We start from the raw sequence: 72,089 nt of genomic DNA on the forward strand, positions 1-72,089 counted from the left end.
CGGCTGCCGGGTTGCTGGGCCTTTGGTGGATGGCAGCTGGCGTGCCAGGTGTGTTAACCAACCAACATGTGTCTACTGGTACCCTATAAGTAGTGAGTATGAGTAACCCCATCTTTGCGACCGATGATAATGCCGGGTCGGGCCGTGGAATATCAGATCGTTTTATAAGTACACAATCACAGTAAATAATTACACTTAAGATTTTTATATCTTCGCATATAAACTGCAGTAAAAATTTTATAGCATTATTTCGTTGCAAACGACATGGCATTTTGTATTGTATGTATATATTATATTTTGTATATCCAGAGTCAGATTTATATAAATAAAGGTTGTACAAAATCGAATTATACTATTCTTTCATTTGACATTTCTAATAAATCAGTTCAAAATAATTTTGATGACAGGTTAACATAATTTGTTAATTATAAACATTTTTCGAAACGATTTTTTGGAAATCGAAAAGTCAAAAACAAAATGTAAAATGTAATTCTCATTACAATATTGATTGTGGTTTAATACCATACAGATGCAATATTTACCGTGTGTATATATTTTTCTTAACAAAAAAGAAAGCTTCGTTGAAATTTCCGTTGAAATAATTAGTTACAGCCCTTTTATAGGTTAAAAATTTATAGTATACAGGGTGACTCATGAGGAACTTTACATACTTCTACCATATGTAGAGTCCCTCAGGGAGCATATCATGTGGCCACTAAAAAATGTCAACTCCTCTTCTTTATTAATTAACAGGGTGATTTGTGTAATTGACCATTTATTTCATTTTACTGTAGTGTTTATACGGCTCATTTGATTTTTTTAATTTTTGCATGATACAATACTTTACTATCAAGCATTCGACTGGTATTAGCAAAACTAAAAAATTCCAGGACTGGCTTTGGAAAAATTAATTTAGGGATTCGTATTAAATATTACATCCTGTATAAATTTTTTTTAAAATGCAATAAGTGATTTTCAAACTACATAAATAGCCAATGAAAACGACATATGCGACAATGTTGTCGCACTTTTATTAAATTTTTAGTGAACGATCAAATCTTACCAAAAATAGAACAACCATAATGAAGTATCAAATTATAAGGTAATTAATTTAAACAAATGTTATAACTTTCAAACATTTTAATTGAAATGATAAACTGAGTCACTGCACAACAAAAAACAGTAACTACTAAAAATAACGAAGAACAATTTAAAAAAAAAACTAAAAATATGTACATAGTTATGATAAACCCATAAATTAGAACTGGAAAAGATACAATAATGGTAACAAAATAAAAATAATTCAAAATAGATTTTCGAAATGGAACCCTGCAACCTGTACACATTTTTGTTGCCGAATTGTTAATTGACGTATTGAATTACGGATACTCTGGGGATCGTTTCTAATAGTATTACAACAATGTATAATTCTATCAATTAATTGTTGTCGGTTATTAATATTCACTGCGTAAACTAGTTGCTTCAATCGTCCCCAAATATAGTAATCAACGGGATTGTAATCAGGGGATCTTGAAGGCCACGAAATAGGACCTGCACGTCCTATCCACCTGTTGCCATAAACATTATTGAGATGTTGTCTCACTGCCAGTAAAAAGTGTGGGGTTGCCCCATCATGCTGAAAATACATCCCTCGGATAGCAAAGTTCGCGTTGGCAAGCAAATTCGGCAAAATATTTTGTAGAAAGTTCAAATAGACCTGCCCTGTTAAAGGACCATCAAAAAAGTGAGGACCTACTAATTGGTTATTTATGACACCAATCCACACGTTAACCGAAAACCTTAACTGAGAACGACGTTCTCGAATAGCATGGGGATTTTCTTCTGCCCACACATGTGAATTTCGTGAATTATTTATCCCGTCTCTGGTAAATTGGGCTTCATCTGTAAATAGTGTCCTGTATAGCGTTGGTCGATTATTGTTAATCCATCTACAAAATTCCAACCTATCGATCTCATCTCCAGCATGTAGTCGTTGAACCATTTGAATGTGATATGGGTATAGATTATTTTTTTGTAAGACTCTACTTACTTTTGATTGAGTAACATTGAGTTCTCGACTTACTTGTATAGTGCTTATTGTAGGGTTCATAGTAACGGCGTCCATAATATCATCTTCCTGCGCTTCATCTACATGTCGCTCTGTTGTTCCACTAGGAAAAGTGCCATTTTCTCGCAAATAATTAAAAACTGACCCAAATGTTGGATGACTGGGAGTTCGACGATTAGGAAATCTCCTGCGATATTCTCTACTAGCAGCCCTACCATTCCCATTACAGAATCCATAAACAAATATTATGTCTGCATATTCTGTGGTCGAAAACTGATGTGGCATTTTGAACGAAAGTAACAAAAGCTCTACCAAAACTAACACAATGTACTTAAAGTAGATATGACAGAAGAAATATGTATTCTTGTACACATAAATAACAATTGATAATGACGATAATGACAATGGGTATAAAATATCAAGAAACGTCAAACGGTCAACGCCAACCTTCATTTTAAACTTTTTTAGATTTATTTTTATTTAGTACAGTTGATGCAATGTATTATTATTTGACATAAAATTTTAATCATTTACAATTAACAAAAACTAACACATACAAGAGGTTTGACTTTTTGATCAATTTAATTTATTATTTATCGAAAATAATGCCCCAATACGATCTATGAGTAAAAATTTAAAATTGAAAAACAATTGATTCTAGCGTAGAGATAATACAAAGTGACAGTAAAGATGTTAATTTTCTACGTATTAGATTATGTTGTAGGAACTCATTTTAATTAAAATGTTTGAAATTTATAACATTTGTTTAAATTAATTACCTTATAATTTGATACTTCATTATGGTTGTTCTATTTTTGGTAAGATTTGATCGTTCACTAAAAATTTAATAAAAGTGCGACAACATTGTCGCATATGTCGTTTTCATTGGCTATTTATGTAGTTTGAAAATCACTTATTGCATTTTAAAAAAAATTTATACAGGATGTAATATTTAATTAATAAATTAATAAAGAAGAGGAGTTGACATTTTTTAGTTACCACATGATATGCTTCCTGAGGGACTCTACATATGGTAGAAGTATGTAAAGTTCCTCATGACTCACCCTGTATAAAGTCTATAAAAACTTATAGAAGCATTTCCGATGCCTATACTAAGTATTATCCGTAAATTTTTTTTGTTTTTTTAACATTGTTTTTTGGTTTTACAAAAAAAAAAGGTACAAAAAAAAGAATTTGGATTTTAAAAAATGTCATATAGTAAAGTCATCGTAGATTTGATATCTAAAAACGAGACGAACAAGCTGAATTTTGCTGAGAATATCAATTTCCTCTATTCTCAATATTATGTAGTGGAATGGACACTGTCACATTTCCGTCAGAATTGTAGTTCGGTTCTGCCCGGGAGCAGTGTCTGAATAAAATGCGACTTCAGATACTTCTGATGGTAGGTCAGAAAGTATCTGCCATATACATGTAGCTACTTCTGATGCTCCTTTGGTACAATCAGTTTCATGTCAGTAATAATTTATGGCTGTTCCATCAACAATATGCTGTTGATGGAACTGTGAAATTATAACTCTAATTTCTTTTTTTAATATAATTGCCCAATTTCTACTTGGAGTGTTAGTAGGATTTTTTTCCATATCCATAGTGTATGTATGACCTGTATCCTCTTTCTTTGTTAACGCTTTTGATGATTTCATCCATAATCAAATTGAAGAGCTTGGTGCTCAATGTCCCCTTGTCTTATTCCGCTACCTGTTCCTATAGGTTCTGTAAGTTGTCCATCTTTTCAGACTTCTATTTTGTTGTTTTAGCAGATGTTTTCAATAGTTTTTATAATATTTAGGGGAACTTCTCTATTATACAGAAGATGGATTACATCTTTGAGTCTTACTCTGTCACACGCTTTCTTTAGGTCAATCAAACACAAAAATTCTGGTCTATTATGCTCTAGTGGTTTCTCAGTAATTTGCTTTATAACGAATATTGCATCTGTACACGATCTTTCACTACGAAAACCTTGTTGTTCATCTGCTAAACTTATCCTCTGATTTATAAGCACTTGTAAAATTTTAGTTTTAACAAGTTTATATCTTTAGTTTTCTAGCTGATGTTTATTTCCTTTTTTGAATAGTAGAATTAACTCGCTCGTTCTCCATTCTTCCGGTATTTTATTTAGTTCAGGAAATGAAGCATTTCACCTCGCAATTTTTTCGTCCTGCGTGGATTGACTTGAAATTTTAACAGACGGTAGGTAATAGCCTAAGGATCAAAATCTATATCAAACCAAAGTGTGCTAAAGCCTTAAGGGTGGTTACCACCCCATCTCGGGGGTGAAAATTTTTTTTTACGTTTTAACCACAGGTTTCGATTAAAAAAGTGATTCTAAATAAAAAATGTTCTATACATTTTTTTTGTAAAACTGATATTTTTCAAATTATTCGCGATTGAAAGTAACAACTTTTAGACGAAAAAATCGACGTTTTTAATCGATTTTTCGCGAATAACTCGAAAATGGTGCATTTTATCAAAAAAATTGTAGAGAACAAATTTGTAGCTTTTAAAAAGACAAATACAATTCATTTTTTAAAATGTTTTTGCGATATAATAGGAACCCAAATACGGTCTATCAATGTTCAGCGGTTTTCTTCAAATGCCAAATTTGAAAGATTCAAAGTCAAATATCAGGAAAATGATGCATTTTTGGAAGAAAACTCATAGAACCTTTTTTAAAGAGCATAAATAGACCTATCATAAAAAAAACTCCTGCTCAAAAATTGAGTGAGTTATGATGAAAATAAGGTCAATACCTCATTTTTTTACGAAAAAATCGATAAAAACAACCCCCTAACTACCCCCATAATTAAAATCGATCTTCACCCTTCTGCAATTCTCTTTGTACATGTATTGTTAATACGTCCAAGAAGTTTGACCCATTTAAACTGCTTAGTTTTAGAAAAAATACAGCTTAAAGCGAGAAACGATTTACAATTTCATATTGTTTACCCTTCTTTTTTTAAATATCCCCGAAAATACTAAATATATGAAAAAAATAAAAATGTACTAAATTGTAGCTTTTTTAATGACTAAAATTTTCCTTTATTTAGATTTGTTGTACAATGAATATTTGGAGAGATATAGCCGTTTAAAGCAACGATTTCTGATCAAGCACCATCTTTTTCGAGCCCTTTAAACTCACCCCATTTAAAAACCAAGGGTTCCAAAAAGATTTAATTCACAGATCCTTGTAGCTCTTAAAAACCTCTACAAAATCGTTTTTGAAGAAACACTCTATCGTTAAAAATGAAGGAAATACGTTAAAAAAACAATTAATTTTTTTTTAATATTATCATTGTTTTACCTATAAATGTAAATATTTTCAACTATTTATGTAAATGTATAAGAATATATGGTGCCTTTTTATGTTGATAAATTTTTTTGCATATAATTCTACTTTTTTCAATTTATATCTATTAAATTAGTTTATAAAAACTGCAATGTTGTAAAGGGTGATTTTCAAAAGTTGAAAAGTTGCAAAATTTTGGCAAAAAATTGTTTTTACCTATAGCACTCATAACAATTGATTTTTAAGGGTTGAAAACTTATGAAATTGTATTTTAAAGTATTAAAATATCACTATTTAACTAATCCAAACCAAATTTCACTCATATTAAGATTTGTAATGTTATTTTACAATTTTTGAAAATTAGGGGTAGTTTTCACCCCTAAGAACAATCAGGGTTCATCGGCATGACATAAACTATAAAGCAGAGGGTGAGTTGAGCTTAAATCCAAATTTTTATCCAAATCGATCCAAGGCGAAATCATTTTTTTAGAATTAGTAATTTTTTTACATTAATGTCTAACAAGGGTTTCTTTTTAATGGTTGAAATATGATGGAACTCTATTCAAAAGTATAAAATAATCATTATTTAACTAATTCAAACCAAATCTTACCCATATTCAGGTTTAATATGTTATTTTATAATTTTTGACAATTAGGGGTAGTTTTCACCCCTAAAACCCTTTAGCGCACTTCGGTTCGATATAGATTTTGATCCTTGGGCTATCACCTACCTTCTGTTAAAATTTCAACTCAATCCATGCAGGGCGAAAAAATTGCGTTTTTAACTTTTTTCGAGCTTCATTTCCTGAACTAATTGTGTTTTATAATTTTATTAATTCATGTTGTTAATTGTTTTGTCATTGCTGCTCCACAATATTTCAGTATATCGTTTGGTATACCGTCTTTACCTGCTGCTTTTCTGTTCTTCAGGTTTTTAAGTATTTTCCGAACTTCCTTTACATTTATATTAAGTTCTTCATTTGTGCTACTTTCTGGTGTTTCCGGTTTTAGCGTCGTTTGTTCTTCCTCTGCATAGAGCTTTTTTAGGTAGTCAATCCACGTATCCTTTTCTATGTGTTTTGGTTCTATTAATTTCTTTACCTTCGTTTTTTGACCTCTTATGAAGCGCCATATTTCCTTTTGCAAACGGTAAAAATCAATTCATTTTTTTCGAAAAGCGTTCCCAGTGATCATTTTTTATTTTTCTTACAAGTGCGTGTGTTTCGTTTGTAATTGTCTTGTAATTATGGTATGCCTCTTGTGTTTTGGGTGACATGTATTTCAGGTAAGCTTTTTTCTTTTCTTTACTTTTTTCCTTCACTTCTGTACAAAACCTGAAAAAGTTCTTCGCCTTGGACCCTATTTATTTTTATTTATATTTCTTTCACCAAGAACTTTCTTGGCCGAGGCTAAGATATTAGACTTAATTTTTGCCCAGCTTTCTTCGACTCCATCACTCTATTATGTATTAGATAAAATGGCGACTATAGCATTAAGATCTTAAGTTTAAGTCGAACTTAAGGCATTCAGGCTAACGATATGTAGCTCAGTGATCAACCTTGGCCATACAGCAAAAATCCCGCATATACCTTAAATAAAAAACTAAAAAGAATACCATCGGCGCATAGTAGATGCAATGTTATTCTTTATTTGTCATTCTTCTTTGTCTTTAATATTCTTTATTATCTTTTCTAATAATTTATAAAAAAAAAGAACTTAGTTTAATCAAATAATCATAGTTCTAAAAATCCTATCTAAATATCACGAAATATACACTAAACTCCACCATTGTCTTATTCAACCTTTTGTTTCAAATTTACTCATATAAATCCAATCATATTACCCACTCAACATTCTTCAATATTCTAGAATGTTACATTTTCTTGCGACTTGTTTCAACGTAAAACAATCTTCAAACATTTCACTCACTTTCTTGGTTGTTTAAGTTTTCTCTTATATCAAATATTACAGTCACATACGAAATATATGCATACATTTCTCTAATAGTATCAAAGCAAGACGTCCTTTCCTCTACTTTTATTCATATTTAAATCATATTTAAAACTGAAAAACGACGAAAAAACAACGCAGGATATTGCTCGAGCGTGGTTTCACATTCGGATCCTTTAAAAGTTTTACAAAGATTCACGATAACAATATAGGTTTCTGTACGCTGGATTTCACATTGTAGGCCGGTTAAGAGGATAAGAATTTATAAAAATACTGTTACTTTGCGGAGAAATGCAAAGAATTTGAGCACATTTTTGTAAAATATTGCCTTCTGTACTTACTCCTCGACCTAAGCTGATTTTTCCGTGTTTGCTTGTAGTCGTATATTTGATGTAAAGTTCTTATGAATGTTTCTTATTAGTGACGTGTACCTTTAATATATTCGGCTTCTTTTTAGTGTTTGCAGTACTGTTTCAACTTCTACAGTATCCAAAAGCCAAAAAAAATGCACAGTGGTAGCATAGTGGTATGTTGTACTTAATGTATTTTTCAGTTATTATCTTTATGGTATGCAGTCGGTCATTAATGCTATATCCTTCTCTAAAGCCTACTTGTTCTTTGGGCTGATAGAAATCAAGCGTAGGTGTTAACACTCAAAAAAAATCAAATTTTTAGTCTTCAGTCATAACCCATATCCAGATACACAGCTTCAATTAAATGTGGTTACAAGTTGAAAAATTTCACAATATTACATATTTGAGAACTGTCAAAAATTGTTCAAAACCGAATTTATAAGAAATGTGAGGAGCAGATAGATCAAACGCAGTTTGGCTTCAGAGGAGGCATGGGTACAAGAGAGGCATTATTTGCGTTGACGGTACTCTTGCAGAAATATCAGGAATATAACAAGAGTGCATATGTTTGCTTCATAGACTTTAGGAAGGCCTTTGACCGATTGCAGCATATGAAGTTAATAGATGAATTAAAAAACATCAATTTAGACAAAAAAGACATTGAGTTTATTAAGGCTATATACTGGAACCAGAAAGTAGTAGTAAAGATGAACGATATAGAAACGTGTACTCACAGGTAATATTCAGAAAAGCCTTATGAGAAAGAAAAGACGGAATAAAAATTGGTGAAGAAATCGTAAACACCATGAGATTTGCAGATGACACGGTAATTATGGCTGAGAGTATAGAAGAACTACAAACTTTACTAGATGCAATAAATAGTGAATGCATTCAAATGAGACTTGACATCAACACAGATAAGACCAAATTTATGATAGTATCAAAGAGACCAATAAATAATGAACAACTGACCATTGGTGGACAGCAAATAGAGAGAGTGACAAAAATATCTGGGAGCTTACATCAACACAGAATTAGATCCAGACCAAGAGATCAGGGTACGAATAGAAATGGTAAGGGCAGCGTTCTTAAAATTCAAGCAATTGTTCTGTGACAAAAATCTGAATACTGCGCTGAGACTGAGGTTTGTTGAATGTTACGTCTTTTCCCAACTATTGTACGGGGTAGAAACATGGACGTTAAAAGCGCAAATAGTTAAAAGCTTGAAGCCTTTGAACTTTGGATATACCGGAGAATGTTGAAAATTCCATGGACTGCCAGGGTCACCAATAAGGAAGTGCTGAGAAGGATGGGTCGAGACAAAAAATTGTTGAGAACAATAAAAGTACGCAAGACTGCATACCTTGGACACATACTGAGGAATGATAAATATAGTCTTCTGCAGGTCATCATGCAGGGTAGAGTCGATGGCAAAAAGGGAATAGGTAGAAAGAGGAAGTCATGGCTGCGAAATATTCGAGACTGGACAAACATGACTGTAGACGAATTATTCCACGTTGCAAAAGACAGAGAAACTTTTATAAATGTGGTCGCCAACCTCCGTTAATGGGGACGGCATAGGAAGAAGAAGAAGGTGTGACTTAGCTGTTTCCACTACTTTTCTTCATTCTTCTCTCTCTCTCTCTCTTTGATTGTCCATTCTATATTTCTAATTTCCATATTCTTTAAGTCTTCTTTCACTTCTTGTCTTCATCTCAGTTTAGGCCTGCCTCTTTATCTTTTACCTGGTGGTATTCATTCCGTCATAACTCTTAACGGATTGCTCTTATCTTTTTTCATTATGTGTCCATACCATCTACTTCTTTGTGCTTTTATTGCTCTATGTTCTCTTGACCCATCCATTCCTGTATGTTGTGATTCATCCATTATCTTGTCTTCTCTTCGTTTTGGTTCTTTGGTCCCAGTATTTTTCTGATAATCTTCCTCTCAAAAACTTTCAATCGCTCTTCTTCTCTAGCTGTTAATGTAAATGTTTCTGCAGCATATACTACTATTGGTCTTATGGTCGTTTTGCAGATTTTCATTTTTGTGTTTCAGCTTATCTTCTTATTTGTAAACATTTTTTTATTTCTATAAAACGCTGTATTTCCCTCTTGAATTCTTCTTTTTATATCTACACTTTCATTTCTTCTGTTGACTAGTACTCCCAAATATTTGAATGTTTCAACCTCTTCAAAACTGTATGCATCTATTGTCAATTCTGTCATTTGTGTCTTCTCTTTCTTGCTTACGTTCATGTATTTTGTTTTATTTTCATTTACTTACAGTCCTCTTAGTTTGGCTTCGTTTAATATTTCTTGAAAGGTTTTCTTTAATGCCTTATTATCTGATGCTACTATGGTTATGTCGTCTGCATATCCTATTATTTGTACTGCATTCTTTGTTATAGTTCCTGCTTTTGACAGGTTTTTATTATCTTGTCTAGCGATAGAAAAATTAGTACCGTTGAGAGCGCATCTCTTTGTCTTACTCCATTTTTTATTTTTGTTATTTCTGTTCTTTCTCTTCCGGTGTCTATTATTGCTTGGGAATCTCGCATTCTCATTTCTTATCATTCTTATAATTTTATTTGGTATATTAATATCTTGTAAGTCTTGGATCATTTTTCTTCTGTTTAGTTTGTCAAACGCCTCGTATGTTTTCTTTATCACTTGTTTTAGCGTATGTATAGCGTCTATCATGGATCTTCCTGTTCTAAAACCGAACTGATAATCCCCTATGCTTTGTTTTGTATATATTGTTAGCCTGTCTCTAATTATACCAGTCATTACTTTATATGTTACACTCAGTAAATTTATTGCTCGGTAGTTTTTGCATATTCTGTGCTCTCCTTGTTTTCTCCTTCCATTCTTCTGGCATTATTTCTTTTCCTATTCCCTCTTCTCCCGCTGCTTTCCCGTTTTTAAGTTTGTATATTTTCTCTTTCACTTCTGTATAGGTCAATTCTTTTTCTTCTTCGTATTGTTCTCTATTCGTTATTGTTTCTCTTTCTTCTTCTCTATACCTTTCTTGATATATGTCTTCGAAATACTTCTGCCGTTTTTTTGCTTCTTCAGTTATATTAGCTGTCCGTTTTTGGTTTTGAGCTGTGTCTTTTATTTTCTGTATCTCGTTTATAATACTTCTATTTTTTAATTTTTTTTTTTTTTCGATTTGTATAATTTCTTTGTCTTTATATTGTTCTGAAGCTATTTTCTTGAGCCATTTTAAAGTAATTACTATTTTAATGGAAATAAGGTTAAAATAAATTTATTGACGTTTCAATCTCTACTTCGGAAATCGTGCTCAAATTATGGAAGAATCGTTCACCGAAGTGAAGATTGAAAGGTCAATAAACTTATTTTAACCTTCAATGGTGGTTTATTCCCACTAAAATAGTAATTTCTTTGTCTTTTGCCTTTGATCTTTGTATTTTTTTCATTCCTCTTCTTTGCTTGTGCTTACCATTTCAATCTTGTTTTATTCTTTTTTCCACTGCTAATTTGCACTCATCGTTAAACCAATTATTTCTTCTTTTATTTTGCGTTTTGTCAACCACTTTCTCTGTTGCATTGTTTTTTCCTTGTTTGATTTTTTTCCACTGTTGCTTCATTTGTTTTTCTTTGAACTGCATCTCTGTATTTACTTCTTGTACAAATCTTCTTCTTACTTCTTTTTCTTTCAGTTTATCTACGTCCTATTTTCTCTGTGCTTTTCGCCTTTCATTCTTCGTCGTTTATATTTTACATTTTGTAATTACTAGCATATGGTGCGAATCGATCTTGGTCCCTCTGTGAGACCTAACCATTTATCTATTGTTTGTATATCTTTTTAATAAGTAAATGGTCTATTTGATTTTCCTCCATACCTGCTGGTCTCATCCATGTTATTTTGTGTACGTCTTTGTGTTAATATCTTGTGCTACTTATGCCCATGTTTAATGTAGCTGCTAAATACATAGTCTTTCTCCATTATTATTTGTTATGTGATGTATTGAGTTTATACCTGCAACCTCTCTGAAACAATTTCTTTACCTATTTGGGCTTGGAAATCTCTTATGAGGTTAGTATATCTTCTCCCGGGATTTTCTCGGCATCTTCTTCTAGTGTTTCTTAGAACTAGTGTTTTGTTAAGTTATCACTGTTTTATGTGGTCAATATTTTACATGAATGAATAATAATTGGTATAATCTACAATTTCTGGTATAATCTACAATAGATTATTAGAATACTCCGAAAATATAATTGGTGATTATCAAAATGGATTCAGACCAAATAGAGCCACTACAGATAACATATTCATACTAAGAACGATACAAGAAAAAGCTTATGAATACGACATAGACCTATATAATATGTATATAGACTTTAAACAAGCTTTTGATAGTGTGAAAAGAGACAAAATGCTGGAAGACCTTTGTAATCTAGGTATACCTAAGAAATACATCAGCCTCATAAAAATGACATTGCAGGGTTCAAAAGCCGCAGTCAGAGTAGATGGAGAACTGACTCCCTTGTTTAACATCAACATGGGAGTAAGACAGGAAGATGCCCTATCAACCATGCTATTCAACCTAGTTCTTGAGGCAGTCATCAGAAAAACCAATATAACCAGCCATATAAACACCAAATCAGTACAAATTACTGCATATGCAGACGATGTAGGCATCATTAGTAGGAATAAGCCACGACTAATGGAAGTGTTCAAACAAATTGATCCTGAAGCAAGAAAAAGAGGTCTCAAAATAAACGAAGCAAAAACGAAGTATATGACAGTCAAAAGAATAACTGACAATGAAAATAATATCACAATAGACAACTATACTATCGAACGAGTGGATGCCTTTACATATCTCGGCACAGAAATCAATCAGAATAACTCCGTAAGTAGCGAAATTAATGCACGTATTTCCAGCGGGAATCGTACATACTATGCTAATAAAAGATTGATGACATCGAAATTATTAGACAAAAGAACCAAAATGACTATCTACAGAACACTGATTAGACCCGTAGTAACCTATGGATGTGAAACTTGGGTAATGACGAAAAAAGATGAAGCCCAACTCAGGACATTCGAGAGAAAAATACTGAGGAAAGTATATGGCCCGGTACAAGAGGAAGATGGCACATGGAGAATCAGGAGAAACGACGAGGTTAATGAGTTAAATGAAGGTTATGACATTGTAAGATTTGTGTAAAGTCAAAGACTGTCATGGCTGGGACATGTGCAGAGACAAAACGATGCAAAAACAACAAAGAAAATGTTACATTGGAAGCCCATAAGAAGGCGAAAAAAAGAAAGGCCCAGAACGAGATGGTTGGATGACGTGGAAGACGACCTGAAAACAATGAACATAAGACAATGGAGAAGAAGGGCACAAGAGAGATCTGAATGGAAGGACATAGCCAGACAGGCAAAGACCCATCCAGGGTTATGATGCCAAAAGAAGAAGAAGACTAATAATTGGCTAGCCCTAATAATAAGAGATTTAAGAGCAATAGGTAAACCACCAGTAAGACCTTTAAAAGATATTAAGAATAGCTTACCGTCAATGTCAAAAAATACTACAGCCTTAAGATCGGATAAGAAAAGGCCTGAGACCTATCAGGACATCAAATAATATTTTGGCAGGTACTGTATATCTGTATATTTTAATTATTATTGTCTAAATATGGTCCAATCGGTGATCAACTAGAGCAACAATTAATTATTTTGTTTTGGCCCACTAAGTCAAACGCTTTTTTGTAGTAAGTATGTAATTAGTTGTGATTTGTTATACTTCATTGTTTTCTCTAATCAACATTTTTATAACTAGTAAATGATCATTTGTACTACAACCCGATTTGAAACTGCTGTTTAGGCTGAAAGAAATCTAGTTATAAAGCTAATCGTTTTGTTAGAATAGTATGAATAATTTGTACATGTGTTATAGAAAAGTCTGTTCTGCAACCTTCCTAGATGTGGCACAGGCGTTTGATAAAGTCTGGCATAAGGGTTTGATACATAAACTTAAATCATTCATGCCTAAACAATATTCAAATATATTACAATCATATCTAGCGAACAGATATTTTAGAGTTAAACAAGAAGATGCATACACTGATCTCAAGGATATTGAAGCAGGTGTTCCACAAGGAAGTGTAAATATACCTGAACTAGAAGACGACACCATAGCTACCTTCGCAGATGACACTGCTGTCTTAGCGGTAAGTGACACCGTCGAAGAAGCTACAGAAAAACTACAAAATTCAATAAATAAAATCCATGAATGGACCAAAAAATGGAAAATTAAGCTGAATGAGAATAAATCAGTCCATATAAATTTTACCAATAAGAAAATTAATAATATTCCTATTAGAATAAATGATGTCCAAGTGCCTATTGCAACATCAGCAAAGTACTTGGGGATCACTCTTGATGCGAAACTTCGCTGGAAAGCTCACGTGAAGAAGAAAAGAGAAGAACTAGGCATCCGCTACAAGAAAATGTATTGGTTAATGGGAAGACATTCCTCTCTATCCATAAATAATAAACTCCTAATCTATAAACAAATACTGAGACCAGTATGGACCTATGGCTGCCAACTCTGGGGCTGTGCCAAGCCTAATAACATCAAAGTAATCCAGATATTCCAGAATAAAGTACTGAGGAACATCGTAGATGCGCCTTGGTACGTTAGAAACAACGACCTTCACCGGGACCTCAAGATGGAAGACGTCAATCAGATAATCAAGAAATTTGCAGGGAGCCATGAACAACGGCTCCATCATCATGTAAACGTCGAGGCTATCTAGCTCCTCGACAATACGAACCTAAAGAGAAGGCTCAAAAGAACAAAACCTTTTGAACTGGTATAATGAGTGAGTGAAAAGCAGAGTAAAGTGTTGTGCGAGTATGCATGCTAAATTTAATGTTAGTTATTAGAAATATTAGGAAAGATACTAGTGAGTAGACACCTAATTTTAAGATTTCATTAGTAATTATCATAAGTTAGAAACAAATTGATAATTGGTCTTACTGACCAGATTTTAATGTAAGTACACTTCTGTGTCTTTAGTAAAAAAAAAATGTGTTATAGAAGACTAATCGGACGAAAAATAAAAAAAAAAACGAATATTTGACAAATTAATTTTGCTGAGCCGAAATTTTGCCGCAATTGTAGATGTTGCGATGTAATTGCTAAGAACTGGCCTAAAAATCAAATACTCTCCGGGTTTTGTTTTTATGCGGAGGAAGCATTAAAAATAAGCCAAGAAAATACTCCCACTACGACACTTTTAACCCTATTCCTGTTTATTTGTATACATTATTGAACACACGAAAGCAACAAGTGGTCCTCCCTATATTTACCTCTGTGGTGATAAAATATTTACAATAGCTACAAGTTGATTTGATGTAAAAATAGCGGTAGGAAGGCAGCTGCACATGCGATGTTTTTTATACATTAAAACCTCAGCTGCTTCAATATTGCGTATTACCTTTTTATGTTCGAACCCACTTGTATATTAATTTGAGTATGAAGCAACAGTTTATAATGTGTAACCTGAATTTACTAAAATTATTTTTTTAAACATAAAAAGTCGTTGATCGCCTCAAAACTATTTAAAAAATATTTATGTGAATTGAACATATTTTGTTCTATCAAGCTACCAATTTGGTTTTTGACAAGAGAACTGTATAATTAAGCAAGTTAACGGAGTGGTGAATATAGCCAAATATGTAGATGAAAACAAACATTACTGCACTTTCTTATAAATTTCTTAAGGCGTTTAATTGAGGAATGTGACGAAGAAATCAAAACACTGTTACCTCATCCCTTTTTCCAAAATTCTACAGTCATATAAACCATAATGATCAGGAAACCAAGTGGAGGGACATAGAAAAAACGAAAAAAAAAAAATTATACAGTATGGTATGCAGGCGAAGAAAAACAGGGATATGGAGGAACGGCTTTTATGGTAATAGGAGAAATGAGACACAAAGTTATGGAATTTATACCCATAAGTGAAAGATTAGCATACATAAGAGTATACAGAGTTGAAGGTGAACACACTGACTATGTGAAAATCATGCGTGGAGTGAGGCAAGGCTGTATTTTGTGTCCTCTAATCTTCAATTTGTAAGCTGAAAGAATATTTATCGAAGCTTTGCACGAAACTGAAAAAGGTATTCTACTAAATGGTTACCGGCTAAACAACATCAGATATGCAGATGACACCATAGTATTTGCGGACAACTTAGAAGACCTACAAGTTCTTATGAACAAAATCACGTATTACAGTCAACAATATGGACTCAATATAAACGTTAAGAAGACAAAGCTTATGATAATTCGCAAGAAAAGTATAACAGAAGGTCAACTCTACTTCAACCAATCACCTGTAGAAAGAGTGATGCACTACAACTACCTCGGCACCATAATAAATGAAGAATGGACTAACAGTCAGGAGATTAGAGTACGCATCGGAAAAGCTCCATCCACCTTCAATCGGATGGGAGCCTTCTTTAAGAGTCACAACCTCTCTCTTAATACAAAAGTAAGAATGCTGCGATGCTACGTCTTCTCTGTCCTTTTTTATGGTGTTGAATCGTGGACCTTGAACGAAGATACGTACAGAAAACTGGAAGCATTTGAGATGTAAATATATCGGAGAATGGTTAAGATCCCGTGGACTGACCGAGTCACAAATGTGGAGGTCCTCAGAAGAATGAATAAGAAACGAGAGGTACCGACCACCATCAAATCTCGAAAGTTACAGTTCTTCGGACATATTATGCGAAATGAATCCAGATATGCTCTCCTTCAAGCTATCCTGCCAAAAAAAATATTTGGAAAACGAGGACCAGGAAGAAGAAGAATATCTCGGTTAAAGAACCTTATAATCTGGTTTAATACAACATCTGTGCAGCTTTTCCTCGCTGCTGCAGATAAGATAAAGATTGCCATGATGATCGCCAACATACGTAACGGATAGGCACATCAAGAAGAAGAAGAAGAAACAGAAGAAGAAGAAGAAGAAACAGAAGAAGAAGAAGAAGAAGAAGAAGAAGAAGAAGAAGAAGAAGAAGAAGAAGAAGAAGAAGAAGAGTATACAGCAAACCAAACAAGTTGTCTAGAATAAATGTCTATGTACCCACAGAAAACAGTGATGACTTGACAAAACAGCAGTTTTATGAAACACTAGAAGAAAACGTCGAGAAAATCCCGGGAGAAAATATATTAATTCTTATAAGAGATTTCAACGCACAAATACCCAATACATGACACAACAAACAATAATGGAGAAAGTCTATGCAATTTAGCAGCGGCGGTAAACATGGACATAAGTAGCACGAGATATAAACACAAAGACATACACACAATAACATGGATGAGACCAGGAAGTCTGGAGGAAAATTAAATAAAACATGTACTGATTACAAAGACACACAAACAATCGATAAATGACGTTAGATCTCATAGAGGGGTCAACATCGATTCGCACCATATGCTAGTGATTACAAAATGTAAAATAAAAACAACGAAGAATAAAAGGCGAAAAGTACAGAGAAAATGGGATGTAGATAATCTAAAGGAGAACGAAGTAAGAAGAAGATTTGTACAAGACGTAAATACAGAGATGCAGTTCAAACAACAACAACACTGGAGAAACAGTGGAAAAAAATCAAACAAGAAAAAAACAATGCAGCAGAGAAAGTGGTTGACAAAACGCAAAATAAAAGAAGAAATAATTGGTTTGAAGATGAGTGGAAATTAGCAGTGGAAGAATAGAATAAAACAATATTGAAATGGTTAAGCACAAGCAAAGAAGAGGAACGAGAAGAATACAAATATCAAAGGCAAAAAACAAAGAAATTATTTAAATCGAAGAAAAATCAAAAAGTACAAGATATTGTAATTGAGATACTCAAAGCCATTGTATTATTGCTTAAAACTAGATAAGCTAAAACGAACAGCTAATATAGCAATAGAAGCAGAAAAATGGCAAAAGTACGTCGAAAAAGTATATCAAGAAACGAATAGAGAAGAAGAAAGAGAAACAACAACTCTTGAATTGTTATCAACAGGTCCTCGAAGACACTTTGTCTCAGGACCAAGTAACCGATGTAGAGCCATACGTTGCCATGTTACCAATTCCAACGGTAACTTAAGCATCCTAATTTTTAATAACATATAAGGTAACATATTTGTAAATTTATAACATTTAAAGGGTTTTCACTCATATATTTTAGTGGCTCATAGCATGTAAACTTTGTTACACTGATGATGGAATTTACATTCCGAAAACGTTCTGTATTTGTGATATAGCCCGTTTGGGTATTTTATTTATACCTTTTACTAAAAATTTGAAATAAATTTTTTTTTTGTAAAACTATGCAACTAGAAGACTAGAAGAAAAATTTCTCTTTATTTGCTCTTATTCCTTTAATATGGATAGTGAGCTGCTCATTACGTTTTTAACCAACACGGACGAAAAATGATAGATATCAATAATTTCAAATTTAAATTACGAAACAGTCTAAAATCGAATTTCTTTTGTGGACAATTGCAATAACAACATTTACAAATCTGTTAGATACAAACCAAAGTATGTATATAAAATATGTATGTTACTTATGCATTATCCATTTCAGAAAAGTACGGTAATAATAATAAGTGTGAATCGGTGTAATATTGAAGATGGTGTTCTATTAAAAACTATCTAAATCATGCCACATTTTGGTGATCGACCACTTAATTCTAGATAACTTCGCTATTTTTCTTACTTGATACAATTTCCACGTTTCGTGAACGGTGGTAGAGTGAAACACCCATATTTAGAAGTTTAAATCTAAATACAAATGTAATTACTATTTAAATGGGAATAAGCCACAATTAAAGGTTAAATTACGTTTATTGACGTTTCAATTTCCACTTCGGAAATCGTTCTCAAAATACAAACAGTATAGGTAGTATATAAGTTTGTATTTTGAGAACGATTTCCGAAGTGGAACTTGAAACGTCAATAAACGTAATTTAACCTTTAATTGTGGCTTATTCCCATTTAAATAGTAATTACTTTAAAATGCCACAGGAAAATAGCTTCAGAACAATATAAACACAAATGTATGTCAATATTGTTCTTTAAAGTTTGTTAAGAAATACTCTACATTTCACTTGATAGATATTTTTAATAAAAATTCAAAGTGCCAGGATTGGAATATCATTTAGTATAAATAATTAATTTCTGTGTCGAATTGCAATTGTACTCTAATAATGTAAGTTTTGCAATGCCAGCTGTAGATCCAAATATTTTTTTGACTTGACTTAACCATAAGTGGATCATTTTTTATAATTCAATTAAGTAATGCTTCAGTTAAGTATTAATTTTCACTTAATGCGTATCTAATATTATCTTATATTTAATGAACAACACATATTATTATACATAATACTCAATATTATATTATTGATTATCCTTATAATGTAACTGTTTTTTTTTAACTATATTGTTTGGTTTTGATTTAATTTTTCACATGAAACGTAAAAATATGCAAAGAACTTATTAAAATTTTAAAACTGAAGAAGATTTTATTTTGTGTAATAAAGTTCAGTTTTCTGAAAATGTCCAGTATGTGTTTATATTTCTATAATTATTTTAGTTGCGGAAAATATTCTGCAATGCTTCTTGGAACACAATCACGTAAGCGACCTACGAAAACTAAGCCGTCAAGTCATCAGCAACTCTTGCAAAATGAAAGCTCAAGAGAGGCCATCAAAAATCATTCACCAAAAGATTGCAGCTTATTCTTCCAAAGAACACATGACAACAATGGACATCTCTTGTATTCGGAGGAATATGAGCAACGATCGTTTTCCTTTTATGTTAACTGTACGTTACTCCGAAGAAGTTGGTATCGTTTTAAGTCCATTAAGACGTGTGGCTGATTTCGTAATTGCCGTTCGACCATCTGTGAACCGAATTGGGTGGATATTTCACTTGACTCAAAGTTGGTTTCGCCAAATCCAAAAACTTGGTTTGGTCACCACTTACAAGAGGGGAGATTCCAACTATAAGTAGCTGCACCACTTATTTGGCTGGCCATTTATGGACCAGAAAATGACCGATTATATGGTAGAAAACTACGTAAGTAATGAGTCTCTTTTCCCTCAAACTGTTTGGGCATCCCAGTCTAGCCATACATACTTCTCCACAAATCCATGCAAATCTTTTCATTCCCATTTTTCCAATCATTTTTACCATTCTCATCCCAATATCCTCACTTTTGTATCTACGCTTCTACAGTACTAAATAATGGTGTACATAAAACTGCAGAGTTTACATGTACCTGTCCTGTTTTTACAAGATAATGTTTCTTTAAGTAGGCTTTAACCGTTTATAAAAGCCAGGAGACTGCACTCAAGCATTTTGATTCGTTCTGTCATAATAAATAGATTTCTAATTAGTTAAGTTAACGACGATTTCCGATATAAACGGAAACAGCACATGCTCATAAATATTTTCATTATAAAGTTACTATCGAAAATTTACGAAACTGAATTTTAAGATCTCAAAAGCTCTTAGATTGGCAGATACGTCGAATAGGCCACACCGTAAAAAATCGTTATTAATATCTATTTTAAAGAAATTCGCTTAAAATAATTTCTGAATTTAATAAATTAACACATAAACGAGAAGTGTAACAGGTAACATCTTTCGCATTAGAAACCAGCGCCTTGGGGCAAAAATACTGTTTACCTATCTTCAAAGGATAGTTGATCCTTTGCCGGTGATCAGTTTACTATATCTCGGAGGGTCTAATAATTTTATGGAAGGCTATAAAGTAATGAGTTCGTACACGTCCAACTTTTTTAATCTTTTCTGGAGTCCTAATATTGACATCCACACCAAAATCCAGCTTGTTTGTCTCATTTTTAGAAATCAAATCTCTGACGACACAACTAAAATGCTAACCATTTCAATAAATTAATGTTTTTGTCGTTTATATGTATAATTTTGTCTCAAAAGACACTCGCTATACAACATATAAAATCTTAACTGTTACTCAAACGAGTTGTTATGGAATACTATGCGTTTATTTCTTCTCCGGACTAACTCTTTGTTTTGGAATTAAACAGAATATATTGACATGTATAAATTTATTATATTAGAGGATGAAAATTACACTCTGCTTGTTATTTCTTAAAACTATGAATATATAAGTTCTGTTATCTACAATTATTTAACGATGTTTCTGGATGGATTTGAGTACAAGAGATTGGACTCAAATATTAATATTAAAATAGCAAATACGGATAGCTTATCGAACAAAGAAATAAGAGAAATAAATTATTATTATTCCATAGATACGAAGTATTAGGTGAATAAACTAGCGAAACTTATTTATTCTAAATAGGAAAATATTTATGAAGAGTATTGATTCTGATTTCTAACAGCAAATAATTATTAGTGATTATACATGAGAACTTTTCATAATTGTAAATAACATATACCAGGTGACTAAAAACTATATAGAAATACATAGATACTTTAATTATCTTACATGTGAGTAGGTAGGTACATTACACCTCCTTTTGTAAGAATGAAAATAATTGTAAAATGAATTTTCATTTAAATGGTATAAAACATTTGTATACATTATTATTTTATTTTAACACATTTAAATAGTTTCTTTTAGTCTCGATAGTCTTTCACTTCGTCTTATCGGTGTAGTCTCTGTGAAACTAGTCTCTTCACACTTTTTGGATTCACTATAATTATTGTCTTTATTATGTTTACAATCTATACTTAAATCTGTCTCATGTACATGTTTTCGTTTACTTTGACATATATTTAGTGTTAAACAATTTGTAATTTGTTGACAACTATGTGACGGATTTCTACGAAATCGTCGGTAAAAATATTTAATTATCCTGTATAAAATATAAAGTAACATACATTTTATCAAAAATAAGATTGCATAAGTGAAATAAGAACTATTTTTTATTGTGTCTGAAAAATTAATATTTGTTTCTGAGGTCATTTTCTCTAAATTATCTAGTTTATGGCTTGCTAAATTTAATGCATCTCGATCGAGATTATTTAATTGTAAGGGAACAAGGTGTAATTTGGATTCATTATTTATCTTAATATCATCACAACAGACTTCTGGAAGGGATAAATCTGGAATGATAGACTGAAAATTACTTTCTTTTGGATTTGAGACAGATATCAAAATAGTTGATCCGGTGTAAGTTTTGCAATTATTCGAAGTAGAAAAAATACCTGTGTTTGAAAGAACAATAGATATTGGCGTACTAGTCTGACAGCTTAAAGTTAAATCTGTTGGTTTGGGTAAAACATATATCCAAGAATTTGGTTTGTTTAATTTATGCCAAATTTCATATTCTGTTTGAATTATACGAGTATCGCAACTAGATGGTATGTTTGTTATTGAAGTTAACAATTCAGTTTCACAAATTGGATTAGTGTGTGTAAATCGGAAAGTATCAGGATTTTTGCAAATAAGTTTTTCTTCATCTAATGAATAACAGTCTTCTAATGTATCAATAGTAACATAAATGTTTCTATTTTCTGAAAGAACAAGATATTTGACAGATGGAAGAATAAAGGTAAGTCTCTTTAATGTTGGATGAATTATAGGAAGAGATATTAGTTTAAAAAGAGAATAAGGAGTATTACTAACCAAAGGTATACTAACCGTAATTAAAATCTTGTTATCAAAATATATATATTTAAGTAAAATGATATCGAAATATTTATGAGCATAATCGATAGTCAATGGAAATGGATAAGTCGATGTACTAGGTAAATGCGTTACCGTTTTAGATAATTCTTGAATTAGTTGCTCAGGTGTTATAACAGAAGGATGAAGGTTATTATTTCTTGCAAATAGAATAACGTTTATTAAAGTAGAATATTCTTGTTGTAATTCTGTTATAAAGAAAGTTAGTAAGGTAAAATGTTCTTCAATTTTTTGTTTTAAATCTAAATTAAAATATTTATTATTCATTTTATCTGTGTAATTGGTAATTGATTCAAAATTTTTATCAAAAATCACTTTGTTTCGGTCTAGATTTGTAATAGAGTTATTAAAATTTGCAATCGTGGCTTTTACTACATGAATTTGTTGTTTTAGTAAATCAAGAAGATGATTTTCGTTACTTTCAGCTTTGTTAATAGCATTATTGAAATTTTCAGCATCATCACTGTCTAAGGTACCGAATAAGGTCCTGAAAACAGATCCAATTGCATTAAATAGAGCGCGTTTTGGTCTAAAATGTTCATGCAGAATTATGTTTTTTAAAGTTTGTTCATCTTGAAAGAGTCTAGGTATGATTTGTCCTAAGAGTTTTAGTGAAGTATCGCATAATCGTAATTCAATAAGAACTGGTTTGTTTTGACACAGTCTTAATGTTTTTTGATAGGTGAGATCTACAAAATTTAATTTGTCTGTAAAAGGTTGTAAAGGAATATGACTTAATATGTTCCAATGAGTTTCAATAAATTGAACATTTTTTATGTGTTCGTAATAGATTCCAGGTGATTTGTTGATAGGAGTATTGGTATATTTCTTGTGAATTTGTTCACTATTTGTCAGCCATATTATTGCATACCTGAAACAAAAGCATGTTTCAATCTATTCATGTGAACTTTTATTGGTTTTTTATTTACTAAAATTGTGCAATTGACAGGAGAATTTATCTCTAGAATTTTATAAGGTCCATTATAATTTTGTGTAAGTTTTTTGGTTTGACCCTTCTTTGTTTGCTCATTTTGGAGATATACTAATTGTCCTTCTAAGAAAACGGTGTCATTAATCTTTTGGTCATAATATTTTTTACTGACTACTTTAGATTCTAATAGATTCGTTTTTGCTAACTCATGAGATTTTCTAAGCTTAAGTGTTAAATTATCTAAATAATCTTCATATGTATATTTGAGTTCTACTGGTCGTATTATACTGCTAGGTAGATTAGGTGTATATCCAAATATTAGTTCATATGGTGTGAATTTGGTTGAAGTATGATTAGTTGTATTATATGAAAACATAGCAAAATCTAGCCATTCGTCCCAATCGGATTGATCAGCTTTAATATAATGTTTAAGGTAGTCTGCTAAAGTAGCGTGACTCCTTTCTAATGCAGCATTTGATTCTGGGATGATAAGCAGTACAATTTATATGTCTGATTTTAAAAAGCTTGGCGATTTGAGAAAATAATTTGGAAGTAAAATCTCGGCCTTGATCAGTAACTATTATATCGGGTTTTCCAAACTTGCAAATAAATCCACGAACCAGATTTTCAGCGATAGTCTTGGTTTCATGATTCGGAATTGCATAAGCTTGAGAAAATTTTGTTAAGTCATCTTGTAATGTTAATATGAACTTATTACCTGACTCGGTTAAAGGTAAAGGACCTACTATATCTAAAAATATTTTTTCTAATGGATTTGAGCTTGTTGTTGTTATCTCCATGGGCTTTACGAATTTTTTCTAACGAGTTTATTTTTCTGACAAGATTCACAGGTTTTTATAAAGTTTTTAATATCATTTTTCATATTATTCCATTTGAAATGTTTTTTTATACGATTGTATGTCCGATGAAAACCAGAGTGTCCAGCCGTAGGACTAGTGTGATTCTCTTGTAATATTGTAGTTATTTCCTCAGGTTCAGGATTTGTTAGTATATCATGATAAATGATAATAGATATATCAGTTTTTCTAAAAATAAATCTAATCATAGATCTAATTTTTCCCCAACTTAATTTATCGTAGCTAAAAGTTATTCTGGGTAGGCAAATTTTTAATATTTTATCGTTTAATAACCAGTCTCTTAATTTTATTAGGGAATTAAATATATCTTCATAAGAGGTATTGTCCCAATAATTATTTTTTATAAATATGTAATAAAAGTTTTTATTTTGATCAGAAATATATATAATGTCATTTAGTCTTGGATTTTTGGCTTTCAATTTTTCTATATGACTGAATTGTTTATTTATTTGTTTCTGAACGATCTCATTAAAATTTAAATCTACGGAAACAAACAATGCTAAATTTTGTGAAAATGATGTAATCTTTTCATTTGTTTCTTTTATATTATCATTTGTTATTAATATAGTTTCGGATTTAGATAAGAACTGTGAATAAGTGTCATTATTTTCTTTACTCATTTTGTTTATTTGTAAGGTGATTGTTGCCGGGTTTTTGTTTTCTTCGCAAATATTTGTTTCAGATATGGTTAAAGGAGGACGACTTAAACAATCAGCATTTTGATTTAATTTACCTGGTTTATAAATAATTTCATAGCTATATTCTTCTAATGCTAATCTCCACCTAACGAGTCTTGATCCGGGATCTTTTACATTAAATAGCCATGTGAGTGGTTTATGATCCGTATAAATGAAAAATTTATTTCCGTACAAATATGGTCTAAAGTGTTTAACACTCCATACAATTGCAAGTAATTCTTTTTCTGTTGTGCTATAGTTTGATTCCGCTTTGTTCAAGGTACGACTAGCATAAGCAATAGGTAAATCATCTGGTACTTTACCTTGAGAAAGTATGGACCCTATTGCATAATTACTAGCATCCGTTGTTAAGACAAAGGGTTTGGTAAAATCTGGATACTGAAGTATTGGTTCTGAACAAAGTATTGATTTCAGGTTCTCAAATGACTGTTGTTGAATGCTTGTCCAATTAAATTCAACATTTTTCCTCAGCAGTTTTGTTAAAGGTTGTGTTAAAGCACTGAAATTTTTTATAAAGCGTCTATAATAACCAGTGAGACCCAAAAAGCTCTTAATATCTTTTTGTGTTCTGGGTATAGGAAAATCTGTAACAGCACATACCTTTTTTTCGTCCGGTTTGACACCAAATTCAGTTATTAAATGTCCTAAATACATTACTTCGCGACGAAAAAATTCGCACTTATCTGGTTGTATTTTTAAGTTGAATGTAGACAATTTTTCGAATACTTCTTTTAATCTTTTATTATGATTTTCTAATGTATCGGCATGAATGACTATATCGTCGAGATAGACAAAACATCTGTAATTTTGTATTCCTGAGAGGACAGTATTCATTAGCCTTTGAAAAATACTGGGAGCATTTTTTAATCCAAATGGCATTCGTGAATATTGATAATGTCCAGACGGAGTTGAGAAAGCAGTCTTTGGAGAATCCTCAGGATCCATTTTGATCTGGTGAAATCCTGATGTTAAATCTATTGTTGAAAAATATTTTGAATGACCCAATTGGTCTAATATATCGACTATATTCGGAAGTGGAAATGAATCTCCTATAGTAATATCATTTAGTCGTCGATAGTCTATAACAATTCGCCATTTCTTCTTTGCTGAAGCATCGGCCTTTTTTGGCACAACCCAAAGGGGCGAATTCCATGGCGAAGTTGATTCTTCGATAATACCTTGATCTAGCATACCTTTTATTTGAGTTTCGACTTCATGTTTGTGTACTTCAGGATACCTGTATGATTTAGTGCTAATAGGTACATTAGAATTTAAAGGAATTTTGCAAGTTATGGCATTTGTACTGGTAAGTTGATCTCCTTCCAGATAAAAGATATGATTGTACTCCTTGCAAATAGAAATTAAAGATGATTTTTCTTCACTATTTAAATGATCTGTTCTCAAGGCATTTTTTAATTTAGCAATTCTGTTAGAATTCGTATTATCTTTATAAGAAGACATTTTTCGTATATTTGCATTGTTTTGTAAATTTGGAATTTTTTCTATTGCTACTTGAATATCGTTTAATTCAACATCCGTTTCAGTAGTGTTTACGATTGAGGTTAAAAAGAAATCATTTTTTACTTTAACAACACTAGGACATAAAAATACACCTTTAAAGATTTCGCGTTCGGGACATAATCCTTCGCTTAATTCATTATTTATTACTTTAATTTGAACAATTGTTTCAGTTCTTGCGGATAGAATAGTTTTATTACTTCTTGAGTTAGAATTAGAGTTTTGATTTAGTATAAGATCGTCTGAACAGGATTTTTCTTCTGAACAGGATTTTGATTTATGATTTCGTGAAGAGTTACAAGTTTTATTTGTGCATATCTCAGTGGATTTTACACATTTTGGACTTGAATTTTCTTTGGATTTAGAGTTAGATTTAGATTGAATTGGATTGGATAGTAGTTCTTCACTACTTAAGGTTATTTGGATATCATTGGTTTCTAAATAAGAATGATCCTCTATGGATTTAGCATCATAAGGAAATATTTCATCGATATTAGAACTTGTCTCGATATTTTGATCTCTCAGAAATTCGTCATTGTCATTGTTTAATGGAGATTTTATATATTCGATTGAAATAGAACAATTTTTAAAGTTTAATTTATTTTCTTTATAATCAATTTGGCATTTATTTATTTCAAAAAAATCGCTACCTAATATACCGTCGAAATGAAGAGGAAAATCGTCTTCTACGACATAGAAAACATGAGTTTGGACAAAATCTTTTATCTTGAAATTTACGTTACAACTACATATAGTTTTATTTGGATTTAAGACATTTTTATCAATGCCTCGTAGAGTAATAGACTTAGAATAAATTTTTGGAATGTTTAGTATTTTTGAATATTTAATTAAAGAAATATCTGCGCCTGTATCGATTAGAAACTTGCAAGAGGATGGATTAGAATTATTTACTAAGGGTAAATCTACATAGGAAGTGACTGAGAAGTTGATGGTTGTGATACGGCCTGAACTGAACGAACTCCTCGAGAATCGACCGTTGGTTGTCGAGGATTCTGGAAGTTTAAAGAATTTGTTGGATTTTTGTTTTTATTGTTAAATTCGCGTTTTCTACATTCTTCTATAACGTGACCTGGTTTTTTGCAGTATCTGCAAAAACGTTGGGAAGTGTTGGTATTTTCTTTTCTTAAGTTTGGAGGAAAATCAGAATTGGAATTTGAATTTGAAGGTTTATAATTTTGATTTTGAGAATTTGACCTTTGAAGATTTGAATTAGGATATTTTGGGTTTTGAAAACTAGAATTTTGAAGATGTCTAACATTTCTATCTGAATTGTTTTTATATCGACAGTTATTTGAGGAATGGTTATTTCGTTTGCAAATATTACAGAATGGTCTGAAAATTTCTTGTCTTGATAACTGTTCTTGTTCTTCGGCAATTGCTATAGCAACAGCTCTTTCTAAGGAATCTGGATTTCGGGCTTTGATTAAAATAGAGAGGTCTTTGTTTAATCCTCTAATAAAGACATTTAGTGCTTGAGTTTTTAAGAGTTTAGTACATGCATTTCTTGCATCTGGAGATAAGTCTGGATCAAGTGTATTTATTAATTTTATATAGCAATTTTCAACTTTATTTGCAAATGACATTACATTTTCACTGGGCATCTGACGTAAGGAATGTAATTCCAATTGCCACTGACCTTCAGTTCGGCGTTCAGAATAAGCATCTAATAAGAAGTCTTTTAAATCTTTCCATTCGTCAAATGTTCTGTTTCTAGTTATGGCCCTAGCTTTATCGGTTAATTTAGTTTCTATAATGGCTAATAAGATGGGTTTGGATTGCGGATTTACTAAATTGTATGCTTTATCACAATTGTCTATGAATTCGTATAATTTTGATTTTGTACCATCAAATCGAATGAGAAGTTTTTCAGCTATTTCAATTGATACTGACATTTTATTTGAATTAGAAGTAGAAGAATTTGAAAGAGAATTTGAGTCGGGAGAAGGTATTTGTTCGTCAAATAAGTTACTTATATCAGGATATAAAGTAGACATACGTTTACAAGATTTTTAAAATATGAGACAGAATTTAAGATAGAATGTACTTACAAGTAGAATATTGTTGTTGGTCGCATAGTCTATTATTCCACGGGTTCACCTCTACTTCCGATGGAACTACAATTGGGTTATGACTGGAACTGGATTTCGAACTGGATGTACTGGACCCCAATGTAATTAGTTGTAGTGGCGATTTTTCCACACTGACAGTTTTTTTTTGAATGATTCCTCGAAGGAAACAAGTCAATTCAAAAATTCCTCAGCTCTCCTTCTATCAGCAATCAGAGGAACTCTGCTACTAATATCCCACGTTCTGACACCAAATTTTGTTATGGAATACTATGCGTTTATTTCTTCTCCGGACTAACTCTTTGTTTTGGAATTAAACAGAATATATTGACATGTATAAATTTATTATATTAGAGGATGAAAATTACACTCTGCTTGTTATTTCTTAAAACTATGAATATATAAGTTCTGTTATCTACAATTATTTAACGATGTTTCTGGATGGATTTGAGTACAAGAGATTGGACTCAAATATTAATATTAAAATAGCAAATACGGATAGCTTATCGAACAAAGAAATAAGAGAAATAAATTATTATTATTCCATAGATACGAAGTATTAGGTGAATAAACTAGCGAAACTTATTTATTCTAAATAGGAAAATATTTATGAAGAGTATTGATTCTGATTTCTAACAGCAAATAATTATTAGTGATTATACATGAGAACTTTTCATAATTGTAAATAACATATACCAGGTGACTAAAAACTATATAGAAATACATAGATACTTTAATTATCTTACATGTGAGTAGGTAGGTACATTACAGAGTCATAGCTTGTTTCCTATAGATTTACATACAGTTGTGTGACTACCTGTGTGTACGTTCCGCTCCTTTGTCGAAAGGGCAAGGACATCCCTTCTCAAAAAACTCATTTTCACACCACGAATTTCTTTTTGAAATGAGGCAATTCTACACCTGGATATGACAAAGAAGATTCAAACACGTGCAGACTAATTCTTATTCCTTATTTATTTTCTAAGATCGTACATAAAGGATCAAAGCGGAACAACTAGGGCATAAAAAATTATTTGATCAAAAAAAGTTGTCTTTCAAATAGAACCAGTAGCGGTACCGAAAACTGCCAATGAAAACGGTGACAAGAAATAAAAATTATTATCGTTTGTATACTGAGGTGTATTTAAAAACCAAAAAAATAGCAGATTGTTTTTTGAAGTTGACATTCACTTTACTATTTTACTAAATTTTTCAATTTTTTACTACTAAAGTAGATTCTGATGCTATTCTTTTAAAATAATTACATGCAGTGTTGTGCGAATTAATGTCAACGCTCCATATTTTTTGTAACTATACTTTTTTTTTAAACATTTTTTTAATAAATGATGAATTCGACCGTGACGATACTTGACGAAAATTCATTTCATCTAACAATAAAACACTAAAAATTTTGGTTTTTAAAACTTCCACAAAGTTTATTATCAATTAGTATCACTGCAGCTGTTCAAATTTCCAAATTTCCCACTAAAATAATGGTTTGGGGAGCAATATCTCAGCATGGTACAATGAATACACAAGGTATGATATTGCGCATGACATTTGACAGCTGGCCCAGGAGTGTGACGTAGTTAAGATCGCCTGAACCACCTCGAACCCATTATTACAGCTTAACGTACACATTAATTTTGAAATTATGGTTAAAAAGTGATCTAATTTTTTTTTAAATGTTTTGTTTTGGTTATAATTGAATAAAAAATATATTTTCAGTAGCGTAAAACCTTTACTTCTCCTAGAGATTCAGGCAAAATATTTATTTTTGTTTTCATACATATACTAATAATAAATTAAGTACTCTTTTTGTATGCAAATCCCTTGAAATTTAAAAATTTTCTGCAGAGGAAATACTGTGAATAGGTAAATAGTAGTAGATTTGCTTATTCAGATTCACTGTCACTCACTTCCAAGCAGTTTTACTGAAATAAAAACAAAATAGAGTACAACAGAGAAAAATCTGTTTTACAATTCAACATGGTATTTTAGATGAGTTATAATGGAATTTAGTAAAATAAAAAATATACACATTACTATAACCTACCGATTATTATATGCAAAATTTACTTATCAAACAATATAATAATATGAAAATAAGACACAAATTAGTTCAAACGCAAAACACAATAAATATCGACTTCAGACGACTTTACACCGGCAAGACAGAAAGCTTGTATAAAAACAAAAGTTCAACAATAATATCGGTTATCAATGGTGACTATTGCAAATTGCAAGTTATGAGATAATAAATATATTTTAAAGTAACTCGATACTGACTGAGTCATCTATTTTATAATAGAAAAATAATTTAGATATTGCTTATATATGTGTCTTTATACAAATGGTGTTTAGTTACTATTTATTTATACTGTATAGTATTTTTTTGTAAAACTGAAAGTTTTTATTTGCCCTTGTATATCTGGTTTTGTACCTTTTTCAAAGTACGCTGTGCAATTGCTTGTTGGAATAGTGACAATGAAGATAAAATCTTTAGGTTTCATACATTTCCTAAAGATAGTGTGACCAGAAAACTGTGGATTATATCTTGTTGTAGATAGGATAATTTTAATTGTAATACTGCAAGAATTTGTTATACACATTTTAAAACTGAAGATTACCAAAGAAATCTACAACAGGAACTTTTAAATTACGTTTCTAAAAAGGGTCTAAAACTCAAACCTGAGGCAGTACCTAGTCTTTATTTGCCTAAATCAACATCGGCTACCCTTTTAACCAACCAAAAGAAACGCGTACAAGGAGGCGAACACAGAGAGTCCAAAAAGTATGTTGAGCAGCTTCTTACTACTTCTAGATCAACGACATAAGTCTAAATCTTTATTTTTATTAATTATTAGTCATGAAACCTAAATGGTTTTTTCATATCGATTTGTTAAGTAAGAAACTAGCCTCAGCCTGCTATGCAATTTGCAATAAGAAATGTTTCGGAGGAAATCAATTTAGCATCTTCCAAAATAACATATTTTTCTTTGTTAAACCATGTTATCATTATTAAAATATACAATGTTATCATTATTATAAACAATACCAAGATAATTTTATGTGTGAATATTACAAAAATGTCATTTTAAATGTTGTGCAATATTGTGTGCCCTCACTACACTCGATACATATTCGATGGCCAGCTAGCTCATTCGAGATAAATAAAGTTGACTTTGTCATTATTTATTTTGATTTTGTGTTTAGTTCAGTAGGTATATATACGTACAAATTTTGTGTACCTCCATTACCACTTTTCTGTATCTTTTTAAACATCTGAAATATCGAACTCTGGAGTATAAGTTAATTAACCTGTATCTACGTGTAATAAAAGATAATTAAAACTTGTCTTATAAAGGATATCTATGTTTTATAAAGGATAAATATTATAATAACATAATTTTATCATCTCTTTATAATTACTATAATTAAATTAGCCAAATTATATAAAAAAACTTAAAATTAAAAGTCTTTCCTATAGAACTGCATTCAAATGTTGCGGGAAAAAGCGTTCTTGACTACGTCATGCGCGAAAGCGAACCGATTTTGGAACATTATGTATCCATACCTTGTGTAATCATTGTACCATGATATCTCAGCGTGGTATTACACCTCTCTGTATAGTTAATGGTATTGTTGATAGTGCGAAATATTGTGACATCCTAAATGGTTTTCTTCTTGAAACGACTCATTTTTATATCCAGAGGTGTGGAGTTTTCAGCAAGATAATGCAAGCTGCCATACTTCTGCTTATACTCAAGCTTGGATGCAAGAACACGAATTGGCAACAATTCCGTGGCCAGCAGCATCTTCAAATCTTAGCCCCATTGAAAACATATGGGGACTGATGAAGATTGAAGTGGAACGAGCAACGCCACGAGATAAAGAAGGTTTCATTCGGTCAGTTTTACAGGCCTGGAACACCATTACCGAAAATTATGGCCTTGACCTAGTTTCGGGTGTACCTGGACGTTTAGTTAAGTGTTTAGATTTAAATGGAGGTTGTATAAGTAAATGAGATGACATATGTATTAAAATTTTATTTTTCAAGTGATAGAAATAAATACCGTAAAATTATAATTCTGCTTTCTTTTTTCCGGATACTGTCTGGACGGACTATATATGTAACTATTATACTGAATTCTAGTGGATTCTTGCAATGTCTTCATTTAGTAAAATTAGAGCAACTTCTTTGATTTTTCTTTTTTTCATATCCGTTTTGCTTTTTATAGTACAGAGATAGCAAGCTCATAGCAATTTTTATTATAATAATACATACTATAAACAAACCGGAAAACTTATATTCCAGTGAGAATATATTTTTATTAACCCCATTACCTACCCATTTTATAACCGTTAAAAATTTTACCTATTAAATGTAACAGTGAATTCTTTTTATGCCATCGTTTATTTGGATAATAAAATTCCCATCAAGAAACTGCCAATAGAAGTACCTAACCGGGGCTGGCAGTATTTAGGGGAAGTGTCTCTTAATGAAATAATGAAGCCAATAAACTCTCTCTTGCCTAACAAAGGATAACTCAGTATAAAACGTATTTAATAAAATGCAGGCAGAAACAGAAATATCCTTTCATTAGAACCAGTGGTTATAATTTTATTTTCGCTCCGGATCCTTTGAACGCGATATTTATTATTGAGGTCACATTCAAGATTAGGGTGCCTTCTTACACAGCGGCGTACGAAATATTTCAAGAAGTTTTTATACGAAACGCGTTGGATAAGTTAAAAGAGAATAATATATATATATATATATATATATATATATATATATATATATATATACATATGTATATAATTTAGCTCTCCAGTCCTAGAAGGCCCATGGCTTGGGTTACTATTCTTTTCCATTCTTTTCTGTTTGTTGCTTTATTTTTCCAGTTTGGTATTTTAAGTTTTTCTATGTCTTTTTCAACATCCTTCTTCCACCTGGTTTTCGGTCTGCCTTTCTTCCTTTTCCCTCCTATTCCTCCCATTAGCATTCTTTTTGGCAGTCTCGTGTTTTCCATCCTTTGGATGTGTCCCAACCATCTCAGTCTTTGTGACTTTATGATCCCTACGATATTCGGCTCTCCATACATCTCCTCTAATTCCATATTTGGTCTTTTTATCCATATACCATTCCATAATTTACCTCCAAATATTTTCCTGCGGACTTTTCTTTCCCAGACTTGCAGCAAGACTTGCTCGGATTTGTTCATTGTCCATGTTTCACTGGCATATAATACAATAGGTCTTATTACTGTCTTATATATTCTTATCTTAGCCCTTCTAGATATGTTTTTGCTTCTTAATAAATTGTTTAGTGCAAAAATACAATGTTTACCGGCCATAATTCTCGCTTGGATTTCGTCCTTCATATTTGGTCTTCTCGTGAATGTCGCTCCTAAATACTGGAATATTTCTACTTCTTCGAATTTATATGTTTTTTCATCTGTTATTACTGTCAGATATTGTTCTTGTAGGTAATCTCTTTCTGTCCATTCCATATATTTGGTCTTTTCTTCATTTATGTACATCTCTTTCTTTCTCGCTTTCATTTCTAATCTTTTTATTATTTCTTTTAATTCTTGCTTACTTCTGGCTATCAGTACGATGTCGTCAGCGAATGCTAAGCATTGGTGTTTTCTTTGATATATAAGTCCTGACCTGTTGATTCCAGCTTCTCTGATGGTAACTTCGAGGACGATACTGAACAACAGCGATGACAGTGGGTCTCCTTGTCGCACCCCCTCACTGGCCTCAAACTTATGTTTCTTCGCCATTTATTTTAACCCTATTCTCTGTTTTTCGGAGTGTCACTTTTACCATTCTTATCAGTTTTTCACTAATTCCCATTTCACGTAGTGCTTTGTATATTTCTTTGCGCTTTATCCTATCGAACGCTTGTTTAAAGTCGATGAATAGGGCCATTGTAGGTTTCCCATATTCGTAGCTTTCTGCTTGTATTTCGCGCAGTAGGAAAATTTGATCCACTGTGCTGCGCCCTCTTCTGAATCCACATTGATATTCCCCTATGTCATTATCTATATTTTGAGATAGCTTATCTTTTATATATACTGCAAGTATTTTATATGCAACATTTAGTAGGGCTATTCCCCTGTAATTGTGGCATAAACTTTTGTCGCCTTTTTTGTGAAAAGGGCACAGTGTCACTTCGGTCCATTCCTTCGGTAATTTTTCTTGTTCCCATATGTCTTTTAGCAACTTTTCCAAATGCTTAATTAGTACTGGTTCTCCATATTTAAACATTTCAGCTGTTACTTCATCTCTTCCTGGGCTCTTATTATTCTTTAGTTTTTCTATTATTTCTTTTATTTCTTTTTCGTTAGGCGGTCTTTCCTCTATTCGTTCTTGATCGACATTTTCCTTCACTTCTTCTTCCTCTTCATATTCTGTTGTGGGAATTTCATTTAAAAGTTCTTCAAAGTATTCTTTCCATCTGCTCAATATTTCTTCGTCACTTACTAAATTTCTTCTATTTTTGTTTTTGTAGTGTACAGGTTTTCCTTGGTACCCCTTTTTCTCATTTTTCACCCCTTGATATAAGTTTCTAATTTCTCTATTTTTATAGCTCTGTTCTATACATTTTAATTTATCTTCATTGTTTTTATATACATCTTTTCTTAGATCTTATTATTCTTTTGGCTCTTTTCCTTTGTTCATTGTATTTTCTCTCTATCTCTGTTGTTTTTTGTTGCATCATTTTCATTCTTAATTTATTTCGTTCATCTAGGTCCATTTTACATTCATCGTCGAACCATTCTTTGTATTCGTGTTTTATATTTCTATTACTGGCCTGAGCTGCTTTGGTCATACATACTTTTATTTGCATCCATGTTTGTTCAATATCCCCACTTTCTGCAATATTATTTAATCCTCTACTGACTATTCTTTCATATTTATTTTGTTCCTCTTCTGTCAGTAGTCTCACAGGTTTAGTTGCTTTATACTTTTTCTTCCGCTGTTAGAAAAAGAGAATAATAACCAACACAATTAAATTTGTTACAATTAAGGACCCTTTGTAAAAAAGAGAAAAAAAAATAAAAAGTACAAACATAACAAAATCTAACGGAAAATACGAAGCAGTGGACATGTAGATTAAGACGAATTGAAATAAAATAAAGATTGACACTGTAGCATTTACACTTTCCTTTTGATTTGTACTTTTGATTTGTACTTTGATTTGTATTTTGAAATCCTCTCGTATACGTATTATATTGGAATCCCCTCGTATATGTGCTAAATTAAAATCCCCATATATATGTTTGAAAAATCGAAGAATATTTTTAATGTTTCTCAGTTCCTATCTTATAAGTTAAAATACGCAAAAGGTATTTTCAATTCCGTCTTAGGTCGGCTCGAGTTAATATAAACCATCTTAGAGTTGGTTATTTATTTCGCTGCTGCGTATGTTCCTCGATATTTTTTTGTTCAAACCGCCCGATACTGCATTTTCAAATTAATAATTTACGTCTTAATTTCCGTTGTGTTTTGTTTATTCCCAGCGTCTTGTTTATTCCAACTCATGTGAATTAATTTTAAAGATAATATCAGCACTCTCGCTGGAGCTGCGGTCAAGAGTGATAGGCTTCAGCGTTATGTCCAAATTCACGTCGAATTTGTAGTTTTCTTTTTTGTCCCTTTTCAGGGAAATCTTCGTCCTACGTTATGGAAAATAATTTTAGTAGCAGTTAATCGTAGCAAATTAATGTGTATGCAGTCTAATTCTACCTATTCCTGTTTTTTAAGAGGCAGAGTCATAAGTTTGGTCTTCAGTGCCGACTTCAACCACGAAAAGTCAGTCCTATCGCCGTATGAGATGTAGTTTTTTTGTTCCCGCAATAGTTCCGGTAATAGTTCCAGAAAATTCAAAGTGTTTTCGTGAAATCCAGGTAACTTTTATTTGTGTGAAATTTTAAAGTAAAGACAGACATTTTTTTAAATATACTGCTTTCATTAAAATTTAAAAAAGGATTTGTAATAATTAATAAATTGTAAAATTTTTGGGTTTGACTTTAGCTGTCAATTCATTTGTTCAGTTTTTTTAAATTTAATTTTAACTTGTGACAGCTCTTTTTATTATTTTTGATATTAATTTGTTTTTTTGTTAAAAAAAAAAGTTAACCTCCATGTAATAACAATTTTGAAAGTTTTTGTAGCAATTCCCCATTGTAAACAGATAGGACACATGTAAGTTTTTCTTTATATTTTTCTACTTGGTAACCATTCATATAGTATTTTTGTATTGTCTTATTTTTATAACTGTTTGTGGTGACACAACAATAAATTTTTAATTTTTTTTTAACATTTTGTTTATTTTTTTAACTAACCCTTTTTTGAGTTTCATTTGAAAAAGATATGATTTGCATTTCTAATAATTATTTCGATAGTTACAACTAGCTGTTGTAATGATTATAATTAGGCACCTTGAAGTGGTGCCCTTTTTAAATTACTAGAGGTGTTTCCTGTTTCTTTTCGGTTTGTTTGTCCCAAGAGATTCATGACCCTTTTGTTTCATTTTTCTGTAGTTGCCCCAATCCAACCCCCTTGTCATTTACTTATCCACGACCCCAGCTCTCCTAACAAACCCTGAGTGCCGTTCGCACAAGTAGCGTTTATTTTGCTAGCCCTATCCCCACCCCCATAGTTTCTGTCCCCAATTTTCTACCCGTAATAGTAATACCCCATGTGGTAGGCAAAATATTTCGTTACAACACAAACGTAATAAGGCTATATTCTAAATATGTGTTTTTTCTTTTTCATTTCAGGGTTTAGTCATTTGTTATGTATCTCTTTTTTTTGTAAGTTTATTATTTGCTCACTTAGTCGATGTTTATGCAATCTGTTTGTATTGTTGCAATATGTTTTGTATTCTTTTATGTTCTCATTGATCATATGGATATCTTCATCATCATCATCATTGGAGTTACAGCTCGTTATGAGCTAAGGTCTTCTTCAGAACAATCTTTCATTCGCTCCTGTCTCTGGCAACTCTTCTCCATGCTTTAACTCCGATGGATTTTAGATTATCCTCTATGTTATCTTGATACCTAAGTTTTGGTCTTTCTCTGGCCCGTCTTCCCACTGGTCCTCTTCGGTCGAAAATTTTTCTGATCGTTGCATCTTTATTTCGCCTAATTACATGTCCTATTCATCGAAGGCGTGCTAATTTAATACATTTTACAACGTCAGGTTCCCCAAAACTTCTGTATAACTCAAAGTTGTAGCGCCTACACCACAAACCCTGTTCTTGGACTCCTCCATATATTTTCATTAGAATTTTTCTCTCGAAACGTTTAAGAAATTCTTGGTCGTTCTGTGTAAGTGACCACGTTTCTGACCCGTATGTTAACACTGGCCTTATTAGTGTTTTATATATGGTAACTGGGTAGTTTTGGGGTCATCTGTTTTCTCAAGCCATGATAGCACTTATTGGCAAGCACTATTCTTCTTTTAATTTCTTCGCTGACATTGTTGTCTTTGGTTAGCAGCGAGACCAGGTGACGAAGGTATCCACACCTTCCAGTTCCAGATCATCCATTAATAGTCTAGGTATCTGGTTGCCTAATCTAGAACAATACATATACTTGGTTTTCTGTGCGTTTATTTTTAATCCCATTCTCAGTGCAGACGCCCTTAGTGATCGAAATGCTTCGATAAGAGTTTCTGTGGACCTAGCAATAATGTCTATGTCATCTGCATATCCGACCACTTGTACAGATTTATTAAAGATGGTGCCATTCGTATTAATATGGCACTCTCGAATTATTTTTTCTAGTGCAAGATTAAATAAGAGACACGACAGTCCATCTCCCTGTCTCAGTCCATTTTTACAATGGAAGGGTCTTGAAAAGTCGTTTTGATATCTTCGGTATTCTTGTTATTTTGATATTGATATCCTAGTCATATTAAATTTATATATTGTCTGTAGATTTGTAGTAGACAGTCTTTGTAGATTGTCTTTAGTTTGGGCTATCAATATAGCGACATCTGCGTAATTTTTACTTCTTTATTTCCCTGTATCCTACTCATTTGCTGACAGTTTTGATAACTATATCCATGATTAAATTGAAGAGCATAGCGACTAATAAGCCCCTTTGTCTTATACCGTTGTCTATTTCTATAGTTTCTGTAAGTTGTCCATCTATTCTATTTTTTTTTAATAGTTTTTATGATATTTAAGGGATCTGTTGATAGTAAAACAATATGGGACAGAGCTAGAAGTACAAATATACGACGTAGATGCAAGTATGAGAACATAAAAGACTGGGTAAGAAATAGAAGAGTAGAATCGAACAATCATATAAGACAAATGACTTCAAATAAAGTAGTAAAGACGGCAAGAAACGGTTCCTCAATAGGAAGACGATCAGTAGGAAGAACACGAAAACGATGGAACGGCAACTTACTGGAGGCACATTGAAAAACAGACAGAGTCATGTCTTCATAAAAAGAAGAAGAAGAAGAAGAAGACTCTAAAAGATCGTAAATACATCTTACAACTCTTAATAGTCTCTTTTTCTAAACTTTACTACAAATCTGCAACCTCTGATCCAATACAGAAGTATTCGGTTTTAAACATATTTATCTTCAGTCCCCATAGCTCATAGTTTTCTTTAATTTTCATTTTTCTTCCTTTAATTTTCTTATCATATATTTCATGTCCTCCCTGGTTTAATGTAAAATGACTTGGTCATCTGCGAAAGCTAGTCCTTAGTCTTTTTAAACCGCACATTATTTGTACTGCCGAATCCTGGCTTAAACCCTTAATTCCTGAGTCCTCTGTTAGTATAAGTGTTTAAACCATATATTGTAAAGACAGAAAATCATGTATGTGGCGGTGTATGCATTGATTTATCTAATATTATTACCACAACTTACAAAATTAACATTAAACTATTAGATATTCCTGGAATAAATTCAATTCACTTATATTTTACTAAAAATCCTCTTTTCCTTAATTTAATATGAATATACCGTTCACCTGTTACACTACTTGCACAAGATAATATTTTCTTTACAAAACTTGAAGAACTATCGTTACTAGAGATTTTTTAGAGATCATCTGGCCAATAACTTCATTATCTGACACCGAAAACACTCATAATTTGTTTAAAAGCTTTGTAGTAAATTCGAACCTGATACAACTCATCACAGAACCTACTAGATTTAGAATTAATTACCAATCTACTTTAGATCTACTGCTTATTAACGATGAACAGCTGATTTCACCTCTCGAAGTTAGTTCTCCTATAGGAAAGTTAGATCATGCAGTTATAAAGGCTCACATCTAGTTCAATCAAATATTCTTCTTCTTTTGATGCCTATCCTCTGTGGATGTTGGCAATCACGTTGGTCCATACAACTTTGTTTACAGCTGCTCTGTCAACCAAATATTACTCCGCAAAAATAATATTGTAACATATATGCTTCTACTGACTTTTCTTCTGAAGCTGACACTAAACTCTCTCAAATCGACTGGCATTTATTTCTTGCAAATTTAAACGATCCCTCATTAACGTGGACTAAATTTCTCGATACCGTCCACAATATAATTTCTACAAATATTACCTTCCTTAAGATTCATATAAACAACCTTAAACTCTGGATAAATCGAACAGTAATAAAACAAATTAATCACTAACGACATCTCTGGTGGAAATTTAAACACACTGGGCTTCTTAGTGATTTCCAAAACCACCACAGATTTTCAAATAACTTACGAACATCTCTAAAAACTAAGACAATATTTTGGAGCAACTGTTATTGAAAGTGGTAACATTAAAAAAGTCAACAAATACGTACGATCCTCCTTGACGTCTAAAGTTTCCATTCCTCTGCTTCAAAAACCCAACCAGACTTTATGCTCTTCTGAAAAAGAGTCTTTCTTAATTCTCTCTTTAGAATTTTTACACGTTTTTACTAAAGAATCGATTGATGGCTATCAATCTGCTGTTAAGTGTAATCGTATCAGCGCATCCTTACAGCCAGTTGAATTCACAGTGGATCATTTCAAATAACACTTAATTAAACTTGGCACGGTTTACCTGGTTTAAATGATTTAACACCAAAACTGTTCTGAGCCGACACGCTTGCAATACCCTTAACGTTAATTATGCAAACTTCTTTTATCTAGAATTCCTTACCCTCTTTTTGGAGATTAGCATCCATCACTCCTATTTTTAAAAATGGCAAGAAACTCGACTCTAACAATTATCATCCAATTAGCTTGCTGCGAGCAGTTGGCAAAGTCATAGAAACCATTATGTCCGAGAAAATGACCAAATTTCTTCTCCAGGAATATGTTATTCCAATAAAACAACATGGATTTGTCTCTGGTCGCTCTACTCTAACAAATCTTCTACATTGGGTTAACGACTGGACGTCATCCCTTAAGAGTTCTCAGCCAGTAGACGTTGTTTATCTAGATTTCTCTAAAAACCTTTGACCATGTTCCTAATCGCAGACTTCTACATAAGCTAAAACATTTCGGCGTTCGCGGTACTTTCGCGTACTATGCTGGACCAACGAGGTATCCTGGTTTGATTCGAGATAAAACTTGGAATTGGATGAATGGATAAAACTGTTGGAAAACGTTCAAAGAAAAGCCACTCAAATTCCTTTGGGATCGGGAAACCTAATTACATCTTCTAGGTTGTCACTGTATTTCTCCAAATATGTACTCTTATGTTATTCAATACCCAGCACTTCTTTTGCCGCTTTGTCTACTTTTCCCTCCAGGTGTTGATACATTTCTGTTGGCTTCCATTTTTTGTTCATCTGTTGCATATTTTGTAGCCTATTCTGATGTAGTGTTCGAAAACTAAATTGTTTTGGAAGTTCTACTTTATGCCTCTCTGAATATTGTTTTTTGTCGTCTTTTGTCGAATTTCCCTAGTACTATTCAGTGGGTAATTGAAAAATTCTGCTTGTCTGTATACTCTTACCTCTTGTATGATTGCTTTGTGACTTTTAGGGAAGGAAGAATTCAACAGTTTAGAATTTTCCATTAAGTCTACTATGACCCGTTTGACGATTTACCACCTAGTATGTCTATTTCGGCTAAAATTATTCTGTCAAGGTGTAACGATGCTCTGATCGTTTAACAGTTCGAACCGTGGGAGTGTCAATATTTGCGCATCCACTTCTACAACGTGACGGCCAAGTGGGATTCAGAACGGCTATTTAAGGCGTGTGAATAGCGGAATTAGATAGTCTTGTAGCTAGCGCTCTAGGCTCCCTGACTCGCCGGTGTAGTGAACCTGCGATCCATTCCGGACAGAGAGATTTCCGTATTGAGGATCATACTCTGTCCTTAGCCAAGCGGAACCCGTCGGTATTGTGTATTGAACATTGCCATGGGTCTGCACAGCTAAATATTTTGTTTGCGAGCGTATTCGGAGCTTTCGCTGAATTGAAGCGAAAGCGAGTATAAATCTGCGCGCGATCGATTTCCCCCATTTCGTTTCTTGGTAGTACTAATTAATTTCTTTTCTTTTATAGACGTTCGCCGAGGACTTCGTTCATCGCAGGATCCAGACGGGGACGTAGAATTCGTTTTAGTTTTATTCATTGTATAAGTATACAACGTAGAATTCCTTTTTATTTTCATTTATTGTAGAGATACTAAATAAATTAATAGATTTATTTTTATTTCAAACCTGTGTTTTACTGAGTATGTCGCCCCGAAAGAGCTACCCATCACAAAGGCTCAAGGTCATCAGGGTTTATATTTATTATCTGTTTTCTGTTGATCTCATATTTATTTATCACTTTATTAGTCCTTTGGATTTCATCTTGAGATAGTTATTATTTTCCACTAATATTTTTAAAAACTTTATTAAAAATTAAATAGTAGTGCAAATTTAGAATCCATTAACAGTTCAATTATATCGTACGCCACAGAAAAGTTCGGAATCCGAATTGAAAAAGTGCTGCTAAAGCTCTTCGTAAAAAGGATTATCACAGCGATTAGGAGCAGAAAATCAATATTAATTAATAACAGAAGTCACTTATAAACCCCGACCTTAATGAAAAGTACATAAAGATTTATTATAGCGAGAATGTGTATATTAACAATTTTTTGAACGTTTTCTGCTTTTTAGGTCATTTGAATTAACACTCATGAGGAGGTATTTGAGTATTAAAACCACTTGTAATCATTCGTATAAAAAGTCCAAATGCCATTTATTTAAACAAAATATATAATGTAATTGTAAATTAGTGAACAATTAAAGTGAACTACAAAATTAAACCTAAAAAAATAATCAGTAAAAGACACTAAAAGAGGGCTATAGATAAAAACAAAGTGTATAGACTCCGGGTTTTAACAAGACATTGTAAACTTCGAAGAAGAGGGTTCCAGAAACGATACAGAATAAGATGTTATAACTATAAATGCTAAAAAATACCGAAAAATCATTCTGCAGGCCAGTTTGCTTTTATATAATGGGATTTCTTCTTGCTGCTATCCTACATAATATAAAAACACTAGTCTTTTGTGTTGCTTAACTGCATTCCTTAGGGAATAGCAACGGCTTATAGATCACTACAGATTTTTCATTTGTGTCATCATATTCGATTGAGTCGACCAATACCATACAGAGCATAACCAACAGGAGTAGAAGGAATATGGTTGGCATTGTGAAGACTCACAGCTGATAAACTTCTTTTAGATATAACCAGGCTATCATTGCCTCCACTTAGTTGGATCATGGTCAAAATTTAGAAATTTCATTAAATCATTATCTTCTATACAAACAAAAAGATTACCTTTTTTTCAAAAAAAAGACAACAGATCAAATTGCTGATGCCTGTAGTTGTATATTGTTCTTGTTTTAATGAAGAATAACTTGTCAAACGATGATTACAAATTACAAATAGTTAGTTATAAATTAGTTAAATAATTAGTTGTAAATTAGTAATGGAATTTAAAAAATGGAATTAATAAATTTTATTAAGATTGCATGAAGTCACTCTTCTTCCTCTAAAGTCTCCCAGAAAAATTTAAAAAAATTTATATTTGCAATTGAGATTGATTTGTATGTTTAAGTAACAATCAGGGCTCAGTTTCATTTCTTTCGATATCTCAAGGTCTTCTAAAAGGTTCATAAGTCTAAAATTTTTATTTGGGGTGTTATGTAAATTTTTACTGTTTTTAGTAGAGGAAAAGGAATGATTAATTTATTGTGATGATGAAGAGTAGTTGAAGAAATTTTCAAAGTTAAATCTAAAGTGTTGGTAACAGTATATTTGGGAGTGTAATTAATTAGATTTTTCCATTCTTTTATTTCCCAATTGACTGTCCTAAATATACCATTGAAAGACATGTATATTGTACCTATATGGCATCCCGAATAGCTTCTAAACGTTACTTGGAAATAATTTTGACTACAGAAAACTAATAGTGTCTTCTATATTGTATAATTTATATTTAAATAATTATTTTATTTGAATTTCTTTATTAATTTTCTCCATTTAACTACTACTAATGACCTCCAGTTTTGTTTTTACTATTTTTTATTCAAAAAGTAGTTGGCGCCCTCTGTCTTTCTTTTCTCTCTCTCTTTCTCTCCCGTAGAATAAATATTCGCCCTCTCTCTTTCTGCCCGATAGACTAAATATTCTGTTCTATGTTGACAGAAGTGCAAATTCCATTATAGGCATACGTCCTATGTCATCTGTGCAAACTTCATTTTAGTCTCCCTACTTTCTGTCAATCAACTTTTCTAACGTAGTTTGTATATAATTTTTTGCCTGTTTTTGAAATTTATAAAAGAAGGCAAAAATTATTATAAGCTTCATTTTATGGCCTGCAGAATTCTCTTGGGGTGAGTACTTTCAGTGTAATCTTCTTCTTCTTCAAGTGCCCTCTCCGCTACGGAGTTTGGCAATCATAATTGCTATTCGTATCTTTGAAGCTATTGCTCTAAATAATTGGTTAGATGTGCACTGGAACCAGTCTCTTAAATTGCGCAGCCAAGATATACGTCGTCTCCCCACGCTTCGTTTGCCTTGAATCTTTCCTTGGATAATTAACTGGAGCAATCGGTGCTTTTTCCCTGTCATCACATGACCAAAATATTCCAACTTTCTTCTCTTGATGGTGATCAACAGCTCCCGTTCTTTGTTCATTCTTCGAAGAACTTCACTATTTGTTACTTTGTCTGTCCAATGTATTTTCAAAATTCTTCTGTTTATCCACATTTCGAAGGCCTCTAGTTTATCAATATTGCTCTTGTTTAAAGTCCAAGTCTCTACTCCGTACAGCAGTATCGAGAAGATGTAGCATCTAACCAATCTCATTTTCAGGTTTAAGTTAATGTCATGACTTCCCAGAATGTCTTTCATATTAACAAAAGCAGCTCGAGCCTTTCCAATTCTAGTTTTTATTTCTTCTGTGATGTCATTGTTGTTATTAACGCTTGTTCCCAAATATTTATATTTGTGCACCCGTTCGATTTCGTTATTGTGAATGTACAGGTTTGCATTCAATCTTTGTTTTTTTGAAATAATCATGAATTTCGTCTTCTTGACGTTCATTGTTAACCCTTTCTCTTCACTAGCTGTGACTACCTTGTTTAAAATGGCTTGCAGGTCTTCTACTGTCTCCGCCATTAAAACCGTATCATCTGCGTATCTAATATTATTAATTGGTTGGCCGTTAACTTTTATCCCAATCTCTTCTTCCTCCAATGCTTTGTTCATAATTTCTTCCGAATAGAGATTAAATAGCATTGGTAACAGCACACATCCTTGTCTAACTCCTTTTTTAATTTGAATTTCATTTGTTGTGCTATTTTCGATGCGTGCGACTGCTTTCTGATTATAATACAGAGTAGATATTATTCTTATATCGCGAGTGTCTAACTGTTTAGCTTCCAAGATCTCTAAAAGTTGGTCATGCTTGACGTTATCAAACGCCTTGTTGTTATCAATGAAACAAGCAAAAACATCTTGATTCACATCCAAACACCTCTGTGTCAAGATGTTAAAGGTAAATAATGCTTCGCGAGTTCCATATCCCTCCCGGAATCCAAACTGAGTTTCTCCGATAGCTTCTTCCAATTTTCTGTAAATTCTATTGTGAATTATTTTGAGGCATATTTTTAAGGTGTGGTTCATCAGACTGATCGTGCGATGATCACTGCACGGCTTAGCATGTGCCTTCTTGGGTAGAGGGACAAACGTTGATCTTAGCCATTCTTCAGGAATTATACTATTTTCATAAATCTTGTTAAATAAGTCTACTAACAAGTGGATTCGATCTTCGTCTATCAACTTTAGTATATCCGCTGGTAGCTCGTCTGGTCCTGGAGCTTTGCTATTCTTTGATGACTTCACCGCTTGCATTACTTCTTCTTTGCTTATTTCTGGACCTGTCTCCTCAGGAAAATTATCACAAGGAGGCTGCCTTTGATCGTCAAACAGTTCTTCTATGTATGTCTGCCAATGTTTTAGTTTCTCCTCTGTTTCCATTATCATGTTCCCTTGTTGGTCTATAAGTACTGTCTGCTTCCTGTTTCTATTGTTGATCATTTCTTTTAACTTTCTTGTGAAGATAGAACGAATCATATTTGGCTTCCAAGTTTTCAATCTCCTTACATTTGTCTTGTAACCATTGTTTTTTAGCGTCGCGGATTTTTCTTTTGATCTCTGTGTTAATTTGCTTATACTGTTCTTCATTTTTGCCTTTCGATAGTCTTCGAGAATTCATCAATAACAAAATTTCGTCACTCATCCATTCTTTCTGTTTCTTTGGTTTTTCTCTCTTCAGAATATTTTTAGCGGGCTCCAGCACGTTCTTTTTAATAATGGCCCAGTGATTATTAATGTCTAGTCCTAGTATCTTCTCTGTCTTTTCAAGTTTTTCAAGATTTGCCTGAATGCTTGTTTCTACCTGATGTTTAATTGTTTCTATATTGTAATCTATATTCTATAATTCCGACAGGATTTTCGACATTCATAATCTTACTTCTTTCGAAAGCACGTTTTCAGTTATATGCATGTAGGAATCTTACAAAGAATTTAACTAAGTAATAATAATTATAGATCATTTTATACTTGCCTTTATCTGCTATTTGTTTCATTGTAATTTGGTAAAATGGCAAGGAAGTTAAATCCCTTTTGATTCTTCTGAAGTGAAACCCCTTTCTATTCTAGTTTGTTGGCCGTATTCAAGAATTTATTGACTGTATTACCAGTTTATTAGTTTTATGGGATATTATTGGAGAATTTATTGACTTTATTGGAAAACCTAACTACCTAATTGGGCGACCACACAAATCTAAAACAACTGCAGCTCAGGAGGATCTAACCATCTAATTGGGAGGCCACACAATCACCCATCGATGCCATTATCGCCAAATTTATTTATTGTAAAGCCTTGGCAGGGTTGATTTTTTTTTTATTTTGAATAAATATGATTAGTTAAATAATTGTTTTATTTGCTATCAGCTAGGAGTTCATGGTGTAATTCCTAGTTTAAGACAAGACGAACTAACACTTGTGATACTGAGCTAGACAAAGCATAGACGATAAGCACCCATGGTTGATTAAGGTATTATTTCTGTTTTAAATAAAAAAAATGAAATCACCTATGACCTTTATACACTAACAGCTAGAAAACCTTGCATTTTGCCAATTCACAATCTAAATGTTGCATGTGTTGCTAAGAATCAACATAAATCTTTATATTTTAATCAAAATCGAACTATACTACACAAAACGCAAAAGTCTAGGGATATTTTTATAAATAGACGTATTTTGTTTATCTGTAATCAACTTAAAAAAAGTAATACAAAATTTGTAGTTTAAATTGTTGTTTAATATGTCAAAAACCATAAATTGCAAAAAAAAAACAGAAAATTGGAGCAAAAAAAATATATTACAAATCACGCATGTTTCACATACCACCATAAAATGTCAAAAATACGAAATATAAACTTAAAATAAAGTATGGCCACCACGTTAGTTTATTACAGCTCTACATCTACTGTTCATGCTCCGAATCACATTGTTAATGTCTGCTTGAGGTAGTTGTGTTCTACCAGAAGCTCTTTTAATTGAAACTCATTGTAGATATTGCCCATATGTGGAGTAATTCTTCGTTGGAGCATGTCCCATACATACTCAATGGGATTCAAGTCCGGTGATTGTGCTGGTCATGGCAATACATCAATAACCTCCTTATCCAACCAGTTTGTACAATATGCGCAACATGTGGTCGAGCGTTATCATGCATAAAGTAAAAATTTTCTCCAACGGCAGCAGCAAATGGGCGCACAACAGGTTCAAGAATAGTGTTCAAATATTGCTGACTTGTGAGAAAGCCACGTGGGAAAATGAGGTCAATCATGATTCCGCCCTATACCATTAATGTACCACCTCTGTATGCATACACTTCTTGAAGATGTCGTAATCGTTCTCAATTTCCGGGTCGTCTCCAAACTCTTGTCCGACGAGAATCTGGATGCAATCCATATCTAGACTCGTCACTAAACAAAAGTGTGGCGCAGTCATTGTCAGTCCAATTGTGAAACTCTTGACACCAGGTTAATCTTGCAGCGCGATTGCCTCTAGATAGAGGTGGACATCTCAGTGGTCGCCGACTACGAAGATTGGCTTCATGGAGACGATTCCTCACAGTACTGCTGCAAATTGTTACATTATGTGCAAGCTGTAATTCATTAACCAGCTCGGGTGCTGTGATTGTTGGCTGCCTTCTGGCATTTAAAATTAAATATCGGTCATGAGCGACGGTTGTAGAGCGACCACGTCCTGGATGTTTCTCGGCTAAACTCCCAGTGTCTCTAAACCGACGCCACAAACGACTTACGACGTTTTGGGAGACACCCAGCTGGTCAGCAACTTGAGTTTGTCGCATACCAGCTTGAAGGAGGCCCACGGCTCTATTCATCTCGTCCAACGTTAAATGTTGTCGTTGCATGGTAAAAAGACAATATCTTTAACTCACCTATTAAGCAAGAATGGTATAAAGTGACTAAAATTAAAAATAAACAAAACATAAAAATGTCGATTTTTTTCCCTTATAAAAAACATTCTAATATACGTATTGCTATCAGTTTAACAATTTTTTTTGATAAGAAGTGAATGTCTGTATCAACAATTATAGTACAAGCAAATTTATATGGTCATGAAATTTCTGTCATTGGTATTGTCAAATTATTAAAATATCCTTAGACTTTTGTGATGTATATATTTCATATTTATTATTCCTTTAAGTAAGCAAATATTTGTTTGAATTTGCTGGTTTGAAAAAATCAACAACAAAATTGTGGGGCAGTTTTACATATTTGACCTCAATTATGTCATTAAAAATAAATATAGAAACTCATTTCTATTCAGAATTTTTATGTCAGAAACACCCCCAAAAAAGGTTATTCTCTTCTTGTTTCAATATAATACTAAAATGTAAATACATACTTTTATAAGAACTTAAAAGAATTGAAAGAAGAACGATACTTTTAAAAATTCCAAGGAAATATGATAAACGTACACTGCTATTTTGTTTTCATACTGGTTCAAATTAACTGAAAATGCACACATAACTTAATTCAAACGCTAATTCTATGATGATTTAAACAAATCAAGAAAATCACTGTACAAAGCTCTATATTGGCTGTTACCAATTCACTAACGATCCGAATAAGCAACGAACGGCGAATTCTTTGTCAATGCACTGGGGAAAGCCAACAAATTGTGTCCTATATGGCCGGAGTGCATGAAGGAATTAGAGGAAAAGAAAAAGCCGATTATCTAGACTCTAAAGGGAATTTATCAGAACCGAAGTTCTCTACTGGACAACTGAAAGCTTAAGAGAATACAAAATAGAACGTTACTAAAGAATTCAGCTAGCAAAGTATTTCTAAGCAAAGCAATTCAATATTTCTAAGTAATATCAATAAATTCGATATGAGTATACGATAGTAAGATGTGAAACAATTCGATTTTTATGTTATACAAATTAAGTTATTAAAATAGGATTATCTAAAACACATTTGAACTCTTTTTCTTACTATATATATACATATATAAATAGAGGAAATTAAAAGTTTCGTATTTGGCGGGGATAATATTTCAAGAGAAAAACAAATGTCTACGACGAGAAGCTAAAGTAAACGCAAATTTAGAAGCAACAATCATGGAAACAGAAAAACCGGAAGAATCAGGAATAGAGAAATTATTACAACTGTTGCAAATACAATCACAAAAAATGGATAAAATGGATAGAAATCAAGACTATAGAGAAAGAGGACAAAACTTTAGGAGAGAATACACAAAAAGAGAATGGATAATAAATGTATGGAAAATGCAAATGAGGGCATCAAAATAAACGGCGAGTTAACGAACAATATAAAATATGCCGACGACACGGTGATCCTTGCCAGTACCATAGACGAATTACAGCAGGTAATGGAAAGAGTTTATTCAGTTAGTGAGGAATACGGCCTGAGCCTCAACTTCAAGAAGACAAAGTGGATGCTGATAAGCAGGAAGCAACAGCCTGCTCGACAGTTACAGATAAGTAACATACTAATTGACCATGTAGAATCTTATGTGTACCTTGGCACCAACGTAAATGCAAAATGGGAACAGGCCACAGAAATTAAAGCGAGAACAGAACGAGCTAGAGCAGCATTTAGCAATATGAAAAAGCTCCTCATAAGCAGGGATTTGTCTCTTCCCCTTAAACTACGTCTAGTTAAATGCTACATTTTTCCGATCTTACTGTATGGTGTGGAGGCCTGGACGCTGACGGAGACGCTCACGAGAAAACTAGAAGCATTCGAAATGTGGGTGTACCGACGCATTCTTCTTATATCCTGGACCGAACATGTCACCAACATAGAGGTAATCCAAAGAATCGGAAAGGAGAAAGAAATCGTGAATACAATTAAACAAAGAAAGCTTAAATATCTAGGCCACATATTGAGACACGATAAGTACCGTCTACTGCAATTGATTGTCCAGGGAAAAATAGACAGTAAGCGATGGGCCAGGCAGGAGAAGACACTCGTAGCTCCAAAATCTGAGGAAGTGGTTCGGGCTCACATCGGTCAAACTATTCAAAAGCGCCGCAAACAAGATCAGAATTGCCATGTTAATAGCCAACGTTCGCAACGGACAGGGCACTTGAAGAAGAAGAAGAAAGAAAAACCTAAAGACTCAAATTTCAAAGTAGTTAGTTGTATATGTGACGTGAGCTCAGTTATGCGTACTTCTAATTTTTTATTAGTGTTATAAACGACAAAATCATCAGCATACTGTATAATATTATAATTATTTTTTTCCTCGTGTATTTCTTTTGTAAAAACATTAAACAAAAGGGGAGAGATAACGGAGCCCTGTGGTAAACCTGTGGATGATCGTCTGGGACCTATTACAGAATTGTTATTTGACCTTACATAAACTTTTCTTTGTGTTAAAAGATTGCACAAGACATTACACACTCTCATAGAGACATCGGCCTGAAGCAATTTTTCTCTTAACATAATGATATTAACTGCATCGTAGGCACCTTTTATATCTAGAAATGCAGCACCTAAGTAATAGTTATTTGAAAAACATAACTGAATGTCTGTTGTTAAATAAGAAACTGAGTCAATAGTACTAAACCAAATTGTTCCAACGGAAAAAAGGCAGTGCTAGTCAAATGAAATTCTAACCGGTGTTTAATTATCCGTTCAAAAGTTTTCATAATACAGGACCACAAGGAAATAGGCCGATAAGATTCTGCAAATTGTCGGTTGTGATTTTACTTGTTTATTGATTTTTAATTCAATGAACGTAATCGAGTAAATAATTATTCCTTTAAAGGTTTTTGTCAAATCGGTAGGATAATATACGATCATACTAACTAAAATTAATCTTATTTTTTACACAAAGCTCCAAAAACGATTTTTACCTTGATTGCCGGAATTTCGGTGATTTTCTATTCAATGTGTACAATCTGTAACTACCGCCAAACACATAACGGCCGGTTAATTCCTCTTTGCCGAATCCAATTTCTGCTTCACGTGACATCGGGATGATCTTTTGAAAAGAAGTTGAATTTTTTGATCTTTGCAAATACCAAAACGGCATGAATAATCGCGCAGCGGGTAGTACGGGCCTTTACTTTGATTGAATATACCGGAGGGACGACAAACTAAGGCGAACTTATCTACATTTAGAGATTAAGGTTAAGAAACGGGTATTTTTTAAGGCTTGAATAGGGTAAATAGACCGGTAAAACAGGATTTCTCATTTCATTTATGTACGAATAGCACTTTTGTGACCATTGAACCATAAGTTATGTAAAAGAGGCGATCTATGGACGCTTTCCCATTCCAATAAACCTACGTCAATGTCTAGAATCCCTTAAAAAGTTGCCCAGGTTCGTTAAATCTAAAAGATATAAATATACAGCTCTCAAAATATGATCTACTATATAAATATATATCATCTGACGTACGTATACTGTATATCTAGACCAAAAAAACAAAAAAATAAAATAAAAAAAAATAATTTAATATCACAATAGAGAAAATTTTCAAATGGTATGAAAGTATGTTGCCTAGCAAATGTCGCGAATTAAATTTTGACAGTTTAATGACGCGACGTCAGTCGAGTGATTTTGTCAAAATTTTATAAGCGAAAATTGCTAAAAGGCAACAGACTTGAATAAAACCAGAAGAAATTTTTGCCGGTAAATAATTTTCTCTCGAATGATATTCGACAAGACTATTTCACGAGACAGTTAATGCCCCATATCAACGAAATATAATGTTTATTTATTTGTTAACAATATTAGATGTACAATTATTATAAGCTATAATAGTTTGCCCATTCTTTTCTACCAAAGCATGATTTTGTGTATTATCAGTGGCGGCTTTTGGGGGTAGGCAGGATAAGCCGGGCCTACCCAATAATTTTAAGAGCTTTAAAATTGAAAAACATATATTTAAAAATTATGTTAATGCATGTAAATAACTTTTAAATTTACTAAATCACTTAATACGTTAGCGTCCGTTAAAACAACGATGTTATTATATTACCACAGAAAGCATCGAATCGTATTCAGGCATTTTAAATATCATTAATAGGTCCGATCGGAACTGGCCGACCCAGCTCACATAAGATCCCCTACAAAAAGCGTTTGAAGTTCAGCAGCTTGCCGGACAACGATTTATATTGTCGTGTTTATGCTTGCTGTTTAGGCACTAGAGGATCGGGCCTACGCCGATCATCGTTGTCACTTGTAACGTAATTATCGAATTGTAATAGAAATTTTCTTTTAAATTATTGTTCTTAAAATTTTCTTTTAATTATTAAACAAACAACACAATTGCAAACAAGTGTACGGTTGTCCAAATAAATTTAAAAAAAAAATCGTAAAATTCGAAAAAAAAAAAGATTCCCACTCTCACAAAAAAAAATATGTATTACACACACGGGCGGCTACAGTATTTTTTTAGGAAGGTCATGGATGTTGAGGGTGATTACTTTTCTCAGATGCAAGCTCACTTTTAGTCTTACCACCAATAGGATAAGTGGGTTTTCAAATATTTTTAGGGGGAGGGGTCATGACCCCGTGACACCTCCCTCTGGATCCGCCATTGATTACACATAGCTGTATGTAATTTGCTGGCTTGGCCTACCCAAAATTTTACCACACCAGCCGCCACTGTGTATTATTGACCTGCAGTATTTGGGAACTCGAAGGTCCAGCTTCATTTGTTGTTCTGAGATTTTCGATCAACTTCTGGTAGTGACTGGAATATAGCTGCAGATATGGTTTTAGAGAGCTTGCATTTGAGTGACCCGTTAGTTTGATTAACTCCTGTTTAGAAACACCTTGCTTGAACAAGGCTCACACAGATGAAGATCGATGAGAATGGTTTGTTATTTTATGTTTTTTTTTATGTCTATTCCAACTTTTTCAGCTGACACTTTTGTTCAGTTAGATACGGTGTTGATTCCAAGTGGACAGTTTTTGAACCAAGATCCATCCTTCCAGTTGGGGTGAACGGTAAGAAAGAGTCTTGAACGCGAACTGCCTTGATTTGTTTTGGACAAAAAGCTTTTGTATTTAATTAGGCCCGTAAATTCTCTCATAACATCAAATTTCTTCTGGAAAAAGTTAATCTTGCAGTTTACGGCCTGATTGCCTCTCCAAGCAAGTTCAAATGAGCAAAGGTGAAAAAACTTTTTGGTGTTCCATCGGGGGTTTTCTCGTCGTAGCTTTGGATGATTTTTAATAGTTCTTCGGTGGATAATGCTTTTGAACTGAGTTTTTTTTTCTTGAACACTTTGAAGCTGCCTCCGCTTGGTATCTCTGGCCAATCTTGCACATTTGAAATAGATGCTTACAGTTCAGATTAATTAGCCTGATGAGCCATTTTCTGAAAGTTTTACTCAAAATTGTACATCAACGTATGTAGAGAGAATGCAAAAGAAATCTGAGCGACAATCAATTTGGATTTCGTATGGGGCTTGGTACGAGGAAGGCATTATTTGGCATCCAGATATTACTACAAAAATGCCGATATTAACGAAAATATGTGTTTCTCTGTTTTATCGACTACGAAAAAGCGTTTGATCGAATAAATCACATAGAACTCATAGAAACCCTAACACAACATGGTATAGACCATAACACGGTTGCCCGTATTAAAAACCTATATTGGGATCAAATGGCGTCGATTGGTCGGTCAGATAGCCAAGCGGGCTGGGCGGCCGGTTCTCACTCGCTTCACTGCGAATGGTTCAGTGGTTCGATCCCCAGCTCGGTGTACAGTAAACAAAAAGGCTAACGCAGCAGTTTAAAATTCAAAATGAATCTCCGGCTTAGACTAGAATACTGGTGTCTGATCTACCTATGGTGGAGCAGTACGGCAAGAGATAAGGGCTTGCGGCTCAGTGATGCTCCTCCATAGATCCCTACCGGAAGGGCGAGGCACCTAAATACCGGTGTATATATACGAGTGGCGTCGATTAAAATAGACAATCGTATGACAGCAGAAATGTCAATAAAAAGAGGAGTTCGCCAGGGCTGTGTACTTTCTTCACTATTGTTTAATATATATTCCGAAAAGATCTTCCAAAATGCCCTCGAAAATATTGAAGAAGGAATAAAAATCAACGGAGAATATGTAAACAACTTAAGATACGCAGACGACACCGTCATTATTGCAAACAGTGCTGACGGTTTGAAACGACATTTGAATTTCATAACCAGAGAGGAAGGTAGCTTGGGGCTGAATATAAACAAAAATAAAACAAAAGTAATGGCCCTTACACGTGCACCAAATGCCGACATTAATATTCGTATCTACAACAAACAGATAGAACCCGTACAAAAATTCCAGTATCTTGGTTGCTGGATAACAAACTATCTTGACTACGAAGTTGAAATACGTGCTCGTATAGAGTATGCTAGGTCCGCTTTTCAAAGAATGAAAAATTCTTAATAAACTCTACCTTATCGTTGAAGGATATCCGATACCAATTTGTAAAAACATTCATTTATACTATATTGCTATACGGAGTGGAAACATAGACTCTCGGAATTACAAGCCCGAGACGTGTAGAAGCCTTTGAGATGTGGGTTTTTCGAAGGATGCTGAAGATCTCTTGGAGAGAGAATGTGACCAACAACGAGGTACTGAGAAGAATGGGGACTGAGAGAGAAATCATAAATATTGTAAAAACCAGAGAAACGCGTTATCTAGTACATATTTGCAGAGGAGAAAAATACAACTTCCTACGACTGATAATGGAAGGGACAGTGGAAGGAAGAAGAGGTCCAGGAAGAAGAAAATGATCCTGCATGAAAAATGTAAGAGACTTCACAGGCATGGACACACTACACTTCGATACTAAGAACAGCTCAAGATAGAGAGCAATTTGCTTTAGTTATAGCCCACCTTCAGTAATTGAGAGGGCACCTTAAGAAGAAGAGAGATATGTGGAACATATATCTGTACGTGGTATACAAAAGCCTAAATTAAAATTTTTGTTAAACACCTCCCGGAAAAAGCCTCTCTTGACAGGTTCATTTGACGGATCACTTGAGTAAAAACGGTAGAACTTAGTAATGTTGAAGTTTTCAGACAGATATCTCCGTTCGGATTTGCCACGGCAATAATATGACTCAATACATTTTAGCTTTAATATAAAAGCCATAACACTTTGCTTCTTAGTTAAAAATTTTGTTGTCTTTCTGTCTCCAGATGTACATTATTGTCCTTTTTATAATTTTCAAGGATTGTTATAGTTCTTTATCGTGTAATAAGAAATATAGGCACAAATGCCTTAAGGCACAAATTTACAATCGTATTATTACTTAAATTAATAAGATATTTGCACGTCGTTGTTTTCGCTGATCTCTTGGACCTCCCTTCTTGCAATTCTTGCTGCTTACGTTGTCTTTTTACATCCTGTATTTCATTACTATTTAATATAAATATATCTTGTGCAATCTTTGTTGAATTGGACTAGAATCGTTTGTTGACTTCTGCAAGTTCACTTAGTTTCAATTTTTTGTACTCAAAATCTGTTGATTTGTGCTGGCACTGCCGTTGTTTAGGTACTTTGCCGATGTATCTGAAAGAGAAAGAAAACTTTTTTCAGATCTTCTGAAACATTGGTGGATCAAAAAGAAGAGATTTTAAATTGAAATAGAGGTTACAAATAGTACACTTAACTGAGACATTTCTTAACATTACATTTCCATTTTTCAGGTTGTCTAATTCCTTTTCGGCATTTAGTTACTGGCACGGGTAAAATATCCATTTTTTTTTTGTATTAACTTAAAAGTTTTTAAATTTCGATTAATGTGCTATTAAATGCTAAAAAACTGTAAATAACCAAGCACTGATTAAAGTGACTCGGCATTGTTTCTTGTTTACAATATTCAGGTCATGTGAATGAAAGAAAGTCTCCTGATTGGCTCTTTTTAAACATTTTTATACGGAAATCTCCCAAAACATAGGTTACTTTGAAACGGAAGGCAAACTTTGTGATGTTTTTTAGGCAAAATTTTGGCTGTTTTAATACTGAACGTTATTACGTCAATAGGTATAAATGAAACGATTCCAGGGGAGTACATATCTCAAAACTGGAAAACCCCATGGTTTGGCGATTTTGTCGAAATGAAAATCCAAATAGATACACTACAAAAGAAAATGGATGAAGAAAAACCAGCAACATGAAGGTATGGAATTATATTTCTCGTAATATTTCATTACACGTCTTGATGTTATATATTTTATATTTCTTCTTTTCATATTATTCAATATTAATGTCATGAAGCGCTCCTAGAGCAAAACATTGGTATGAACATTAACGGAGAGTTAATTAACAATATACGATACGCTGATGACACGCTAATAGTAACAGATAACCTAGCAAATTTACAGTTTTTGATGGAAAACAAAAAGACTAAATTCATGATTGTAACAAAGAAGTTATACACCAATGTGAATTTAACCATAAATAATCAGCCAGTTGAAAGAGTTACGTCCTACAAATATTTAGGGGTTTGCTTCACTGATACTAATGACCAGACAAGAGAAATCAAGAGGCGAATAGAGATAGCGAGACAATCGTTTGTCAAAACGAAAAAGTTCCTATGCGGCCGGGAGATAAATATAAACTTAAGAACGAGAATGTTAAGGTGCTATGTTTTCTCCGTTTTGCTGTACGGCATGGAAGCCTGGACACTGAAAAAGATAAACATCAAAAACATTGAGGCATTCGAGATGTGGTGTTACAGGAGAATGTGGAAAATAACATGGACAGAAAGAGTAACAAACCAAGATGTTCTGCTGAAGATGGGGAAGGAATGCGAAGTCATAAAAACCATACAAACGAAAAAACTGGAATATCTGGACCACATAATGAGAGGAGAAAAGTACTCTCTGCTTAGACTCATAATCCAGGGAAAAATCTCGGGAAAGAGAAATGTGGGACGTAGGAGGATTTCCTGATTGCGAAATTTAAGGGAGTGGTACGGGTGCAGTTCAATACAGTTGGTCAGAGCTGCAGCCAACAAAGTAAAGATTGCTGTGATGGTAGCCAACCTCCGATAGGAGACGGTACTGCAAGAAGAAGAAGTCAATTTTAGTGTCATTGAGTGATAGAACGAAATTTTATTTTGTTTATCAAGAGTCCCTTTTGCTACTGTTTTTATGATTTTTTTTTTCAAATAAATTCTCTGTTTTCGTTTTGTGTATTTTGTTGTTTGCACAGAAGTAATTAAGGAAGAAGAGAAGGCGAATATTTTATTATAAATGACCTTTTATCATTTTATATCATTGACCAACTTGTTGAACCATTACAGGTTATATTTAATCTAGCTTTAAAAAAATACTTTCCTAAAAAATTAAAATATACCATTACAGTTCCTATTTTTAAATCTGGTAATATTAATGATGTAAAAAATTATAGACCAATTAGTATTTTAAATTCTTTGGCAGAAATATTTGAATCTATTTTATATAACAACTTATTACAGCATTTTATCAAATCTTTTAATCAGTATCAACATGGATTTCTACCGGATAGATCAACACTTACAAATTTATGTATTTTCACACAATCTGCTGCAGATGCCCTAAATACTAAGAGGAAAATGGATGTTATCTTCAGTGATTGTGTAAAAGCATTTGATAGGCTTGATCATGGTTTATTAATAGAAAAACTGGGCACCCTTGGCCTCTCAATTAATGCGTTAACATTTTTGAATTCGTACCTAGCAGATAGAAGTCAGCAAGTTAGAGTTGGTAATTTTTTCTTAGAGGAATATTCCGTAATTTCTGGAGTTCCTCAGGGCAGCAACCTGGGACCACTCTTATTTGCTTGCTTTATAAATGATATTTCTAGTTGTCTCAAATTTTCCCCTTGTTTAATGTTTGCAGATGATTTTAAGGTATTTAGAGTTGTAGAAGATCAATGTCATTGCCAACTATTACAACTAGATTTGAATGCGGTATCTAATTGGTTTCAGATGAATAGAATGGATCTAAACATTGAAAAGTGTTCAGTGATGACCTTCACACGTAACAGAAACTTTATTAAAATGGTTTATTATATCAATAATAGAGACTTGCCCCGAAAATCTGCGTGTAAAGATCTTGGTGTGAATTTTCAGCAAAGCTTGCACTTCGATGATTACTATCACATTGCTACTAATAAGGCTTTTAGGATGTTAGGATTTATAATTAGAAACACCAAACATGTTAAGATGATAGATAGCATAATTAAACTATATAATTCCTTGGTAAGACCACATATTGAGTATGCTTCTGTAGTTTGGGCACCCCATGCAGAAGTAAATATCGATTTAATTGAAAAGGTACAAAAAAGGTTTTTAAGATATATATATATATATATATATATATATATATATATATATATATATATATATATATATGTTAGAAAATATAATTCCTATCCATACTTGGTGTCTTACCGGAGAATGCTTGAAATTTTCAAATTTGTAACACTGGAACAGAGACGGAAAATGCAAGCAATGCTACTTGTATATTATATTGTGAATAACTTAAAATATAAAGACTTATTCTTGATCAACTATATAAAGTTCTTGGTACCTAAGATTAACTTAAGGTTAAGTCATAGAGGACTGCTTCTTTTATTTGTGAGACAGACTGCTCGCCCATAAACAACATGATGAGGCAGTGCAATATAATACTAAAAAAATAGCGACATAGATGTCTTCAACACCAACATCAAAGCAATTAAATCTAGCTTTCTATCCGCTTCGATTACTTTATCTTAGCATGTAGGTATATCTAATGTCAAAATCCCTACTTGTAATTACATTTAATTCTGTAAAATGTGTTTGTTGTGGAATAATATTGTTCTGAAGCTATTTTTTTGTGGCATGTTAAAGTAATTACTATTTAAATGGGAATAAGCCACAATTAAAAGTTAAAGTACGTTTATTGACGTTTCAATTTCCACTTCGGAAATCGTTCTCAAAATACAAACATTAGCAAATTTACTAATGTTTGTATTTTCAGAACGATTTCCGAAGTGGAAATTGAAACGTCAATAAACGTACTTTAACCTTTAATTGTGGCTTATTCCCATTTAAATTGTGGAATAAATAAATAAATATCTATATCTATAGGTAAAATAATTTGAAAAATAATTTTGAATTAATACAAATTTAAATATTGCTTAATAAAAAAGACTCTGTATCTCACATACTCAATGCAATTAAAATTTTTAACTGCACCACCTTGTAAGTCGAAGAAATAAGTCGTTTAAGAAACCCCCAGGCAAATCGCGGTCCAGGTGGCTCATGAACAAAGATCCCAGCAGACTTATTGTCCTTAACAAAGCCCCCTGGATCTTGTTTCCTGTACAGCATATCGCCCTCTCCCTTCACCCGGCCGTCCCGCTCACCGAGAGGTTCCCTTTTCTTCTTACTTTGCTGTGCATGAATGTGTGGCCAAGGGATTATGTGTACCTACTCCGGAACGATTACATTCGATCAAGCTAAGGATTAAAATTGTGTTTAGTTTTGAGTAATTTCAGATTGTATCATACTCGATATGAGAGTCACGTGGCAAGAACGTATGGGTGTGAACAGAAATTATTCAATTGAAGCTGTTAAATTTTACTTAGGGTTGATTATTTCGTGAGTTTGATTTTTATGACGATATAGAAATTTAAACTGGTAATTCAAGTTAGTCCAGAGGCCAGCTATTTACAAAACGCAATTTGTTTCTTTAAAAAACACCTACAAAATAATGTTGTTAAACCTTGATCCTATAATTAGAACGGCAGATATTGCAAAATTAGTGCAAAAGCATTGCAAAATGACGGCTGCCTAGGCGACTTTTCACTTGTAACTTGGCTGCATTTTGAGCAAAGTAACCTATGGCGGTAAAAGTATAAAGAACGTTCCGGTTAAATTAGCTACAAATGCAACTAAATCACAACTTTGCGTTTGCGGTATTGTCATGTCCTTATTATATATTTGTTTTCTTCTTCTTCTTCTTCAGCCTTCATTCATCCATTGTTGGACATAGGCCTCCTCCAATTGTTTCCACGCTTCCCTATCTTTTGCAATTCTCATCCACTGTTTTCCAGCTACAGCTGTTATATCGTCTATCCATCTCTTTTTGGGTCTTCCCACGCTTCTTTTTGTTTCTCGAGGTCTCCAGAATGTCACTTTATGAGACCATCTGTTGGTGTCTTGTCTTGCTACATGTGCTACCCATTGCCATCTCAATGTCGCTATTTTTTCCATGATGTCGGTTACTTTAGTTCTTCGACGTATTTCGGTGTTAGGAATTTTGTCTCTGAGGCTTATATTTAACATGGCCCTCTCCATGGCCCGTTGAGTTACTCTTAATTGTTCTGCCATTTTTCTTGTTATTGCCATAGTTTCCAATCCATAAGTTGCAACTGGTAGTATACAAGTGTCATAGGTTTTTCGTTTTAAGTGTATTGGGATTTTTCTGTCTTTTAAAATGAAGCTCAACTTCCCAAAAGCAGCCCATGATAATTGTGTCCTTCTTTTAATTTCTAGGGTTTGATTTTCCTTTTCGTTTTTAATTGCATGTCCTAGATATATATATTGTTCTACCTTTTCTACATTGATGTTATCTATCGTGATGTTTTCTAGGCTGTTGCTTAATATCTTTGTTTTGTCGAGATTCATTTTTAATCCTATTTGATTCGATTTGTGATTTAAATCTTGTAGCATTGATTTTAGTTCATGGATATCTGTGCTTATTAGTACTATGTCGTCTGCGAAACGCAAATGGTTAAGATATACTCCATCTATTTTTATCCCTTTTCGACCCAATTTAGTTTTTTGAAGACATTTTCTAATGCCAAAGTAAATAACTTGGGTGAGATGGTGTCACCCTGTCTCACGCCTTTGCCAAGGTCTATTTTCATAGTTTCCAGATCATCATCTATTTTTACGTGAAAAGTAGCATCATCGTATATATTCTTAAGGAGGGCAGCATATCTTGAATCTACTCTGGCGTCGTCCAATGCTGTTAAGAAAGCCCATTTCTCGATACTGTCGAATGCTTTGTGATAATCGACAAATGCCAGATGTAGTGGTATGTTGTACTCTATTGTTTTTTCAATAACTGTCCGGATTGTTTGCAAGTGATCGATAGTGCTAAAACCCTTACGAAAGCCTGCTTGCTCCACCGGTTGGTATGCATCTAGCTTAGCTGTCAATCTATTTGTTATTATTCGGGTTAGTAGTTTGTAAAGGTGTGACAACAAGCTTTTGGTCGGTAGTTTTCTATATTTGCGGCGTCTCCTTTGCGCATTTTTCCATGCTTTTGGTATTTGTCCTTCCAATAGGCATTTATTCAGTAATGCTCTCATTGCCTCTTCTAATGCAGTGCCTCCCATTTTTAGCATCTCTGAAGTAATTTTATCTTCTCCTGGTGTTTTCCCATTTTTCATTTGTTTTAGGGCGGCTCTAATTTCTGATGTTATTATTTCAGGGAGATCCTCTGAGCCCACATTTAAGATATGTTTTGTTGGTATACCGGGGTTCGGAATAGTAGAAGTATACAGCTTCTCGTAAAATTTTCGGATTTCTCTAACGATCTCTTCCTTATGCGAGCACAATGTTCCACGGTCGTCTTATTTGTTTTGCTTCAAATATACTTTGAAACAGTACATTTTTATTATATTATTTTATTTTTATTCAACAAATTTGAATAAAACCAGAAAATTTTGCCGGTAAACAATTTTCTCTTGAATGATATTCCACAAGACTATTTCACGAGACAATTAATGCACAATATCAACGAAACATGATCTTTATTTATTTGTTAACAATATTAAATGTACAATTATTATAAGCTATAGTAGTTTGCCCATTCCTTTCTACCAAAACATAATTTTGTGTATTATTGACCTGTAGCATTTGGTGGTGACTGGAGTCCAGCTGCAGATATGGTTTTAGAGAGCTTGCATTTGAGTGACCCGTTAATTTAATTAACTCCTGTTCAGACACTCTGTTCAGGTATCAGGTAGCACTCTTCTACAATCCCAGGAGAAGACAGGGTGCTACAGGGATTAGTGACCCTGCCTTATGCTAGCTTCTGGTTGTCCCTCCTTCCTTGCCTGTGGGGGGCCAGGTCCTCATACCTTTTTCCTATCTATCCCTTTTAAAACTCCCACCTTCATCCTACCCTCTACCAACTCGCACTGGCCAGCACGGTAGAGTATGGCTAAAATCCAAGCATGCTTGACACGACAAAAACACGGCCCTCAGTCCCCGGCAGTGAGCTGATCCTTAGTCAAGGTAGTGATCAAGAAAGACAGCAAACAGAGGGTGCAAAGAATCCCCGGGTCAGATCAGGCTACCACGGACGACGTCAAATGTATATCGCCACGTACAATGTAAGAACACTGTCATCTAAAGAAAAATTACTGGAATTAGAAGAAGAGTTAAAACACATAAAATGGGACGTTATGGGTCTCTGTGAAGTAAAACGCGAAGAAGAAGACTGTATAACTCTTAAATAAGGGCATCAACTTTTCTATATGGGAAACAAAGAAAAAATAGGAGGAGTTGGACTTCTTATACATAAGAGACACACTAAAAATATCCAACAACTTAAAGGTATCAACCCAAGAATAATACTCTGCATACTGAAGCTTAACAAAAAACCAGCCTTAAAATAATGCAAGCCTATGCACCTACATCTACACACTCGGACGAGGAAGTGGAAACCTTTTATGAAAACCTAGAAAATGCAGTAAAACTGGCGCCTACTACACACAACCTAGTAATGGGTGACTTTAATGCTGAGTTGGGATGTAAACTGGACGGGACCGAAGTTGCAATAGGTCCCTACGGATTCGGACAAAGAAATGAGAGAGGCGAAATGTTTTTGGGTCTCTTGGTACGAAATGGTCTCTTTGCAATGAATAGCTTTTTTAAAAAAAGTCCCCAAAGAAAATTTACCTGGGCAAGTCCAGATGGAGTCGCCAAAAATGAAATTGATTTTGTCTTAACCAACAACAAAGACATGGTCCATGATGTAACAGTTGTTAATAGCTGTTCAATGGGAAGTGATCATAGAATGGTAAGAGCGAAGATCGTGCTAAATCTCCAAAAACAAAGATACAAAATGATAACAAAAACACACCCAATAGGATGGAATCCAATCGAAAACACCATGTCCTTTGAAGAGAAAATTCTGAGATGGCTAGAGACAACAAATATAGACGTTATGGATGTTGAAACCTTAAATGATAATTTAATAAAAGCTATTAAGAACGCAGAGAAAAAGTGCAATACAAATTCTAAGAGAAATCATCATCATCATCATGCAACCTCTTGTGTCCACTGCTGGACATAGGTCTCTCCCATTTTTCGCCACTCTTCACGGTTCTGTGCTTCTTGTTGCTATTTCTTGGATATTCGTCCAATGTCGTCCATCCAGCGTGTTGGTGGTCGTCCTCTGCTGCGTTTGTCTTCTCTTGAGCGCCAGTCAATTAAGAAGGAGGAGAGCCTAGGAGAAATAAGGAGGAAAAAATCAGCCAAAGAGACAAAAAGACTTATGGACACATGAAGAAAACTTAAGAACAAAAACGTTACGAATGCACGCCTACTATAACAACTTAATAAAGATATTAATATAGCAGTGAGAAAGGACATACGACAATATAATACAAAAAAAAATTACAACGCTTGTCGAGGGAAATAAAAGTTTAAAGGTGCTGAAGAGATGTCAAGCTCTAGGAAAGGAGAATATTGTTAAACTCGCAGATCGAAATGGAAAAGTGGTAACAGATAAAGATAAGATAATTAAGGTAGTTGAAGAATTTTACACAGAATTATATAGAAAAAAGGGTAAGAAAGACGGTACCAAGTTGAGAAAAGTCCAGAATGTGGGTTCAGAGCATATCCCAGAAATAACAATCGAAGAAGTCTTAAAGTCATTAAATCGAATGAAAAACAACAAAGCAGCTGGTGATGACCAAATCGTTATTGAGGCAGTTAAAGCAGGAGGAAAGACAGTATTGAAAGCATTGACACAATTATATAACTTATGCCTTTCAAAAGAGGTTACATCATCTCAGTTGAATAAAGCTTTTTTAGTAGTAATGCGGAGAAACAATGAGTATCTTTGCAGCTGAGCATGACTTAATCGTGCTAAACACATTTTACAAACTACCGCCTAGACGCCTGTATACGTGGAAATCACCTAGAGACAACGGAGAAGACGTTATTATTAGAAATCAAATAGACTATATGCTTGTTAACAAAAGATATCGAAATAGTTTCAACAGTATTAAAACCTACCCAGGCGCTGATATTCAATCTGACCACAATCCTTTAGTGGGCGTGTATAGAACTAAGTTAAAGAAAATACGCGGAAAAACTGTAAAAAAACATGACATGAGAAAACTGAAATGTAGCGAAGTAAAAGAAATATTCAGCAAAACATTAAATAGAAAATTTAAAGAAATCGATAATACAACGGAAAGCACAGAAGATAAGATAGAATCCCTTAAGAAAACAATAGACGACATTAAAGACAATTTTATGAAGAACGAAGAAGGTAAGAATAAGACATGGATGACGACAGAGATTCTGCAACTAATGGAAGAAAGAAGGAAAAACAAGAACGATAACTCCATGTATAAAACATTACAGCGAGAGATACAGAGAAAGATCAGAGAAGCCAAACAGAAAGAACTGGAGAAAAAATGCCAAGAAATCGAAATTCTCCAAAGTAAATACGACGACTTCAACGTGCATAAGAAGGTAAGAGAAATTACAGGTAAATGTAAAAACAGAAGAATAAGTAAACTTGTTAATGACAATGGAGAGATAATCGTGGACAAAGAGAGTATCAATGATACCTGGAAAAATTACATAAGAAATTTATTTTTTGATGAGAGAGAGAACCAGCCCCCAATACCTACGGAAACAGGACCACCTATACTAGTGGCAGAAATAAGAGCAGCCATAATATCACTAAAAGAAGGTAGAGCTCCAGGACCAGACGGAGTACAATCTGAATTTCTTAATCTTCTTGATGATGAATCTTTAAGAGTACTATGTAAAATCTTCAATAATATCTATGACACAGGCAATATCCCAAAAGATTGGCTACTTTCAGAATTTATTACCTTACCAAAGAAACAGGGAGCAAAAAAGTGCGGAGAATATAGGCTAATAAGTCTAATGAGCCATACATTAAAACTTTTTCTTAAAATTATACATCGTAGAATATACAAGCTATGCGAAGAGAGAATACAAGACACACAGTTTGGATTCATGAAAGGCGTAGGTACAAGAGATGCACTGTTTAGTCTACAAGTATTATTTCAAAGATGCAGAGATATGACTTGCGATATTTACACCTGCTTTGTGGACTACCAAAAAGCATTTGATACAGTTCAACACCAAAAAATGATGGATATTCTAACAAAAGCCCAAATGGATGATAAAGATCGGCGTATAATACAAAATTTATACTGGAACCAATCAGCCACAATAAGAACGAATTTTGGAGGTGAACCAACGGAAATGATCCAGATTCTACGAGGTGTTAAACAAGGTTGTATACTTTCACCTATATTATTTAATCTATATTCAGAGGAAATATTTAGTGAAGCCTTGGAAAATTGCGAACATGGAATACTTCTAAATGGAGAACGCCTAAACAACATCCGTTATGCAGACGACACCGTTATTTTTGCAGACAGTTTGAACAGTTTACAGCAACTAATAAACAAAGTAAATGAAGTAAGTGAAAGATTTGGACTTCAAGTAAATATAACAAAAACTAAATTTATGATCATCAGCAAAAATAAAGTTAGAGACGCTCAACTACTTATCAATAATACACCAGTGGACCAAGTAAAACAGTATAACTATCTTGGAACAACAGTAAATGAACAATGGGATCACTCACAGGAAATAAAATGTAGAATAGAGAAGGCTAGGAGTGCATTCAATAACATGGCCAAACTCTTTAAAAGCCACAATCTTAATCTGGAGATAAAAGTAAGGCTCCTACGATGTTATATCTTCTCAATATTGTATTACGGAGTTGAATCCTGGACACTAACTGAAGCAATGGAGAAAAAACTTGAAGCCTTCGAGATGTGGCTATGCAGGCGAATTCTAAGGATATCATGGACAGACAAGATAACCAACGAGACCGTATTACGAAGAGTGGGCAAAGAAAGAGAGGTGATGTATACCATTAAAAGGAGAAAGTTGGAATATCTCGGACATATAATGAGAAACAGCACTAAATACAGATTACTGAAGGTAATCCTACAGGGTAAAGTATTCGGAAAGCGAGGAATTGGGAGAAGGAGAATATCATGGTTGAAGAACCTGAGGAAATGGTTCTCCACAACAACAACGAATCTATTTAAAGCATCAGTCAATAAAATAATTATAGCCAGAATGATTGCCAATATTCGGAACGAATAGGCACTGAAAGAAGAAAGAAGTAGTAATGCACAAAAAGGGAGATATAACAGAGCTAAAGAACTGTAGACCTGTTAGCTTGTTATCTCACGTTTATAAGTTGTTTATGAAGATAATAACTAATAGGTTGACATCAAAACTAGACTTCTATCAACCTTGCGAGCAAGTAGGATTTAGAGCTGGATACGGAACAAATGATCATTTGCAAACCATTAGGTCGTTGATTGAAAAAACCATTGAATATAATAGACCCCTGATACTTGTCTTTGTCGACTTTGAAAAAGCATTTGATACGGTCAATCAAAGTTAAATGCTCCAAGCTCTAACACAATGTAGAATAGATCACCGATACATATCCCTCATCCGATACATCTATCAGCATGCTACAGCCTGTGTAAGACTTAATGAAGATACTGGGACCTTTCGTATTAAAAGAGGCATTCGACAAGGAGACATGTCTCCTAAATTATTTACAACTTTGCTAGAATACGCTTGTAAAAAAATAGATTGGAACGAAAAGGGCATCAATGTAGATGGAAAATTTTTAAATAACCTTAAATTTACAGATGATATCGTTCTTATTGCAGACAGCTTTGATCAGGCACAGATAATGCTCCAAGAACTCCATACTGCCACAAAAAGAGTTGGTCTTAAAATAAATTTTTCAAAAACACAATTTATGACAAATTTAGTCCACAACAAAAACATCTCAGTAGAAGACAAAGATATTGAGCCAGTTGACTCCTATAAATACTTGGTCCATGAGATCAGAATAAGTCGAGACAACCAAACAATCGAGCTGAAAAGAAGAATAAACCTCGCTTGGGCTGCATTTGGAAAAATGAAGGATATTTTTAGGTCTAAGATTCCAATGTGTCTAAAAAGAAAAGTATTTAATCGGTGTATTTTGCCAGTGATGACCTATGGCGCAGAAACCCTAACACTCACAAGAACAACAGTGAGTAAACTACAAGTTGCGGAAAGGGCAATGAAGAGAATAATTTTAGGGATTTCTCTACGTAATAGAATACCCAATGCTACTATACGCAAAATATCAAGAGTAGCAGACGTTATTGAAAGGATAACAACACTAAAGTGGAACTGGGCACTTTATTAAACTTTTCTATGAACGGTACAAAGTCAAACTGGAACACTCCAAACCAAAACGAATATTGTCTACAATTTGTAAAATCTATTTTAAAAATGGATCATTATAAATCTAAATAATTTCTTGCAGATTTTCTTCAAAAAATTTATTAATTCATATGATACTCTTTCATATCAAGATTATTTATTTTGTCAACTAGCTAGTCCAAGACGCGTTAATAATATTTAAGAGTGTCTTTACGATGTCCAAGGATAATAAATATTAGGAAGTAAACACTCGACGGCTCGGTCGTTCCCACAGGATAACATACCAATAAAACATTATATGGGAGGACGTTTTCGGTCGTCTCTTGTTTATGTTACCCGTGACAACTTTTTCTTAAATCTAGTTAATCCTCACTCACGGAAAACGAAAGGATCCAGCTAAATATTTTTTGTGCGTCACATCTTTACCTGTCCGTAGAATTTAGGTGACAATAAAGAATAGCTTCCCTTATAAAAAGAAAGAAATATTATTTTTTCGGTCTACGTATAATATTTTTGTCAAAACGTACGTTTTTATTTTATCAAATTAGGAAATAAAATATTTATAGCTTATACAGAAATTGAGATTGTATACATGGAAGGCACCAGCAGATAAGCCCCATAACGTAATTAGAAACCAGATAGATTATATATTGGTAAATAGAAGATTCAGAAACAGTTTTAAATCTGTCAAAACATATCCAGGAGCGGACATTGAATCTGACCACATACCTTTAGTGGGAGTCATGGATCTGAGACTGAAGACAATAAAGAAAAAGTCTAGACCTAACTACGACATGACAGCCCTGCAACATCCGGAAGTTAAAAAGCAAGTGGGGGAATATATTAACAACCAAGTTAAACAACTAAAAGAAGAAAATAACATCCAACGAGAAATCAATCAATTCGAAGAAATAATTAAGAAAACTAAACAAGATCTGCTAAAACCAAACAAAGAAACAAAGAAGAAATCTTGGATGACTCCAGAAATCCTTCACTTAATGGAACGCAGAAGGTTAATTAAAGGAAATAAAGATGAATATAAAAAAATGCAGGCTTACATCAGAAGAAAAATAAGAGAAGCTAAAGAAAAAGAAGCTGTAGAGAAATGTAAAGAAATAGAAAGACTACAAGCCAAGCATGACAATTTTAATGTACACAAAAAGGTAAAAGAAATAACGGGTACTTTTAAAAAGCGAACACAAATGAAACTCATAGACACCAATGGAAAATTAATCATTGACACCCAAGAGATGAAAGACAAATGGAAAATATATTTGGAGACACTTTTTCAAGATCAAAGAACGGATTATAGGCATCCATTTTCAGAGAGGATGACGGGCCCGGACATTCTTAAATCCGAGGTAGAAGAAGCAATAAAACGGATGAAAAGCAGGAACGCTGTAGGGCCTGATAATATCGAAGCTGAATTTTTAAACTCTTGGAGGAAGAAGGAATAAATTGGATCACGGCTGTCTTCAATAAAATATACAATACAGGAATCATCCCTGATAAATGGCTAAAATCAGAATTCATAGCGATACCTAAAAAACAGGGGGCTAAAAAGTGCGAAGAATATCGAACAATCAGCCTAATGAGCCACATGTTGAAACTGTTTCTTAGAGTCATCCATGGAAGAATTTATAAGAAGTGCGAGGAACAAATTTCGGACAGACAGTTCGGCTTCATTAACGCAGTGGGTACCAGAGAGGCACTTTTCGGAGTAGGTACTGATTCAAAGATGCAGGGACGTTAACTGCGACGTATACGCGTGCTTGATCGACTACGAAAAGGCATTTGACAGAGTTCAACATCAAAAGATGATAAACATTTTAAAAGAAGCAGACCTGGATGACAAAGACCTCAGAATAATTTCAGAACTTTACTGGAATCAGACCGCATACATGAAAATTAACGGAGAAGAAACAGATCACATAAAAATACTACGTGGAGTTAGACAGGGATGTATCCTATCGCCGTTGATATTTAATATGTACTCAGAGAAAATTTTTAACGAGGCTCTTTACGGAATAGACGAAGGTATCCTTCTAAATGGTGAAAGAGTAAACAATGTTAGATATGCCGACGACACCATGGTGATAGCAGATAGTTTAGAGGGACTTCAGAGGCTAATGGACAGAATAAACGAGTACAGTCAACAGTACGGACTAAACATTAATACCCACAAAACGAAACAAATGATTATCAGCAAGGAGAATATAAATGGGGCTCATCTATACATTAATAGGACGCAGATAGAGCGAGTAAAACAGTATTGCTACCTGGGAACTATTATAAACGAACGGTGGAGCAATGTACAGGAAATAAAGTGCCGCATAGGAAAGGCAAGAACGGTCTTTAACAAAATGAGCGCCATCTTCGAAAGTCACAACATATCCCTAGATACCAAAAATGAGACATTTGAGATGCTATGTTTTCTCTGTGTTGTTGTACGGGGCGGAGGCATGGACGCTTACAGACACCACTATTAAAAAACTTGAAGCATTTGAGATGTGGCTTTATAGAAGAATGCTGAGAATATCATGGACAGCAAGGATCACGAACAACGAAGTTCTAGAAAAAATGAAGAAGGAACCAGAGATTGTGTTTACGATCAAACGCATAAAATTGCAATATCTGGGACACGTTATGAGAAATCAGCACCGTTACTCCCTGCTGCAGTCTATATTGCAAGATAAAGTCAAATGTAAGCGAGGACCCGGTAAAAGGAGAATATCATGGCTGCGAAATTTAAGAACATGGTTTAAGAAAACCTCAACGGAGCTGTTTCGAGCCGCAGCGAGCAAGGTCATGATTGCCAATATGATTTGCAACATCCGAAACGGATAGGAACCAGAAGAAGAAGAAACAGAAATAGCAATTGCAACAATTTAGTCGTTAGAACTTATGAGCTGTCATATTCTTCCTTTTCTTTTTCTACTTCTACTTCTTATCTTTCTTACATTATCCTTTAGGCGGGTTTTTGTTAGACCTTAAGGCCACGTTTTTTTAAGATCTTGCTGGCGTTCTCATACCAACAAAAAAAATATGTCTACCAAAAAATGGAGAACATAAAAACTGAGAGATGTAACAGTTGCATTCGGAAAACGTTAGCAATAGACTAATGAATCAAAATACAAATCCAGAAGATTAAAAAGAAATAGGCACTTACTGGACTAGAATTCTTCTTCTTCTTCTTTCTCCTTATAAGCAATTCTTCATTGGCGGATTAAAATTCTATGAAAGGTTGTTACTTTATCTTTTGCGCGATCGTCCGATCCTTTTTTGCCGATTAATGACTTAGCTCTTGCTATTTTGACGACACAAGTCTCCTCCATTCTGCTTACGTGGTTATTCCATTCTTTTTTTCTATTTTGTATCCATTCATGTATACACTGTACGTTACATTTTCTTCTAATGTCTTCACTTCTCTTTCGATTTCTCAACGTATGTCCTGTAATTCTTCTTAGTACTCTCATCTTTGCCGATTCCAGTAGCCTGTGCGTTGTGGCATGTCGGGTCTTGTTTCTGAGACATATGTCATTATTGGTCTTACACTGGCTTTATAAATTCTTGACTTCATCTCACTGTTAATGTATCTGTTTCGCCATATACTGTTATTCTATTCTATTGTATTCAATCCTGCCAGTCCATTTGGTTTTTGTATTTGATCTCTCACATCTTTGTCCAGGTCTCTGGACAGGACAGTGTAATTCCCAGGTATGTTATTCCATTACTTGTTCAATACTGATGCCATCAATATCTATTTTACATCTGGTTGGTTCTTTGCTGACTACTATTGGTTTAGTTTTCTTAGATGAGATTCTCATATGACATTTGCTCTTATGTTAAATCTGTGGACCAGTTTTTGCAGACTATCTTCATCTTGGGCTATCAATATTGCG

General features: G+C 33.4%; 1 protein-coding gene across 1 annotated transcript; it reads right to left on the reverse strand.

Annotated features, from left to right (window-relative positions):
* Window positions 1-20,798: 20,798 nt before the first annotated feature.
* Window positions 20,799-29,309, reverse strand: LOC140436417 (uncharacterized). Its single transcript, XM_072525232.1, has 2 exons — window positions 28,527-29,309; window positions 20,799-23,303 (listed from the first exon to the last, which is right to left on the reverse strand). The coding sequence occupies exons 1-2, from the start codon at window positions 28,550-28,552 to the stop codon at window positions 21,347-21,349; spliced, it is 1,983 nt and encodes a 660-aa protein (XP_072381333.1). The 5' UTR covers window positions 28,553-29,309; the 3' UTR covers window positions 20,799-21,346.
* Between the last annotated feature and the right edge of the window lie 42,780 nt (window positions 29,310-72,089).

The sequence above is a fragment of the Diabrotica undecimpunctata genome, chromosome 3 (assembly GCF_040954645.1).
Source record: "Diabrotica undecimpunctata isolate CICGRU chromosome 3, icDiaUnde3, whole genome shotgun sequence".
NCBI classification, from domain to species: Eukaryota; Metazoa; Arthropoda; class Insecta; order Coleoptera; family Chrysomelidae; genus Diabrotica; species Diabrotica undecimpunctata.

What these genes read in the sequence shown, in the direction of transcription:
- LOC140436417 (XM_072525232.1), bottom strand. Translation starts at nt 28,552, where the DNA reads ATGCGACCAACAACAATATTCTACTT. An exon ending in CCAACAACAATATTCTACTT is followed by an intron (nt 23,304 to 28,526) that starts GTAAGTACATTC and finishes CTTTTGTTTCAG; the next exon opens with GTATGCAATAATATGGCTGA.